Source organism: Thamnophis sirtalis, unplaced genomic scaffold (genome assembly GCF_051295495.1).
Source record: "Thamnophis sirtalis isolate CommonGarterSnake01/CBP01778 unplaced genomic scaffold, rThaSir2_p1.2 scaffold_1, whole genome shotgun sequence".
Taxonomy (NCBI): Eukaryota; Metazoa; Chordata; class Lepidosauria; order Squamata; family Natricidae; genus Thamnophis; species Thamnophis sirtalis.
The window spans coordinates 156,458,277-156,530,365 of record NW_028261381.1 but is presented as its reverse complement, the minus strand read 5'-3'; positions in this window follow the sequence as shown (position 1 = coordinate 156,530,365).

The window sequence follows — 72,089 nt, the reverse complement described above, 5'->3', positions numbered from 1 at the left end:
TGCTGCTGTAAACTTTTGAATTGGCAACCAACTCAAAGGTTCCTTGGTGGGCTCTCTGGTTGGTATCTTTGGATTGCATGGGTGACACTGTCAGGCTCACAGTGAATCTGTAACAGTGTGGTTGAAACTTTGCATGCAAAGCATATGCAAAAAAAGGCATGGGACTTTGAAAAGTCATGGCTGCCATCTTTATTTTTCTCACCTCCTATGGGCACCCCGGATCAGGCATTAGCATTTCTTAAGAATCAGCTTTCTCTAATTTTATTGATGGATGAAGTACATCGCCTTGTTTAATTTATTTACTACTATGTTTACTTCAATTAATGAAAGAAATAGAAAGCTTTGATAATATATTTCTTCTGTGGTTCTTGATTTTAGCAGCAATTTGAGCTTGGTTGGTCTTTTTACCAGAATAAACTGTAACTATAACTCAAAATGTTTGGATAATTCCCAAGTTAAATATAAGGCATGAACCACCAATCCAAATACATTGTCATAATAGCTATATTTTACTTGTCGGATCAGAGGCGATACAGCTTGGGATAACACAGCATCAGGTTCTCTGACAAGCTGGATGAAAAACAAAACCTCTTATTGCATCATTTGCTATTTAGCCCAATGTGAACAAGTGGACCTTGTTACTAAGTGGAACACATGCTAGGAACAATAACAACCACACTTGCTTGGAATAACAGCTATTGAGATGCAAAATGGAAAATGTTTTTCCTTTATACCCTATTTGTGGGTTTCCAAGAGGTAGACTCTACCTTTTATTTTTTTTAAAAATAAGATGTTTGACTAGATATAGCCTTCATTTGACATATAATTTATACTTCACTCATCCTGGTAAAGGCTTCTATTTCACCCTCTTTCTACTTTTTGCTTTGTATGATCATCTGCAACATGGATGAACAAACAATGGCTCTAAGGCCAGTTGTTCCCACTTCATCTTTTTATTATGGCTTGTAACACTCTCTGAACATAATTGCTGAGAATTGCAGGAGGAGGAGTGACAGAACCTGGGGGCGGAATTAAAAGAAGGATCAGCCTAGAATTTCGATATAGCTACAAGCAGCCATGTCCCAACCACCCTTGAATTCTATAGATCTTTTATCTAATTTTAACTGGGAGTTTAATTGGACCTTTGTGTTTGAATCTGATCTTTCACTCCTGACATGAGTTATGGTTTCCTGCAGAGGTGGTATTTTACCGGTTCGGACCGGTACTACCAAAACGGTAGTGGATATCGCAGGTGGCTCCACCCACTCACCATGGCTCTATGGCATCCCATTCAGGCTCTTTTCCCGCAAAAAACGCATGCACGGAAGGCTGTGCGCATGTGCAGAGGTGGCATGTCCACTCACATTTGCTAACTGGTAGGGAAGGTAAGTCAATACTACCACTGGTTTTCTGCCATTTTGAGGCAGTAAGAACCCACTTTGTTTATGAAAGTCATAAATAAAACCTAACACAACTTAATAAAGCAAAATACAGAAACCTCAGCTTTCTCATTTGCACCAGCATTTTATCTACTGTAGTCTTAAGATTCCTCCAGGGGTGGGTTCCTGCCGGTTTTAACCAGTTCAGTAGAAGAGGTTCGTCAAATCTACCGTACCGGTTAGAAGAGGTTCCACCGGTGGACCCGGAAGTAAGTTCCAGAATGCCTGCCCCGGCCCTGTCGCTCGCTCACCCCGCCCGTTCCGCGCAGCTTGCTCGCTCCCCCGCCCGTTCACACTAAACTAGCCCAGCCCATGGCTCACTGATTGGCTGGATCCAAAAGCTGCAGGTTAGCCTCCCGCCACCACCACCTACCCCCTTTTGGCCGCGGGCTGGCATATGCTAGCTTCCCACCGCTGCTGCATCCCTTTCGGCCATGTGGCGTATGCCAGCTCGCGGCTTTCACGAGGGAAGGCCTTCAGGCGAAAGCCATGGGCTAGCGTGCACTATGTGGCCAAAAGGGGGTGGACGGCAGCAGCGGGAGGCTAGTGTACGCCAGCCCGTGGCTTTCGCGAGAGCTGCAAGCTGGCATATGCCGCGTGGCCGAAAGGGAGTTTCCTGCTACTCCCCCCCAGTCCCCAGCTCACCCTTGTCCCTTGTCCCTTGTCCCTTCAATCCAGTTTACTTGCTGCCTCGTCGCCTGCCTGCTCCCTGCTGCATCCATCACATCGGAGAGCTGCTGATTCTGCCTGCTGGTAAGTGTCCCGGGTTTTTTTATGTTTTTAATGTTTTTTAAAGAATATTTTATTTATTGTGTATAGAATTTTTTTAAATCATTTTATTTAAAAATATTGAGTATAGAATTTTTTAAAATGGTGTATTTTAATTTATTGTTGATAGAATCTTTTTTTTAAATTGTCTTAGATTATTTTTAAAAAGTTTCTATCAACAAAAAATTAAAACAAACCATTTTAAAAAATTCTATACTCAATACTTTTAAATGTATTGTGTATAGAATTTTTTAATCATTTTATTTAAAAGTATTGAGTATAGAATTTTTAAAATGGTTAATTTTAATTTATTGTGTATAGAATACTTTTAACTGGTTTTATTTTAATTTATTATGTGTGGAATACTTTTAACTGATTTTATTTTAAATTATTGTGTATAGAATACTTTAAAATGGTTTTATTTTAAATTAGTGTATGTAGAATACTTTAAAATGGTTTTATTTTAAATTATTGTGTGTGAAATACTTTAAAATGATTTTATTTTAAATTATTATTGGTAGAATATTTTTTAAAATTGTCTTAGACTATTTTAAAAAATATTCTATCAACAATAAATTAAAATAAACCATTTAAAAATATTATATACTCAATAGTTTTAAATAAAATGATTTAAAAACACATTTAAATGTATTGTGGATAGAATATTTTTAAATGTTTTTAAGGCTTTTTTATTATTTATAGAATATCTTTTTTATAAATTATTTTAGGGATTTTTTATTTATTGTTTATAGAATATGTTTATTACAAGAAATGTCATTCCTTTTTGCAAATGTTTTATTTGTGATGCAATATGTTGCTTTTAAGTGTGCAGGTTGGTGCATGATTTATGTGTCTCAAAGTGCCTGCTTTTCTATGGGCAGGCCAGGTTGATGCAAGGCAGCTTTGCCAGATTTTATATGTTTCTGTGTGATACCTGGTTGTTTAGGTAATTGTGGTTCCTGGTTCTGTGAGCTTCCTGGCACTGTCCTTTATAATTTCCCACACTGCCACGATAGTTTTTATTCCAATGGCTTTGTCTTTCCTGTCCTTAGGGTTAGGGGAAAAAACTTGTTTCATCTGCAGTCTTTGGGGGGGAAATTGTTATGTTTTGGTGTTTTCCTGGTACTGTCATAGTTTGTTTGTGTGGGTGTGTGTGATGTCCTGCAATTATCTACACATTAATAATGATCAAGTACCAATAATATTTCCTTATACATTTTAGTGACCTTTCCTTACATAATTGGTGTTTTCTTTCATATTTTTAGATTTCTAATTTCTGTTTATTAGTTAGCAATTGATAAAACAAATCCCACTTGAAAAAGTATTCAAAGCCTTCTTGATTTTAATTGTCAATTTATTCATTCCTGCACGTTCTAATATTTATTCATTTTCATATCTTTGTTTTTCCACTGTTGTGCAAACACAATTCCAGCAGCTGTTAACATTTGAAAAATTAAATATGTATTATATTCCCTTTGAAATACACAACAAAATATTACTCGTTTTAAATCCATATCTTGCTTTACCATTGCTTCTAACCATGACACCACTAACTCTTGAATAGCTACGTGATCTGTCCTAAGTACTGAACCTAATTCATGTATTCCTGTTTTTTGAACTGAGGAATAAATTTCAGAAAAAGAAATCTGTATTGCTATGTGAATCTACCTATGACATTCATTCTTGATCTAACTTCTTAGATGAAAAACTATATATTTCCTGTTTGTTGGGGGACATCCTTCCTGAAAAGACTGTACATTGTTGGGTGAAAACAGAGAGTCCAATATTGTTTTATTTCTCCTGCAGTTAGTATTATTTAACAGGATGAAGAGGCAACAGAGTATGACTGCTAGGACAGTCGTCTTTCCTATGTAAGTAGCTGTTTTATTGCTTTGTGTGCTTGTTTCATCCTAATGCAGTGCATGCAATTGAAGAATTCATTTCTGTGTCTCTTCTTTGTGCAGGCCATTCATTAGAGTCAGTGATATTGAAGACTGGCAAGGACAGTCATCTTCCTTCTGTAAGTAGCTCTTTTATTGTTTTGTGTACTTATTTTAATCTTATTTAAGTAGTAAGTACACAAAATAATAATTTTCCTTTTTTATATCTTTTTCTAAATCATCCATTGGGGCAAAGAATTCAGTGACATTGTCTTGGACACTCCCACCTAGTCACATGACTGCCAAGCTACTCCCGCCCGGTCACATGGCCAGCAAGCCACTCCCACAAAGCAGGCCACACCTACAGAAGAGGTTCTTAAAAAGTTTGAAACCCACCATTGGATTTTTCCCATCATTTTATCTACTGTAGCCTTAAGATTCCTCCCAACTGTTAAATCATGATCCTCAAACAACAAAAGGTTAGCCACGGTGCGTTGTGTTATAAGGCTGGTCATACTGGACTTCATCACAAATATTTTCTTCTTTCAGGGTAATTGCATTGACATGTCTCCTTGTTTCTCACTCATCTTCCTGCTGGGTTCCCTCCAACTATCTTTTTGAACTGTATTATGGAGAACGCTTCAGTTTTGTCCCTTTCCATAATGTTGTGCTGGTATTGCCACCTTTGTTTCATTTCAGAGATCCAGTGTGGTATAATGATTAAGATACTTAATAGGAAGATCCAACTTCTGGTCTACCTTTGGCCACAGAATCTCCTTGAGTGGTTTTGGAGACATTCTCTGTCAACCTATCTCACAGGGTTTTGTTGTGATGGGGAAAAAATTAGGAGGAGGAGAAGGGAGCACAATAGTTTTAGGCTCCTATACAAAGGGTAGCATGTAAATTAACAATAATAATTTTGTGTCCTCCATCTTTGGAATCTTCCATGCTTGGTTCAAAGGTTGTTATTTAGAACTTTATTGGTTTCAGTTTCTTTTTTTAAAATCTATCTGCATGATGGGGGAATGCTTCAGTGGTGGGTTCTGGATCCCGTCGCAACCAGCACACTGCAACAGGGCCGGGTGCCCACCTTGGCCATGTGCGCTGTGCGCATATGCGCACCTACCACCCTGCGATGCTCCAGCTGCTCCGCGAAGGTCACGCAGGCGCTGTACACTGTGCGTATGTGCGCAAATTGCCAAGCTGGCTTAAAAGCAGGTAAGGAACTTGGGTGGGCAGGTGGGCCCACCAAAACACTGTTCCGGTGTGTCCATTCCTCCCAGCTGCTATCAGTACACCTATACCTGGGTGTACTGGCTGGAACTCACCACTGGTATGCTTTCACAGCCAGTCTGCAATCAATGCAACCTGTAGGAAATGCATTAAGAACGAGACGAAAAGACAGGATCTGACATCGCAACGACACAACGTGTGATCTCGGAGCTCCGAGATCGCAGTTGATACTTTTGGTTCTGGACAGTCCTTTTGTACCTAAACCATCCCGGAGAGACAGTGACAGGGAAGGGTACGTCTTGCTGATCTCAGGAACTTTGTGATGTCCCTGATTGATCCAAGAGAATCTCTTCTTGCCGGCAACAGAAGCGCAGCCAAAAGCTGCTGAAGTTGGGACAGCTCCGCAACAGGAGGAAAGCGAAAAGAGAAAGTGTGTCCATCTGGTGAGGAAATTTATTGTTATAAAAGAGACTACCCCCAAAAAATCAAAGCTAAATTAAACTTGCAAAGAAAAGAAAAATAAGCGGCGAAATTAAGATATATTGGACAGTGTGTTATCTTTTTTTTAATGGATGGAAGTTTTGCAAGTATTTCCTACTTTTTAAAGTGAAAGTATTGGTTTTTCTTCTATTTCTTTTTTTACCTATGGATTAAATCTTTTTCTTTATTTTTATAATATTGGTTTGGAGAGGGGTTTTCTCTTTATTTTGCTCCATTTAAGAATTTTGTTTCTTTTAAGCCTGGAATATAAAGAAGATATAAAAGGAATATAAAGAGGATAGTAACATCAGAGGGAAAAGAAGTTACACTGCCACTTGGAGATTGGCGGCTGAGTCTTGGAAATATTGCTTTCTCTTTTTTCTCTTTGATCATTTTGACTTTGCACTTCAAAGACTTCAGTTTGTTTACAGAAGAGATAAGGAGAAGAGCATGGGTTGTTTACATAGGTGCTCTTTGGATGCTTCTTTGGCAGCTGGAGTGAAGTGAAAACAAAATCTTATTTTGAAACTACATTGTTTACTAGTTGGAAGTATGGCACAACACCAAAAAGAAACCATAACATTACAACAGATTATGTTTGAAATTCATAAAACAACAGAGAGAATTGAGAAGAGATTGGAAAATATAGATTGTGATGCAGTAAAATTTGATGGAAAAATTGAAGATATCCAGCAAATGAAAAAAGTGGAGGTTAGATTCCTAAAAGCCCAAGGGAAAAATGAACACAGAGGCAAGATAATTGTGGATACTGACAGTGAGCTGAGTGTGGTTGGAGATGGAAAATTGGAACATGGAAAGGGAAGATAGATGGAAAGGAGCTCTACCCCAGATTTCAAGGTTTAGTGGAAGAAAAAAGAGAAGAATTGATGGATCCAAGGAAAGAAACTTTGACAAAAGCACTACTGATAACCAAAGATAAGCTGATTAAAGAAGTGGATGGAGGGTCTCGAGATTTTACAAGATATGGAAAAAGCAACAAGTTGCGAAGAGGGAGTCCACACAAATTTGATTCAGGAAATAACCAGAAGACTAATTCCACAAATGGCAAAAGACATAAGACTGCACTATTACTGGAAAGACACAGGTTGAGATATGAAAACTAATAACAAAATATTAGTCAAATTAAGTTAAAATTAGAGCATTATGTTAAAAATGAAGTGATAATGGATATTGTTTGATAAATAATTGATAATGGTAACAATGTACATATATGTATTTGTTTGATAAGAGGAAATTTGGTATAAATTCTAAATGGTGATCATGAAAGGAAGTTTAGAAACTCTGTTATGTATAAAAGCTTATAATATTTAAAAAAATAGTAAATCAAATTTAGTTAAACTAAGACCAAAAAATAAAAAATAAAAATGAAATGAGGACGGATGTTGTTAAATAAATGATTGATAATGACAATAATGTAATATTTGTATTGACATGATAAAAGGGAAATTGGATATAAATTGTAAACAGTGATTAAGAAAGGAGGTCTAGAAACTTTGTTATTAAACATTATTATTTTTTTACTTAGAAAGTGTCATAAAGATATAGTGTTGCTGGATGATATTGAGAATAGATAACGGAATGCCATCATGTGCTTTGACTTTAAATTTTGGAATATTTTATATAAAAGGGATGTAAAAGCAATCATAGTCATATGAAGATTGAGGTATGATGATAGTAATATGTTGTGGCCCAGCAGGAACCATTGGAGCTGCAAACAGACTCCGCCAGCGAGGGGCCTTATGAGTCGGCTCTGGAAGAGGTGGAGGACCCTGGACAGGGTTCTGACTCCGAGCAGGGTGCAGAGAGGCTGGTTGGCCACCAGGAGACACCTGACGCATGGAGCAGTGGTGAGAGCCGAAGGGAGTGTGCTCCTGACGTCATGCCTTGGAGTAGTGATGAGGAGACAAGGGAGGTGATCTTGGATGCCTGGCAACGCCGGGCAGATCGACGGAGAGAACAGCTACACAGTTACAAAAGGTAATTGCACCCAGGGGATTGTAATTAGGCTCCTCTCAAGATTGTATTTAAGGAGAGACTGGGAGGAGTCTGGTTTTGCAGGATTCAACTTCATTCGTAACGTTGGAGAAGCTGTTATCTGTCGAAGTCTGAGTTGCTGCCAAGGTTCTTATCTGTTTGTTGTGCTTGGCTTTCACCATGGTTTATATTTCCTGCTAATAAAGTGCTGTGAAATTCTAGTTAAACTTGTCTCGGCATTCATTACTGGACGGAGGGGGGTCAGAACAGTAATATATATAAATATATTTGATTTAAAATATATAACTTGATATAAATTGTAGGTGATGACTGTGGAAGGGATGCACGAAAGCTCTTTGAAACCAATTGACACACTCTTTATAATTTGTAATGGAAGATATTTTTGTGGTGTTTGTTGTGTTTTGTCTGTTTGTGTTTATTCAAAAATAAAAAAATATTAACAAAAAAGAATGAGACCATGCAAAATCTGGCTCCCTGGTATTAGTGTCTTGCAAAAATGGCTGCAAAAATCTATTTCTTGCTGTTCTGATTTGCTTGGGAGGCTTGATGCTGACATGTGATGTGAGACAGTCATTTTTAGCATTAAGATTACTGGGAATCAATGGCCCTGTCATCTGTCCCTGCCAAAAGGTTGAACAGAGCAGTCCGCCTGGTTGCTCTGGGAAATGGCAAAATGCCCTGTTAAATTGTTAACAAGCTGACAAGTCCATAGCAAGTTAATGCATCCCCTGGTTTAAGTGAAAATCCAGCCATCCTTTCAGACCTCCCTGAGTGAAAGAAGATACCTAACATAACAATGCCTGCCTGCCGGTAGCAAGCTGGGTATTTCAATAATTAGGGCCCAGGCTATTAATGACATTGACACAAGACTTTGCCTTGGCTTAGTCTCCCCATCCCACCACAAGATCTCGTTCCAAATGAGAAAAAGGTTTACAGCCTCACAGACATAACAGTGTCTATGATGGCTGCAGACAAATGCCTCAGGTTTTGCTTTCTGTTTTAAAAGCAATAAAAATGTAGCTGAACAGAGAAAAACCTAGATAATGACATTTTTCTCACACACGTTCATGTATGAAAGCCTCAACCTGTTGTGAAGAAATTCTGAGAGAACACTGCTCTGTGAATGAGACATTTCAGAGTAAAGGCAATCTACAAGAAATATATGAGTGATAATCTCGTAAGAAAGAATTTAACAATTAAAAAATAATCACAGGGCAGCTGCCGATGTCTGCTGCAGGATCCAGGATACAAATGTGCCTGCTTTGCAGAATTGCAGAGATTGGTTATATTCATTGCTCTGTGCAATCTGGAGCATCTTTTTGGAATCAAAGTAGTACATAGCCTTACTATCTATGGCATGCTTCTTCCTGGTGGTCGGTATGCTTCTTCCAGAATCACTGGCATTTTTTCTAAAACATTAGCTGCTAAGGAGCGAGAGTGGAACAGAGTTATTGTCTTCCCGTTAATTTTTGTGAACTTTATAAATGTATCACTTGGTCACTTGGTAATGAAAAATGTAGGATTAGATGGCCCTTTGGCCTCCTTCTACAAAATTGTTCCTTTGTGTTGCTGCAAACAGTCAGATAGAAGTGTTGTGGCCCACCAGCAGCCAGCAGAGCTGGCAGCAGATTCAGACAGTGAGGAGGTTGGCCAGAATCATGGACCAGTCCTGGAGTCTGGGGGCCAGAGCCTATGCCAGCTATCAGCTGCCTTCAGAGTCATACATCAGTGAGGCAGATGAACAGCTGGAGCCTGTTCCCAGTGTGCGCATGCACAGAGTTGCCAGACGAAAGGAACAGCTAAAGAACAAGGGTCGACTTGGGAGTAAGGCCAAAGGTGGATGATGAATGGCCCCTCCCAGATGAAATAAAAGAGGAGCTAAAGGAGAGTGGAGTTTGCAGGAGACAGTTAGTTCACTTAATTGGTTTGTGACTCTCCCAGACTCCTTGCCAAATTTTGCAGATCTCAGCCTGGCAGCTCTCCAAGCCTGATAAGGTCTGTGACTGTAATTCCTCCCTTGAAAGACTTTGCTGGATATGAATGAGCAGAATTCACAGTAAATTAATAAAAGGGGCTTTTGTCGGGACAAGGAGTTTGTTTCATGCTCTTGGGAAGCCTAGGTCAGAACAACAAGGGATGCACTTAGAATCAAAGGTTCTTCTGTTGGGCTAACATAGCACAACAAACCTTAGATTTAGATAATAAATGCAGCTCCTATATTCATATAGTATGCTGTACCTAAATAGATAAGCCACACAATATCTTAATGTGTAGGCATGTTAAGAAAATCTCCACCAAATGAATCAATTAGAAGCCACAGCCCACAGCATTGGCGTGCAGTTATACAGTCAAACAGTGACATAGGCATTGCCAGCTTAGCCAGGGAATATGCCATGCTCACCGCCAATGAACTGCAGATAGTCTCACAAAAATCATTTTTAAAAACCCTTCAGTCCTATTTTCAGCAGGTTTAATATATTGTATGAACAAACTGTGGAAATTTCCCAAAAAAAGAGAAGCTAAAGCCAATAAAGACATAAATCTCAGAAGGGAACTTAGCTAAGAATTTCAGAGAGCTGTTAGATGAGATATATAAGGTGGAAAAGAACATGAAAAAACAAGATGAGTCTTTCAAAAGCTATCTGAATTCAAAAGATGGCTCGAACCTCAAGTTGACATGCTAAAGGACTCCAATGAAAGAAAGTAACTGATTCAAAAGAGATAATAGAACAGAACAGAACAGAATAGAGCTGGAAGGGACCTTGGAGATCTTCTAGTCCAGCCCCCTGCTCAAGCAGGAGACCTTATACCATTTCAGACAAGTGGCAGTCCAGTCTCTTCTTTAAAACCTCCAATGACAAAGCATCCCTGATTTCTGAAGGCAAGCTGAAGGAAATCTAAACTATGTGATCACTAGGAGTTGAAAACAATACGATGGCACATAACTTATTTATATATAAGACTTCATATACATGCATTTATATTCATTTAAGTGATCAACTTACCACCTAGAGAGAGAGAGATAAAAAAGTGCCATTTTAAAAATTCAGATAATTGTCACTAGCTGCAACAGTTTTATTAAATGCTGTTGTTGTTTTTAAGGAAATCTCACCATATTGCCTCTTGCCTCTAAGAATAACTCATGGTTTTTCAAGCTTCCCTATAGAATCTGATACAGTAATGCTGTCAGTCTTCATTTAACATGAAATGTCAGCAAAAAGACACAATAAAAGCATTAATTTTCCATTATACTCTCAGCAACAAGTTAATCAAATTCCCTTTGTGACTGCAGAAAGGAGTTAGGGAAGACAATATAGTAAGAGGGTAGAAATACCTGCATTTTGGAAACTTAGTCCCCAGCCAGCAACTCCCCAATTACACAAGGACCATTTTTCTTTCCATGTTAGGAGCTTTTTCCAAATGGGCCAATTCTTATGTTTCTTCATTAAGGTGTCATATAAATCCTCCATGGTGCTCCTGACAGGTTAATGCCTCCTGGTTGATTAAATAAAAAGTAAATGCATTTATTTTTTTGTGTGTGTGATGGGTTTAGGATCAAAAGAGATCTGCAGAGATTTTGCGACTTCACCATTGGAAAACACTTCAGTAGCTAGGCAGGAAAGGGTCCATATATTTTGTTCATTTGGAGAGTTCCATTTACTTGCACCAAGGAGTTGCCAGGCTGCCTGAGAATTTTGGAAGGCACAGTCCGCTATAGCTATGAAGAACCAGATTGGAGAGACTAAGTTTGAAAAATGTAAGAAGATCTAGAGCCGATTTGGGGTTTTAAGAAACATGGTGCTATTTTTCCACCAAGAAAAGTAGATTTAAAAAACCACCTTTCAGCATCTTCAAAAAAAAATTAGCATTGTCTAGCCAATCAGCTTTTCTCCTACTTCTTAGTGCAGTGTTTATGTATTTACTTTAATGCCAGCTTCATATTTCATAAGCACTCCACCCAAAAATTGTATTTGTACACCATAATAAACTGGGCTCAGATAGCTTTGAATTTGGTGTTCAATTTGGGAATCCAGTCATAGTCTTACAACACTGTATGTACCAGACATCACATTTTCTGATAGTATGAGCTATTTTACCAAAACACAATGATTTTTTTTTATTAACCGGGGATTAGGGTTTGCATGAGCTCAACCAATTATTTTATTCTTCTCTTAAAATTTATCAGATACTTGAGAGCTGAGGATTGTGGCATAAGGAAACAACAGCCAATCGCCAGCCATCGACACACCAATCAACCAACAGGAAGGCATCACATAAGTACGATGCATAGAAAATAGCCCAAAGCACATATTCTGATAGAGAGTAGTTCCCTGAGGCTGCTCTGCATTAGATGCAGAGATGGAGCCAGGGTCGTATGACAGTTATCAGCTGCCTTTGGAGTCAGACATCAGTGAGGCAGACAAACAGCTGGAGCCTGTTCCCAGTGTGTGCATGCGCAGAGTCGACTTGGGAGTAAGGCCACAGGTAGACAGTGAAAGCCCCCTCCCATAGGGAATAAAAGAGGAGTGAAAGGGGAGGGGTGTTTGCAGGAGACAATTAGTTCACTCCTGCATTCTTGCCAAGTATTGAGGGATCTGAAAGATATTGACTTGGCCGCTCTCCAAGCCTGATCAAGGTCAGTAATTGTGAACTATCTTGAAAGACTGTGGGAGAGGAAAGACTTTGTTGGGAGGAATTCACTGTAAATTAAATTAAAGGGTTTTATCAGGAGGAGGACTCAGCTTTGTGCTCCTGGGGAATCTTAAGTCAGAACAAGTTGTTCCAAAAGGAGCTTTTATTGAAAGGTTTGTGATAACAAGAGATCTAGGCAAGAACTGAAGCTTCTCACTTAAAACCAGCTATTTAAAGCAATGCTAACCACACCCCTCCCACACTACATAGCAATAGCAATAGCAGTTAGACTTATATACCGCTTCATAGGGCTTTCAGCCCTCTCTAAGTGATTTACAGAGTCAGCATATTGCCCCCAACAATCTGGGTCCTCATTTTACCCACCTCGGAAGGATGGAAGGCTGAGTCAACCCTGAGCTGGTGAGATTTGAACAGCCGAACTGCAGAACTGCAGTCAGTTGAAGTAGCCTGCAGTGCTGCATTTAACCACTGCACCACCTCGGCTCTCTACATCACTGCAGAGGAACAGAAACAGAAACTTCATGTAGAGATTAGCACAGTAATGCAGGAAACAGAAACTTCATATATACATCACTCCATTCCTCTCCCCCCACCCCGCCCTTCCTCCCATCAAAATGCCAGCATCCCTGTAGAAATATCTGGGACCTGCCAGGTTCTTTCCATATTGCATCTAACACTGACCATATTAAATTTAAGTTCATGCAACATGCTAAACCATGGTTTGCTTAAGCAAGGTTTACTATATAAATTATATTTGTCTGCACTCAATGAAGATGCTAAACCATTCTGTGTTTATCACAGGGCATCAACAGAACTTTCCCCTGATATCATCCATATGAATCCTTGCTTGCTTCTCCATGCATTTCACCCTTCTCCCTTGCTGTATTTACAAATTGACAGCTACATCAATCAACTTGTAAGTGAGCCTCATTAGCGAAAAAGCAAAGCAAGCAAGAATTTCCCTCTGCAGAGATTTTTACTTAGGAAACCATCTCCAGCATCTAATCCACAGCTGCTCCAGTGGCTGTTTTCCTAACTAGAGCCTGGTTCACCTTCTAGTTGAAATGGATCCCATTGCGTGGCTAATTATAATGGAGATGGAAGCACGATTTTCCATAGGGCCAGACTGAATCTTAACACTCAATTTTTATTTTTATTTCCCCCCCTTGAAAAGTAGCATTTACTCTATTGCCAGGGTCTCTAACTTCAGGGGTGGGATTCTATCAGTTCAGATGAGTTCAGGTGAACCGGTAACTCCGAAATCAGCTGGGAGTGAACCGGTTCACCCTGAGGATCAAATAGGCCCACATGCCCGCCCACGTTATTTTCCTACCTTTATCTTCTCAGCTGATTCGTGGGGCAGAGCAGATTGTGACATGAATCAGCTGTGTTACTCCTCAGAAGAAACCAGGAAGTGAAGATTTCTTCAAACTGTGTACACACACGCAATTGTTCAGCCGGGAGGATCCCACCACTGTCTTACTTGGCATGATGCTTGAGATGACCTGCTTTAAGCAGACAAAATATAGTTCTATGAGCTACTGTAGCCAAGATTGCTTTAAAAGGTTCTGTATCACAGACTACTGCTGAGTAAATAGAGTGACTTCCCTCTTCAAGTTGGTGGGAAAAATAGTGGAATCAAGGATCCAAGAGGCAAATGTCCTTAGCACAGTAATAAATGTTCAGATTCTTTTTTGCATGGCTCAGCACAAAACAATCTCAAGAGAGAAAGAGAGGGGAAAATGCAGGTTTGGGAAGGAATGCTGAGCTTTGGATCATATTCACCACAGCATTCAGTTTTTTTGTAAACAGTTTATAAAAACAATGGGGGGGAGGGGGTGATAACAAAAACAACTGCTGAGTTGCCATTAAAGAAATAATTCAGAATCCCCCTCCCATCACTCTCCTCTCTAATTCGGAGAACATCTTTCTCCTCCAGTTTAGAGGAGCTTTGGAACAGACAAATCCAAGAATAAAGGTTGCCTCTGCATTCAAAGATCCCAAGTTCAACCTCTAGTGCAGTATTAGGGAAGTGGCAGCCTCTAGACCATCCACAGATATAGACCTGTTTTTTTGTAGCACTCACAGCTCTTGGGGATCTTAGCCCAAAACAAATCAGAAGCAAAAAAAAAAGTTTTAGGAAGCCTAACTCTATATTAAAAAGTGTTGATTAATTTGAAAAGGCAGCTTCTTGCAGACTGAACAATCCCAGCCCTCCTAAAATGGTTACCAATGTATTCCTATCCTTTCTGAGGAAGCTTTCAGATCCATCGCTGTCTCTCCTTCTGTCTTTCAAGGCTATCCTTCAAGGCCAACAGGGAGAGAGATCTGTGCTTCTTGGCTCCAGAGGCACATTTTACTCTGACATATCCAGTAAACGTGGTGCAGGGGTGGGTTTCAACTGGTTCGCGGCGGTCCCCGCGAACCGGTTGGTCGGCGAACCCGGAAGTAAGTAACTTCCGGGAATGGCGAAGGGCTCACCCGCCCGCATGCGTTCCTTACCCGGTTTTGACGAGTTCTCCGCTTCCACGCATGCGCAGGACACATACAGCGCCTGCGCGATCCTCCAGGAGCAGCTGGAGCATCGCACAGACGCTAGTACGCATGCGTGTGCTGCGCGCATGCACGAGGACGCCGCCGGCCCCGTTCCAACCGAACCGGTTGGAACGGGGCGAGAAACCCACCCCTGACGTGGTGGCTCAGTGGCTTGCAGTCTGCATTCTAACCACTGTGCCACCGTGGCTTAATAAAAAGACTGAAAATAAAATGGCCAATATTGTGTACAAGTCCCTGTCAGTGGACTTAGGCAGGACAAGTGAATCAAAGTATGAACAGCCTGGAGGAAGTGATCAGAGAGAACTTTTATTTCTCTTCCCCTTTCAAAACATTAGGATGAGTCATCACGCAATGAAGCTAATTGGAAGGAGATTGATAACAGAAAATGAAAGTCCATCTCCAGATAGCAATAGCACTTACAATTATACGCCGCTTTACATTACTTTACAGCCCTCTCTAAGCAGTTTACAGAGTCAGCTTATTGCCCCCAACAATCTGGGTCCTCATTTTACGCACCTTGGAAGGATGGAAGGCTGAGTCAACCTGGGATTTGAACTGCCAAATGGCAGGCAGCAGAAGTAGCCTGCAGTATAGCACTCTGCGCCACCAAAGCTCATAATGGATAACTTGTGGAATTGATTAACACAAGATCTAGTAATGGCCACTAACTTGGCTGTAAATTGTATAAATTAATGGAGGATTTCAATGAATATTACTGCATGTTATTAGTATTTAAGATCCAGTGTGCTCTGTGTGGAGAACTAGGCAGGCAGGAACTGAGGCGAGGCAGGTTGTGCAGTAAAACAACCTTTATTTCTAACCATTAACAATGCAAAGTGCAAGGCAACTCCCGAACAGGCAACAACATTTGCTCTTTATATAGGAGCTGTCAGATGGATTGACCAATAGGGAAGCTGCTTTCTCCCACTGGCTGGTTGCTCGCATCTCAGCCAATCAGGAGCAGTCGGCAGCCGGCAATGTCTTCAGGCGGCGGTGTAGCCCCAAGGACTTAACACAGAGTTGCGTTAAAATCAAGGGCAGCATATCTTCAAATATCAGCTTCTGAGAAACCATGGTGGAAGAGGGATAGGTCTCCATTTCTAGCTTGCACACATTCAAGAAACATCTGTGAGAATCAAAATGTTGGCTATTGCAGGCCTTAGACTGAATACATTTCACTTTTCTTCTGTTAAGTCCTGCATCTCTTTTCCCTTTTGCTCATCCCCCTGATGATTTACAGGAAATGGGAACAGTATTTTGCAGATGGAATATCTCCCTTTTCTGCAGTGCTTTGACATGCTTGGCAATTATTCATGAAGCCTCCTGGTTTGATTTGGATTGTCTTGTGGAGATCCTGCTCCTTCATCCTTTTCTGATAAATTAGGCCCAAAGGATCCTGCTGTAACGTAGCAGGCAGGTTTTGGATGAATCTGATGTATTGGTATACCAAATAATAGGCTAAATAAACCATACATTTCAGCCCTGAGTGCAATTTCTGGCAGCTGCAAGACCATAATAAGAATGTCATGAAAAATGAAAAGAATCCATTAGGACATTTTATTATATGTTAATGAATGACAGAATAACAAAATAATGGAGTTATAAGGGACCTTGCAGGTCTTCTAGTCCAAACACCCTGTGAAGCAAGAAACAATATACCAGGGGTGTCAAACTCGATTTCATTGAGGGCCGTGTCATGGTTTTGTTTGACCTTAGGGGGGGTGGGTCATGGCTTGGGTGGGTGTGGCCAACCTAACATCCCTCATTTCAGCATTTGTGGTGGCATGCGGTGCCTCTGCCAATGAAAATAGGTTCCCGAGCTTTGTTTTCAGCTGCGATGGCCTCCTGCAACCCTCTGCCAGGATGCCGTTGCAACTGAAAACGGAGCTTGAAAGCCCATTTTCATTGGCAGAGGCACCATCGGCCAGTCCTTCACTGTTTCCAGGGTGGCCCCATGGGCCAGATCTAAGAACCCCACAGGCCAGATCCAGCCCACAGGCCTTGAGTTTGACACTCCTGCACTATACCATTTCAGACAAAGAGACGAACTCTTTCTTCCACTTAAGCAGAAAAGCAGAATTGGCACTTCAGTGGGGGTTCGGCTGTAATTCTGCAGAAATATTTCAAACGTTCCCCCCCATTCTTCCTGTGCTTTCATGCAATGTCTGATGCCACTTTGTTGAACTACAGCTGCGGAAAATGAATTCAGCAGCTGTGCTTTCAGCTGAAGCCTTTCAACAAGCCTTTATTAGGCTGCATAGATGACCCCCCACACACACCCAGTTTCCTGTTTTTGAATGTCATTATAACTCCCATTATAACCTCAGCCAGAAAGAACACCTTAGATTTGAAAGTCTTGCCAGCAGCACCTTTTCTTCTGAAGATAATCATGTTTATATTGTCCAATCATGTTTATAGTCCAATACATACGGAAAGTATCAGATTGGATGAATTCTATTTCAATTTATTGTTGGAGGACCTGTAGCTTTCCATATGTGCCTGGCTTTCAGTATGACTTTCCTAGGAGGTGCTATAGTCATGGAGCTGACAGACAGACAGACAGACAGACAGACAGACAGACAGACAGACAGAAACAGCTCTAAAATGTCTTCCTAGTTTCTTCAAAACTATTATTCAGTCTTATATGATCGCTTGGAAATGTACTTTTGTCTTTAATCATGGATTTCATAGTCTTCCTTCTCTTGCTCAGTGGCTTCAAGGCAATCCCTTACATAACATGACAAGTAGAAATAACCCATCGAGATAAAAGGGTCATTCCCCAGAAATGATTTAGTCACATTGTACTTAGGAGTAAATTACTTACTTTTCCCTTTGATCTATGACTGACTATAATTCCTGTCATATAAGTTTCCTGACAGCGTTTGCAGTGATTTAAAGTAACTCAGATTCCAGAATTAGTAGTACTTTAAATATTGTCACTCCTGATTTCTTCCTTTGGGAGGAATAAGAACATTTCTTTGGGGTCATCTTTCAGGGGGAACGAACCTCTCACTCAAACCTACTATGAGTTCCTAATGGAAAAGCTCTGGATTAAAGAGCTATTCTACAATCACATGGATGAGATCATTTTTGGGCCTTCTGCATTGCACATTCTTGGGTTCGGCATCTACCAGTACCTCTCAAAAGAGACAAGCTTAATGTGTCCAAGTGGGTAGATTAATAGCAATAGTTAGACTTATATACCGCTTCATAGGGCTTTCAGCCCTCTCTAAGCGGTTTACAGAGTCAGCATATTGCCCCCAACAACAATCCGTGTCCTCATTTTACCCACCTCGGAAGGATGGAAGGCTGAGTCAACCTTGAGCCTGGTGGGATTTGAACAGCCGAACTGCTGAACTGCAGTCAGCTGAAGTAGCCTGCAGTGCTGCATTTAACCACTGTGTCACCTAGGCTCTTTATTAGTAAACTGTTCTGTCTCCGAGTTGGTTATTGACCCTTTGGGTAGCACCACTTAACTGCCCAGTTGATAGAAACTATAAAGTATACTGTATATCAGAATATCAGAAAAACCACAAGATTAAGTACATTAAGCTTCTTATAGCCTTAAGATATCTTTAGAGCAAAAATGGGGGGGGGGGAAATACACCAATGGAAATCACAATTTTGTAACTGAATTTTGGCAGTGTGGTCTTGTGAGCACCTTTGACAGTCGCAACAATGAAAGCTATGTGAATCCCACTGCCCTATAATATAAAATGGCATTGACTTGAAAAGTTGTCTCAGCTTGAAATCCCAAAAGGAAAATCTGAGAGAGTTTAATCTATTTTGCAGAGCCGTTAGGACGCTGATGTTCCAAGCTGGACTCCTTAGAACAAAACAGGAGAAGCAAATGGGGAAGTAACTTTAATCTGAAATCAAACACCAGTGATACCTGTTATCTGTTATGCCTTCTTTTTTAGCCATGCCAAAAAAGAACTGGGTGCTGAAACATGCAACATCTGATTGCATCACAGTGTTGGTTGACAATATAATTCCAATCAATGCTTTATGAGTTTTCTCAAGGATGCTTCCGGTTGGAATGGAATATACCGCTTACTAGGGAAATAATGCAAGGCAATTATCAAAATCATAAATGAAGTGCACAAGGCAATTAATACCATCCTTATCCTCATTATTGTCATTATCATCAAATTTGCCACTATGCGCATGCTTTGACTTCACTTACTTACTTTAGTTTATACTTTCTTTGGCCAAGTATGATTAAACCAAGGGTCAGCAACCTCCGGCTCTGGAGCTGCATGTGGCTCTTTCATCCCTCTGCTGCAGCTCCCTGTTGCTCAAAATATGTGTCACAAGTGCCAGTGTGCGACACCCGCCAGCACAAAATTTATTGAGCTTTTCCACCCCCAGTAGACCTATCATGGTTAAATCCAAGAAAAGAAAAGTTTCAGACGAAAACAGAACCTTTAATTACAAATACATATGCTAGTTTTGTGGGCACTCAGGGAATAGTCAGGCACGAGGAGGGTTTTGTGGCTCCCAGTGTTTTCATTTCTGTGAGAAATGGGTCCAAATGGCTCTTTGAGTATTTAAGGTTGCCAACCCCTGGATTAGACACATAAGGACGTATAAATGTTGGCATAAAATGGATGTTCTTTTTATTGAATCACTCCTTGTAAAATGGGATGCAATCAGTATTCCTCTTTAGAGTGAAAAGAAGGAAAGTCTCTTTGTGCATTCCTGTGCTAAAGTATTTAAACGGTGCACTCAGGCAATTCCAATTGTAGATTGAAAAAAAGTGGGAACTGCAGCCTGTGTCAAGTGATGCAAATCCAACATTCTTAGATAATCCCCTTCTCTCTCCATCACTTTTTTGGGCCCAATTTAGTCTAGAATATTTTTAGATGTTCACACTGTCTATTTTAATTGTGCAATTCAAGGAAACGGCATTCTTAAGGAAACCGAGGATCCAATTTGGCAGTGTGGAATTGAATGTACTGTGAGTTGCATGTGGGTCTCGAGAACCCCAATTGTAGCCCTCAGAGTACCCCAAAATTATGCTGCTGAAATGTTGTGATAATAAGGTAACTTTCATTATGGTCATGGGAGTTTTCTTGTATTTTGGGGGTGGGGTGGAGGAACAAACTCTGCCAGGAATTTTCTAACTTTTCTGCTGATAGCTTTCTCTCCAAAAGTTCAAGTAAGGCACAAGAGAATCTGTGATTTGATACCAATCTATATATTAAAAAGTGTGTGTGTGTGTGTGTGTGTGTGTGTGTGTGTGTGTGTGTGTGTGTTCCAGCACAACTCTGGAACACCTCAAGCAATTTCAATCAAACTTGGTACATAGATAACTTACTCTATGGAAAAAAATATTGTGGGGGTAAGACACCCCTAAAACCACTCAGTGTGTGTGTTCTGTTAAGATACAGCCTGTTGTGCCTTAAAATGGCTTCTACTGTACTGCCATAAAATGGCTTCTACTGTGCAGTGCAGAGGAGTTGCTATAATAATGGCTTCACAGTATTCCCTCACACGCCAGCATGTGTGGGACAGGGGATTGTGTGCGCATGCATGGGGGCAGGGACAGGGGTCAGTGCACCCCCCACACCCCATTTATGGTCCCAGGAGGCTTAAGTGAGGCCTGCTAGGCCAAAAATGGGGCACAGAGGGGTTGCACGTGGATGCGTGGGGATTGGGGGAGTGTAGGGAGTCACATGCACATGTGCAGGGGGGAGGGGAGCATGGGGATCACACATGCATGCATGGGGCAGGGAGAGCATGGGGGCAGGGGTGGTATCTCATGCACATTGCATTATGGGTGTGGGCATAGGCATGCATGCACTTTCAGCACATGACAACAAAAAAGTTAGCCATCACTGGTATAGAGTTTCCTGCCTGAGCAGGGGATTGGGTTAGAAGACTTCCAAGGTCCTTTCTAACTCTGCTATTCTAATTCTGCTTTGGATATACTCCACATCAAATGCTGTGTCCAGTTCTGGACAGAGTCATGTGTAGAATTGGAAGCTTTTTATCAAAATGATGAAAGCCGAATCACAATGGAAACACTGCCGTTTTTGTAGATGTGTGCAAAGTCACAATGCACTATAAAAAGGCTGGAGCAGATGTGCTTATATTGGCACAGTACGACATTGCTTTTGTTGGTTATTCCTCTTGACCTCTTTCCATTCCTGTGGACATCTCTGACTCTAGGCAGCAGCATTTAAGAAAGTTTCAGTTATATTGGAACAGTTCACAAAAGAGTAATGTGGATGAGCACAGAAAATAAGTCTCACGAAGACAGACTGAGCAAAGAAGACTTCAGGGGATAATACTCTTCCATCACCTGAAAGAAGACCACACCCATAAAAAAGGTTTTTTTATATCAGAAAATGTGCAGGACATAGGATATGGCTATAAGTTTCCAATCAACTTTAACTGAACATTACATACACATACACACACACAACCCCCCCCCCCCCTCACCACTTCCTAATATAATAATATTCTGCAGGACATAGGATATGGCTATAAGTTTCCAATTAACTTTATTTGAACATCTCACACACAGACACACACACTCCGCTCACCACTTCCTAATATAATAAGAACATTTTGTCAGAACTAGTTCCCTCAGAAGGGTGGTGGAAGTGGCAAATATGTGGATTACATTACTCTTTCTCAGCTGGGCTTGTATCTTTCTTTAAACTTGCCAGTGTATTCAAAGACTTTCAGAATGCACATTTTATTGTTTAGTACCGAAAAGACAAGTTCTCACATATCGGAGGAAATGGCCTCATATAGTGGTGGGTTTCCATTATATTTACTAACAATTCCCTTGTGTGCACGCGGCACTTTTGCAAATGAGCAGAAGTGTCCGGGTGGGTGGGTGGAGCCTCCCGCCGCCGCCATTACTAATTCGCCTGATCTGGACCGAAACGGGAGCAACCCACCCCTGGCCTTGTAGAAAAAGCAAGAAAACAGATTTTCATGAAGCTAAAAAAGAGGCCTAGCTTGCCATGTTAAAAGTGCTAATAATGGATCCTAAAATTCCAGGTTACCGGGTATATTCAGCCAGAGATTAGATAGCCTTTTGTATGGAATATTTTTATCTGGATTCTTGCCCTGAGCACAGATTTGATGTTATTAATCTAATAATTCTTTGATCTAAGATCTATGTCAACAGTGATTGACATAGATACAGAAACGCTATACGAAAGCAGGGAATTGGAATGCAAGATTTCTTCAATTTCCATTTGACTTCCCTACAAAAGACCCCAGAGTGGCCCAAGATTATGCTGCAGAAATTCAGTTTCTTGTTTGCATTCTTCCAATCATTAAATCTGGAGCTCTTTTGTATGGATATTTTTTAGCTGTAGAAAATGTAACCATCTATGCTTATGACCCTGTAGTGTATGGAGGCTTTGTAATACAATGAATTTTACATAAGTCTCCTAATTTACATAACTATTAATGCAAACTATTTGAGAATTTTTAAAATGCTAACAACCTTACTTTTGTACTCAATTATTTAAATTTCTCTCAATAAACTTTTTTTTAAAAAATGTTAATTAAAGTAACAGTGCCAGTGGAAAAAAACAAAAGAAAATTAAACCCAAAGGAGTAGACACAGGAGAACGGCCAAAATGAAAAGGGAAATAATATTTGTTATAACTCTGGTGAGACTGGACACTGTCCTGATGCTATTCCTCAAATGGTTCACACCCTTCACACCAATTGACTGGTTGAGACTATGGCTGGTAGCTAAAGATGTTGGATTAGATACTTCTAGTGACTGTTGAAGGTTAGCTGTCGATCTTTAAATTAGAATCTGAGTAACATTTATTGATAAAACTAAGCATAAGGAGTTTCCACTAATTAGAATTTAAAAGAAGCTGGATGAGATTTGAGGGCATGCCTTGAGAAAAAAGAATGCTGTCCAGATGTCCATAGGGTTGGCGTTGAAGATACAATAGATAGAAGAAAAGAAATCAAAGGTATCACTGTCAGAGAATTATTAGTCAATTTGATACCTGGCCGCTATTCAGTTTGAGATGAATAATGGATGGTAAAATGCCAATTTTGTAAGTCCTTTCCTTGAATTTAGAGTAATAAATACAACCGGAAGTTGCAATTATGGACCTAGAAATGATTTCACATACTTTAGGAATACATGGTCTCACCATTTGGGTTTAAGAGTTGACACCTTAGAATACTTTTGAAAACATTTGTAGAAGAAAGAAAATGATGAAGTGCCAATAGTTTTTCTGATTTTCTCTTTGCTGGAAGATGATTGGGAATACCCAGCTATATGAAGCAAAATATTTCCATCCCACCCTTAATTCCCTGTGAAGCATCCAAAAGCCAGCCGTAATCTTCAATCCCATCTCTGATGATAACACTGGGGAAAGAGGTTAGATGCAGCATTTATGCTGGGGGAAAAAATTGCCCACAGTGCAAATGAATGGAAATGTCATGCAGGAATTCATGGACTTCTGAGGATTTGACAGACATTGACCATGAGAAAGAAGAGATTTGGTGAAGATCTACGTGTGCACTGAAAGTCTCCTTTTTGATGAGTTTGCTGAAAGGTTATGGAAAAATTCACCAGAATTAGAAAAATCAGAAATGCAGTGTGATAAAGCAATGATTGTTGACCTGCTGTTTCTCACACTTCTCATTGATGGATGAAAGGAATGCGATGACTCGCTAGAATTCTCAGTAATGTCAATGCAATGAAATTTGATTTGTGCCCTGTGACAACAGAATATCATGGCAGTGACCCTACTGTATTTGTTTATCTCTTAGTCCCTTACATTTTCCATGGGTAAAGACAAATTTTCTAGTTGATATACCAGGCATCCAAGCAACATTTGGGCAACTGGTAGCTATATTCAAAACTCTGAGAAGATGTTGAGAAAGACTTTACAAGATGATTTATTTTACAATGGATGGTATGTGCCCATTCCAAAAATGGCTTTGGTGGAAAAAGAGCCAGATTTATCATATTGGTATCTTCTACTTCGTCCAGTCCCTCATCTGCTACAACTTCCTACTTATCTTGCAAGTTTGCCCTTTTCTTTGGTAGATGGGCAAGCTTCCAAATAAAGCTCTGTTATTTCTTTGGATCAGATTGGGATTCTATGGACTCATCAGGAATAAGGATGGTTTTGGAAGACATTTTGCTTTTAGGACTATTGTTGATATTTTAAAAATCATAGATTCATCTTCCTTTGTATCAACCTCTTCTGTCTACTGTCTGTTGTAATCAAAGGCAGGATAAACATGAATATGATTGGACCTACATCTGAAAACTCGATGTTAAACGAATCAAGCTTAAGTATGCAGAATTTGCCAAGGGCACCTCAGAAAAAAAAGCATTCAATGAAAAATATCCAGATTTGTAAAAAGAGCTTACATTGTAGGTATTTGTTTTTTGAAACCCTCTGAGAAATTTAAGTAGATATGGTCTTAGTAATCCTAGGTGTTCTGAGACCTGCAAAAATTAAGCTTGGCTGCATAAGGCTTAATTAGTAGGATAGATTCAAGGACGACCATATCCTGGCTTTAGATTTTGGACCCCTGAGGAATTAAACTTGCAGATTTCTGCATGCAAACTTTGTGCTTTGCCACGGAGCTACAGCTAGCCCCTGCTGATCCAGCATCTGCCTTCAGTGCATTCAGAAGAGAAAATGTGGTCACGGGACTGGAGCTGTGCACACCGTGGGGCAAAAAGCTCTTCCTTGAGTGTCTCATTTACTGAGAATATCTTATCAGGCAGTTGTTTTTTTCTCTCCTGTTGCATCTGCTTGCTCTATGATGGAAGCAAACAGGAAGTTTGGGCAACATGCCAAGACTTTTCCAAATAGCCAACCTATCTGCCCATATCTGCCAGAAGTGCACCCTGAATTCTCTACTACGGGGATCCCCAACCTTTTGGACCTCAGGGACCACTAAATTCATAATTTTAAATTCCCTGGACCAGTAATACGATCTACCTAATGACCGGCTGGGGGGGGGCATAACTCAGTGATCGTGGGACTGGGTGGGCGTGGCCAACTCAATGTCACTCATGTTGAGGGGTGCTTCTCCAGCCTCTACTCACCCCTCCTCTGCCTACCCAGGCTCCTTAGAGCCCCACCAGGAAGCAGTTGTTGGAGCTAAGCAGCCACCATGAGAAAGAGTTGGCAAAACAGCTCAGTTCAAATTGGATCTGACCAAGAAGGAGGCTCAGCAGAAGCACCTCACTGAGGACTACAAGCATAGGCTTTCCAAGCAGAGGGAAGACCTGTGGGAGTGCAAGACCAGGTACCAGCACCTGGAGGCTCAATGGGCTGAGATGGTCAGCCAGTTCCAGGCCATGATGCAGTCCCACTGGAACAAGGCCCTCTAGCTCTTTGCCACCAGCAGCACTTCCCTCCAGCCTTCGCCCAAAGACCCACACCAGGAGGCTGAAGCAGACCCCAAGTTGGAATTTCTGCCCTCCTCCAACCTACACAAAAAGACCCCAAAGGGAGACTCTCTACAGCAATACAAATGTCCATTGCATGTATCTGGCCCAGGGGCTGTAGTTTGAGGACCCCTCATTTAGTGTAATGTAAAAATGCAACTAATTTGTGTGCTGACCACCAAAGATTTCTCACACAGTGGTCCACGGACCACCAGTTGGTGACCGCTGCTCCAGTACACATCCTCTGTCAGAGTACATGTGTTGGTCCTGATGAAACAAGATGAAGCATCCACGAGAGAACATTTCAATACAATACAATGCATTTGCCATTGCCTGCTTCTTAGGGCTAATCGAGGGTGACTGGACCAAAGTCACCAAGCTGGCTTTGTGTCTAAGACAGGACTAAAATTCACACTCTCACAGTTTTTCACTACTATACCAATCTCATTACTCTGATAATTTTTTGAAGTTGAGAAGCAAAGAATCTGAAAAAGCCGCTTCTCTAATAAGTTTTTGTTTTTGTACTGCTCTGTTTTCTGTAGGTAAACACAATGTACTTTCATAGGCATTATATAACCGATGGACTTTTTTCATGTATTTAAGACTTTAACCCAAAGCTGCTTTTTCGAAAGGCAACTGGACCTTTCCTTGTTTTTTTCCTTGATGACATTTTGCTTCTCACCCAAAAAGCTTCTTCAGTTTTGACTGAATAGAGGCCATTGGAAGGATTTATATTCCTTGCTGTCATCTATAAATCCTTCCATTCTCCACCATTCAGTCAGAATGGAAGAAGCTTCTTAGAAGAGAAGTGAAACGTCTTCAAGGAAAAAGCGAAGGAACTCCAGTTGGATGGCTGGATGGCTGAGAATCTCCCTAGACATGTATATCTTTAACTTTTTCCAGACACCCGTGTTTATTGCCAAAACTGGAAGCAGTGGAAGGGAGGAGAGGTTTGGTTTTATTTTGGGTTTTTTTTTTACATCTGAGGAAAAACAGGATATGCTTACAGAAATTCAACAGCTAAGAGTATTATAAACTTTTAATTTCTCTTTGGTTCCCTATCTTCTTCATTCTGAAGGTTCCTTACACTGTACATCTCTGGCTGGTGACAGTCTTCAGTTAGATATCATTGTCTTCCTCAATACAATAGCAGAGTTGGAAGGGACCTTGGAGGTCTTCTAGTCCAACCCCCTGCCTAGGCAGGAAAACCTATACCATTTCAGACAAATGGCTATCCAGCATCTTCTTAAAGACTTCCAGTGTTGGGGCATTCACAACTTCTGGAGGCAAGTTGGGCCAGTGATTAATTGTTCTGTCAGGAAATTTCTTCTAAGTTGCTTCTCTCCTTGATTAGTTTCCACCCATTGCTTCTTGTTCTACCCTCAGGTCCTTGGAGAATAGTTTGACTCCCTCTTCTTTGTGGCAACCCTTCCTTCATCAATGCCTTTTATTAGCTACTTTTACAAGCTACTTTGAATATAGCATAGTATTACTTTTGTATACCTTAAAGTTAATTATCTCCTTTTAACTAGTCAAGAGCATTTTAGAACATTCACATCAGCTCAGCCAATGACAGAAAATAATGAATAAATTAGGATTATTTCCTTTTTAAAGTAGGATTTTACAAAAATCCACATATTTCTTCAAAAATAAGATGGAAAGAATTAGTGATTTTAAAAAAATAAAAAATGGAAAGTGAAATGAAGAGATTCTTGATTTGAGCAAAGGACTTTGAATGCTTAAAGTCTTGTATAATCGTGGGCATTTAATTGCATGCCTCCCCACTTCATTTCCTCCATTGTTTCATCTGTAAGAATGGCTATAGCTCCATCACTTGGAGCAGGCAGCTACAAGAATTAGCTTCCAAGAATAAATTGTGGTTTATCAGAAGGCAATTATGGATGACAACACTGCTTTTGTTTCTCTTGACGTTTTATGAGCTAAATTGCTCAACAGACGTGGGAGCAGAGAAAATAATTTCATTATATTATAGCAATTGTGAGAAACAATCCTTGCACTTCCCAGCAAAGCAGGAAAATATCTTCCTGGTGGTATAAAAACATAGAATTAAGGTTGCAGAAAGGGCCAACTTTCCATTGAGACATTTTAAAGCAAAGGCTGAACAATTAGTATCAAACTTTACATTCATGTCACTTACACCAGCCTCATCACAATTTCTTTGTCCTTATCCATACTTTCCCTGTTATCTTTTTTTTTTACAGAAACCTTGAGTTTTGTTTTTTTTAAGTTAACAGTAACTATTTACAATGTGGTCCTTAGGACTGTTTACCAAGTAAAGGAGGCTTATCTGAAAAGGGCTGCATCAAACATAGTTTATTAAAATATTTACATACCTGTTTCCCTCTTGCATGGTTCAAAGCAGCTTGTGTATTAAATAATTAAATGTAAAAGTTAAATAATTAAATATAAGCTTTTCAGTTTGATCCACAATGAAATGTGTTGTTGTAGCTTAAACTCTGTCCCTTGTGTACATGCATCACAATATTGCACAGGAGGAATGTTCCTCACATTTTAAGCTCGTGAAAGGTTGTAATATTGATGAAATCTTGCTTATTGTAGACAGCACCACACACACAGCTGCTGAAGCTTCAAATTGCCCTATTAAAATAGATTGCAAACTAAAGTGGAACCTGCTTCAGAGGTTTTGCTCATGGTTGTTCATTCCTTACTCACTTCCCAAATAAATTGTCATTGCCCCATCAGAACCTGGATCCGGAAGAGGAGCTGAAGCTGGGGATGACAGAAGGGGAGGGCAGAGTCCCTGCGGCTCATGAGGAATTACCTGGGGTTGAAGATGAGGCAGTCCCGGGCCCCACTGGCTTCGGAAGAGTAGGCGGGGAGAAAGAGAGGGTGCAGGCTGACCAAGGAAGTGGGGAGGAGATGGAAAGGGCAGGCAGCAGAGCAGAGGAGGGGAGGAACTCCAGAGAGGAACAAATTCTTCCCCCACCCCATTCCCGAGTGGGGAAAACGGAGACCAGGCAGAGTCACAGCAGGGCGAACCAACTACTTGGTCCAGAATGCAGTTGCACATGATATTTTGGGTCCATAAAGTTTGTCTGTGCTATATTATCATTGTCCAAGCAGCATTGGTTCCCGGAATGCTTGTGGATGTAATTCAAACTGTTGGTTAAAGTCTATCTTTAAAGACTTGTGTTGGGACAGGGACGGGTTACTTATGCAGATGATTCTCTCTGAGGGTTTCTGTGCATCCCACTAGATCTGCTGGAATGGATGTACTCCCAGACTCCTCTATGAAACAATGCCATCTGGTGAAACCTAGGGGAGATGGCTTCTTGTCATGATGACTTCCAGAAGTCCAGGAAAGCCAAGGTCCTCCTGGCTTTCTGGATGACTTTGAAGATCTGGCTCTTTCACCAGGTGCTACTGTATTATTTGTCTGCTACTGTATTATATGAGCTGAGGTGGTGCAGTGGTTAAATGCAACACTGCAGGCTACTTCAGCTGACTGCAGTTCTGCAGTTCGGCTGTTCAAATCTCACTGGCTCGGGGTTGACTCAGCCTTCCATCCTTCCAAGGTGGGTAAAATGAGGACCCGGATTGTTGTTGGGGGCAATATGCTGACTCTGTAAACCGCTTAGAGAGGGCTGAAAGCCCTATGAAGTGGTATATAAGTCTAACTGCTATTGCTATTGTCTGTCTATGTTTAGCTTTTAATATTTTTATAAGTAACTCAGGTGACAAACACACATAATATTTCTTCTACTTCCTCTTAGTTTTCTCCACAGCAATAACCTTGTGAATTGAGCTGGGAGAATGACTGGCCCACAGCCACACAACTGGCTTTCATGCCTAAGGTGGGACTAGAACTCACAGTCACCTGGCTTCTAGCCAGGTAACTATTAAACCACACTGGCTCTTAAAGGTAAAGGTTCCCCTTGCACATATGTGCTAGTCGTTCCTGACTCTAGGGGCGGTGCTCATCTCTATTTCAAAGCTGAAAAGCCAATGCTGTCCGAAGAAATCTCTGTGGTCATGTGGCCGGCATGACTAAATGCCAAAGGTGCACAGAAAGCTGTTACCTTCCCTCCAAAGGTGGTCCCTATTTTTCTACTTGCATTTTCACATGCTTTTGAACTGCTAGGTTGGCAGAAGCTGGGACAAGTAATGGGAGCTCACTCCATTATGCGGCGCTAGGGATTTGAACCACCGAACTGCTGACCTTTCTGGTCAACAACCTCAGTGTTTTAGCCACTGAGGCATCGCGTCCGTAGAAACTGGCTCTTACAGTTGTTTTAATTCTGTTTCTGTATTTTGTTAATAGTACTAATATTGTTAGGTTGTTTTTAGCTGGGCTAATGTGAGTAAGATAGGCAGCTGTATAAATTTCCTAAGTAAATATTAATCAAAGCAGGTTGATTTGAAATGCTTTGCAGCTTCTCAAGTTTCTTCACAGAGTCAATGGCTGTTTTCCTGCTTTTGGTAATGTTAAAAATAATAAGCTGCAACTTTATTTCCAGCTAAAAAGTTGCTAAGGTAGGTTCAACTTGTGTGATGGACTCTAATATGATAAAAACAGATGACTAATAACTTCTTATTGTATTCAACACTATGCTAATCAGAACTTTCCTGGAGTGGGAAGACCAATAGCAAGATAAAAGTGCTTTGGGCTCTATATGTTGCAATAAGCTTTACTTTGTTCTTTCTTGTGATAATCGAAGGTTACACTCCTGTGCTGTTCCAGCCAATAAACTTAACATGATAACAGAATAATAGAGTTGGAAGGGACCTTGGAGGCCTTCTAGTCCAACCCCCCTGTTCAAGCAGGTGCATTCTCTTCTTAAAAGCCTCCAGTGATGGCACTCTCACAACTTCTGCATTTATTTTTATCTTAGAATTCTGCTAATCTCCCAATACTCTGAGCATGGGTCATTCAAGGCTGAGAAGTCCAATATATGCTCTTAGCTAAAGCTTTACTTTGAAATTCTGTATTAACAAAGGTTTAACTTTTTTTTTGACAATTACTGACAATTAATAAGCCACAATTTACCAGACATGTGGATTATTTTTTCTGTCCCTGACTTTCCTTGTAACTTACACATGTCTGTCAGCTTGTTTCTTCTGCCTCTACTGGTTACAGAACTGTGTAGACTGCAGAGCCAATAGCCACGTCTTGAAAGTGACCCAGAGGTCCACAAAGGGAAGTAATTCATCCTCCTTCAGTATCAGGTCAAATCTAGCATCTCAGAAAACCAAATAGAGAAATATGCACTTTCTTTTGAAAGTTCTCGTTGTAGAATACTTGTTGTTTTGGCTCAGCATAATTAAGGCTCCTTCCTGGATAATCTGCTGTCCGTTCCTCCTCCTTGTAATCTCTGCTTTAAGAGAAGTACAGAGGAATATTTTAAAAAAATGTATTGTGGTATCCAGCTGATATTGGACAGTGTGTTTTAATGTTTTCCTAAGGTAGAGAGACAGAGACTTTTTCAAACTGATTTTGTATTTCTTAGCAGCTCAGCTTAACATATGAAGCTCAAATGTTCATTTTTCTAAATGTCATTTTTTAATTTTCAGTTTGAATCAAATCAGGGCTGATTTACAAAAGCCTATAATGAGAATGAGATTGGTGCATTGGTTAAGATAGCAGGGAGACCCCAAGTCTATCCTTGACTATGGAAATTCATTTTAGGCTGTTCACTCTTCCAATATATCTCACAGAATAGTTGTGCTGGGGAGACAACTTTTGAAGATGGGATCAAAAATTCACAACCACAATAGAAACCATGTCAGGAATGGTGTCTTCTTTTATGAATAGACTATATTCAAAAGATGTTTTTGAAGAAATCACAGATACATAACAAATTTTCTGAAATCTGACAAGATGGGGGTGGTATTGGAAATAGATGTATAACTGACTAGCCAATAACCTGGCGTTGCCCATACATTTATTTATAGGGGGGAGGGGAATGTCTGAACCAAACGTAATTTCTAATGTTGTATTTTCCCCCTTACCAGAGGAAGTCTCCTTGTGTAGTGCTATGAAGCTATTACCATGACAATTCCACTGTGCTGTACAGTAGAATCCATTTTAAGGCTTCCTTCAACAGGCTGTATCTTAACAGAACACACACACTGAGGGGTGAACACACACAGAGAGAGAGCCTATATGTGTGTGTGTGTGTGTGTGTGTGTGTGTGTGTGTGTGTGTGTGTGTGTGTACAGCACAGGTTCGATTCCCAGTAAGGGTATTGCTAGCTGATGAGAGCTAAATAGCTTGAAATAGATCTATACTAGTCTCCCTTTATTTATTTATCAGCACAAATACAACAAATGTAACAAAAAGGCAACAGTAAAAATATTGGGTTTCTGTCTGGATGGTCATTCATACACACACACACACACACACACACACACACATACATACAAACACACATACACACACGTACATACATACACACATATATACACACATACGCCAAGGAAATAGCCTAGGAAAGTATTTTTTAGATCACTTGATCTACAAAAGAAACTAGATGTTTTAAAATTCAAATTATAAACCAAAAGAGTGTTCTAGACTTCTTTTCCTATTGTATTTACAAAAGAGGCTTTTTGAAACCTTGAAGAACTCTTCATGATGGGACAAAGAAGAAATGGAGAGAAATCAAATTATATGACGATATTTGAATTAACTAAAGATTAAGACTGTTAGAAGTAAAAGGAAGGAAATTGCTTTATTTTATCACAGTTCAAACAAGATATGTTGTTACTTCTGGCAACTGTTCATGGAAGTTCTGCTGACACTAGAAAGATGATGTTTTATGTATTTGTTTATAGATAAGAGATGGGATATGGGATGAAGAGACAAATATTTTTAACCTTAGAAGGATTGAATAATCATTAAATTTATTTATAGTTGGTGTGATGAAAGTTGGAATTTGTTCTTTCTTTTCCACTCCTCTACTCTCCTCCTCTTTCCTCTTTCCCCTTCCCCTTTCCCCTGCTTTTCTCTTTAAATCTTTCTCTCCCTTCCCCAGTTATTTTTCTGCTTTCTGGACCTTTCCTTCTTCCCTCCAAGTGTAGATACTTAATATCAAAAATATCCAGACTCATCATGAGCATCTGACACTTGTTGTTCTGATGATAAAGTGATCATATATACGTAGTGAAATCACGATGCAAATCCCATCCTTTCTTGTATTTCAATGTTAGCTGAAAGTATAAAAATAATGGGTTTTGCATCACACTGATTTCCTCTTGTCTTATATGGACAACTGTGAAGCTTGCTTACTTTTCTTTGACTCACTTATTAGATTTCCATACCTTTCCACAAGTAGTAAATGTGGAAATTCAAATAAACTATATACCCATATTTTGCTATGCAACAAGACAGCATGCAGGAGTCACATGTAACCCATCAATATTTCTTTTGCAATCCTAGAATTTCCCTGAAATGTGAAAACAAACTTTGTGATTTATTTTGTAATTTCTAGAGTGTGGATTAAAGAGCAAAACTGATAATTTAAGTATTGGAGAATTAAGGCACTAATTTAACCTTTTAAAATATACAAAAAAAACCTCTTCCCCAAAACGTACTTAGCCCTTTTGGCTTCACTACTTTGCAAAGCCTGTTGCATCCTCAAGAGTACAAATGTTGTGTAAAGTAAAGGTAAAGGTTCCCCTCGTACATCTGTGTTAGTCATTTCTAACTCTAGGGGGCAGTTGTCATCTTCATTTCAAAGCCAAAGAGCCAGCGCTGTCTGAAAACGTCTCTATGGTCATGTGGCTGGCATGACAAAGCACCAAATGCGCACAGAATGCTGTTACCTTCCCACCAAAGGTGGTTCCTATTTTTTCTACTTGCATTTTTACATGCTTTCGAACTGCTAGGTTGGCAGAAGCTGGGACAATTAATGGGAGTTCACTCTATTATGCGGCGTTAGGAATTCGAACTGCTGAACTGCCAACCTGTCTGATCGACAAGCTCAGTGTCTTAGCCACTGAGCCACCGCATCTCTCAATGTTGTGTACCTTTGCTTTAAAGATCCAAAATGGCATGTTTAACTGAGATGATGACACAAAATGGCTATTAGAGTACCTGATGCACAGCACTGCAAACATTTATATGCCTATTTTTAGAACCTATTCTGTGGGAGTGGCTTGATGATCATGTGACCGGGTGGGTGTGGCTTGGCAATCATGTGACTGGGTAGGAGTGGCCAAGTCGATGTCACTGAATTCTTTGCCCCAAAGAATGACCTACAAAAAGAAGATATAAAAAAGACATTTATTATATTGTGCACTTACTACTTAAATAAGACTAAAATAAGTACACAAAACAATAAAACAGCTACTTACTGAGGAAATATGCCTGTCCTTGCCGGTCTTCAACATTACTGACCACCTTACACACACACTTCCAGCCCCTCTGCCTCTTCCTTCTTCCTGGATTCACTCAGACATTTTTAAAACCCACAGCACAACCTGTGCACAACACACACTCTTCCAGTCCCTCTGCCTCTTCCCTCTTCCTGGATTCACTCAGACATCTTTAAAACTCACAGCCTGTGCACATGCACGCACTTCCAGCCCATCTGCCTCTTCCCTCTTCCTGGATTCACTCAGATGTTTTTAAAAGAGTGGAAGGGTGTGTGCTGTGCATAGGCTGTGAATTTTTAAAATGTCTGAGTGAATCCAGGAAGAGGGAAGAGGTAGAGGGGCTGGAAGTGTGTGTGCTGTGCACAGGTTGTGCTGTGGGTTTTAAAAATGTCTTGTGTGTGCACAGGCTATGAGTTTTAAAGACCTCTGAGTGAATCCAGGAAGAGGGAAGAGGCAGAGGGGCTGGAAGAGTGTGTGCTGTGCACAGGCTGTGAATTTTAAAAATGCTAAATTTCACCATCCAGTACGGCCATACTGATCCATACCAGTTGAAACCCACCCCTGATGCCTATTGATGTTTCTTCTCAGTCTTCAGCCAATTCTTCCAGAAATCCTAACTAGTATTCTGTAAATAAGATTGCTATTATAATGTCCACATCACAGATGGTCACCTAAGGCTTTCCGAAGACCACTAATAATATAATATAGTGTAGCCTAGATAATGTTTACATTAGGACCTTAACTATCATGAAAGTTTGGGAAAGAGGTGGCCTTCAAATTTGCACCGAGAAAGAAATATCAGCTAATTAAACGTTGACATTTTTCTAGCTGCCTTGGATAGTTATGGCTATCCAGCATATCTAATAGGATGCTAGTTGCCATGGTGATTGTCCCCTGCATTAAAACCTTCTTTGCAAAGGTTCTTTGATAGAGATTTCACCCGTCATAATTTGAGGGTCTCAGTATGGTGCTTCTCTTTCTTTTACCTGGTTGCCTATTCTACACCTCACTAATCTCTGCAGGGAATCCTTTACTTTCAGAAAAAAACAGTTTCCTTGATGTCTTCAGAGGCAAATTGCTTCAGGTATCATGTTTTGAAAAAATCATATTATAGATTCATTTAATGCAATTTATGAATCTATTGCTTCAAATTAACTATGTATAAGAAGAAAAATTCTTTAAACTAAAATAATAATAATAATAACCTGTTGCCTGTAGAAGGAATGAAGGGCAGTATCCAAATATTTTGGATGGAATTATATTATATTATATTGACTTGATTTGCACTTTGAACAGCTACACGACATCTGATGGGTTGGGTAAAACACAAATTAGAGCACACTTGATAGCAGAATATATATTAAACTTTCCTTTAGGGATGGATGATTTTGTCAATTTAATATTTCCCAAGTTTCTTGTCTTACTGACTGTAATTATTCAAATTTGCCTTTCAATGTTAATATCTATACAATATAACTTAGCAACTGAAAAAGAAGCAGGGATGGGAAGGAAGGAAAGAAGGAAGGAAGGAAGGAAGGAAGGAAGGAAGGAAGGAAGGAAGGAAGGAAGGAAGGAAGGAAGGAAGGAAGGAAGGAAGGAAGGATCTAAATAAATTGGTCATAAGCCAATAGGTTGTTTTTAACTATGAAAAATCCATAGCAGGGATAACCATGGAGATTCTCAATCATTCCAATCTCGTCCCAAAGATGCTTTTTGTAAAAGGCAACTGGATTTTCTTGTCTTTTTTTTCTTTGAAAACATTTGCTTCTCATCCAAGAAGATAACTGAAGAAAAGTTCAGAACTGAAGAAGCTTCTTTGATGAGGACTGAAACATATTTAAATAAAACAAGTCCACCTTCTGTGAGATGGTCAGTGTGTCTTCAAGCTTTTAAGAAACTGATGGAATTGAGGGAACTTTCATTTCACATATTCTGTTGGCAATTTGCAAGTATAGCCTTGTGATATCAACTGGAAGCATTCTATGCCCCAAAAGAAATGATTTCATGCATGACAGTGCCAATTCAAACTTTTTGTTCAAATGGTCTGAAAGCTGGGAAAAACAAAACAAAACAAATATATTTTAAATATATCCCTAAAAGACATCCCCCCCCCCAAAAAAAACCCTCTTTACAGGCAGAATGATAATAAATACCATCCAGAATCATTGGGATCTGGGTGATATACAAATGTAAATACTAATAAATAATCCATAATCCAATAATCCATGAAGACCATTTCTATCCTTCAAATTAATGCGACAGGCATTCATAATTTGCAACCTATCAAGCCAATTGTTCCATAGACATTGAAGGCTATCTACTGTACCCAGGACGTGCAGTCAGGGGAGGCAGGGGAGGCAGAGTCTCACCACTGTCATCATGAAAAGAAAAAAAATGTAAAAGGAAAAAGGCTGAGCTAGTTGCTGCCAGAGTCACAGTGGATGACTCTGCTTAGTGCTTAACTGTTTAAAGAGCCTCTAAAAAAGTGCCCTCTACAGGAGGAGGTGGGAGAAGGACGTGCTTCATCTAGTCTGGTGTTTTATGATCACTCGAGCAGAGTTAAACAAGGGTTAAAAGCCGAAAAAGTCCTGATGAGGCACATCGTTCTCCCGCCTCCTCTTGTAGAGGGCACTTTTTTAGAGGCTTTTTTAAACAGTTAAGCACTAAGCAGAGTCATCTGGCAGCAACTAGCTCAGCCTGACCTCAGCTCTTGCCTTTTTCCTTTTACATTTCTTTTCTTTTCATGATGGCAGGCAAGAGCAGAGTTGAAATCCTTTCTGAAACAGCTGGAAAAGGTATGTGTGTGGGTCGGAGGGAGGAGGAGGAATTCAAACTTCATCCTCAAGTGTAGATCCCTCCCCAAGTGTAGTTTGATTGCATGCCTTTACGCACACACACACACATGCACACACACGCACACACACACACACACACACAGAACTGGATAAAAGTATATAAGCCCAGCTTCACTGATTACAAGTTTGAAAAGGCAACGTGGCTCCACCTGCAATCAAAGGCTCAGATCAGAAGGCAGCAGGGGAATGGGGGGGTATGGCAGAGGAGCTGCTTTCAAGCCATTGGAAAATATATCCAATCAAACTTCTGTGTTTGTGTTTATTTGAGAGTGAATGAGTGAGAGAGGGATCCAACTTCTCTGTGTGCATGTATCTGTTTGAGAGAGGGGGAGGGAGGGAGAGAGGGAAGAAGGAGGGAGAGGAAGAAGAAAAAGAATGAAGGAAAACTTTTTCGCAAAAGAGAAAAACAAATGCTGTCACTTTAAATCGGAACTGAGCATGCCTGGCTGTGGAATTCTGGGAGTTGAAGTCCACAAGTCTAAAAAAATTTAAAACCCCTGTGTCAGTGCCTCACGAGCCGTAAACCTCACTGCACGTCACTGACTGTTCCCTAGCCTCCAACCAGTGGCTTGGAGGATTTTTTTTTAATGTAGTATTTGATCATCTTTGGGTAGAACCTTTATGATACCTTCTTTTCATGTCTGAGAACGCATGAGAAACTTGTTGATCTAAAGTTTGATCTAATCAGTAACAGGACGGGAGACAAGAAGAAAACAGAGAAAGTTTATTCAGGGATCAGAGAAGGCTTTGCCTTTTGATCGCTACCCTACACTAGCAATTCTACAGATAAGAAAGAAATTGAAGCCTGAAGTTACTTGTAGCAGCTGAGATTGGACAACCTGAGGCAATGTTTTAGAAATCTGAACTATCTAATTAAAGAATGGTGTTCTTTCATATTGCATTCTAATATTCTAAATTGTTTTAATTTTTAATTGCTTAGATTTTTAATTAGCTTCCTTTGTTACCTGTTAAATAAATGCTAGATGGGGTTCCCCCCCCCCCCCAAGATTATTCACTTGATTGCCATTCCCTTAAATTCCCTTCAGGGAAATAGGAACCTGCTGAGCAACCAGCATTCACACCAGATGTCAGGCCTGCAGCCATATTCCTTTTGGATCTTTGGTCTGCCACACTTTCTGTTATTCTACTATGCCATTTCTATTGTGGGAAAATGAGAGGGGGGATCGTACAGAGTTAGATGATATGTACCATAACTAAATTCTTTCTAGAAAGCCAAGGTCATCCTTTGTCTCTGCATCTCTGCACCTGACTGGAACTGGATGGGTGGAAGCTGCCAGCATAGCAGTGGAAGATTGGATCATGTGATGGACTTGTGGGTGTGGGGGCAAGATCAAGAACTTTCAACTGGGTGGGGAAAACTGGGAAGCTTTCACATTTGGGTTTTCCCAGATGTGCCAACATGGCTCTCTTAATAAATTGGAACTTTGAGCAATTCTTTGCCTTGGACTCTGATTTACTTTTGGATGCTATTTGGAACCCTGACACCAGAGGTGGTATTCTACCAGTTTGGACCCATTTGCCCGAACTAGTAGCCTTGCCCACCTGCCCTGGCTCTATGGCATCCCATTTAGGCCCTTTTTTTCAGCCAAAAGCAGATGCACAGAAGGCTGAGTGCGTGTGCACACTCACATTTGCGAACCAATAGGGAAGGTAAGTAAATAACACCCCTGATTCACACATACTTTTGAATCCTTGATTTTCCCTGTTGTACCCATTCCAGTGTTGTGAGCATAAAGGACCGTCATAGAGAGAACAAAAACAAGAAGTACAGCAAATGAAGATCAGAATCATAAGACTTAAAATTGTAAGGAGTTGTGTAGTTTCTGTGATCAAATGCCTGCTCTGGAGAAGCATCAAAACTAGAACACCCATGACAGATAACTCTCATGCTTTTCCCTGAACATACTTGAGCAATTCCACTCCCAAGAGTCCAAAAATGTGCATGTCTCAGATGTGCTAGGATGGGACAGGTTGTTCACACCTATTTTCCTTTCTTTGTATACATGTTTGTACATTCAAACTATAGTATAGGCCAGCGATGGTGAATCTTTTTTGGCTCACGTACCAAAAGTGGGGGGAGAGCAGGGGGTCGTGGGCAGGCTTGCCACACCCATAATGTAATGTGCAATCCCCCAGTGCACATGTGTGCATGACAGGCATGGAAACCTGTCATTTTTTGCATGTTTTTTTGCCCTCCCCAGGCTCCAGAGGCTTTATAGGAGCCTGGGCAGGGCGAAAACAGCCTCCCCCACCACCCCCGGAGGCCCTCCAGAGGCTTCAGGAGCTTCCCTGAAATATCCAGAGTGTAAAACACCGGCCTTATGGGCAAACCAGAAGTTCGGGAACAGACTTCCGGTTTGCTCATAGGGCCAGTTTAAGCCCTCCGGAGCCTTCAGGGGCCTTCCAGAGGCTTCCCTGAAGGCTTTGGAGGAGGAACTTATGGTTTGCCCTTAAAGCTGGTTTTTTGCACTCCAGAGGCTTCAGGGAAGCTCCTGAAGCTTCCAGAGGAGCTCCAGGGGGGGTGGGGAGGCTTTTTTCGCCTTCCCCAGCTCCTATAAAGGCTCTGGAGCCTGGGGGGGCAAAAAATTGCCTCAAAAAAAGGCTAAAGTCAGCTGGCCAGTGCATGCATGCGTGCTGGCCAGCTGACAGGTTCACCATCCCGGGTATAGGCTGTGGAACTTTCAATAGCATGAAAGGGACTGAGAATTGTACCTGTTGGTAGGTCAGCATTTGAAAGGAGGGGAGTTTATTCCAGGAAAAAGTTGGATCTTATTGAGGAAAATTTTCTGTTCTCATGTCCACATCTCAATGCAGCATTTCTTCTCTTTTAATTAATTTGGAGAATAGTCTTTTCAAGAAGTGCATGCCCGCTTATTTGAAAAGAGAAAGATTCACAATCTTTATCAATCCTTTGTACAATCAATTTGATTTCTTTTCTTCAATGACTACAACATTCAAATAGAAAGAAAAATGGCCCTTATTATAATTCTGTCAGAAGACAACTTTCCGTGAAAATGATTTTGGTAACCATATAATTCTGACAGCTCTTTTAAGTAAGGAACATCAACCTGGAAAAAGATAATGTTGGTTGGCTTCAGAATGCTTACGGAAAATATTTCATAAGGTACATTTCTGCATATTTAACTAATTAAACTGTATTATTTGCTTATTCTGTTTTGGGCCATGGTAGGGGGCAGGGTTTTTCAAGCTAACAACAAACCGAATCCCCTAAAGCTGATAGAATTTGATGTAGGGAATTTGGGCTTCTATTCACTCTAGATCAGGAGTGTCCAACTTTGTCAACTTCAAAACCAGTTGAACTCTACAAGTCTGGCTGAGGAATTCTGGGAGTTGAATTCCACAAGTCTTAAAGTTGCCAAGACATGAAGTAGGGCTGAAACTTTAGCAAGCTTTTAGATATGTTCTTGCACCTAGCAACATGGTGAGTATTCAAGTATTTGATTTAAACTGTCTTGTATCTACCTTCAATCAGTCTTATAGGATGTCATCAAGTCCTAGGTTTTTGGAAGAGAAGCATTTTCCTTTTTTTAGTGAGGTAGAACAGTGTTTTTCAACCACTGTGCCGCAGCACACTAGTGTGCCGTGACATAGTGTAAGGTGTGCAGTGGGAAAATTGCTTTATATATAGTCAATATAGGCACAGAGTTAAAATTTTTTTATCATTTTCTAATGGTGGTGTGCCTCGTGATTTTTTTCATGAAAAAAGTGTGCCTTTGCACAAAAAGGTTGAAAAACACTGAGGTAGAATATAACAGAATAACAAAAAAAGAGCCGAGGTGGCGCAGTGGTTAGGGTGCAGTACTGCAGCTGTACTTCAGCTGACTGTTATCTGCAGTTCAGTGGTTCTAATCTCACCGGCTCAAGGTTGACTCAGCCTTCCATCCTTCCGAGGTGGGTGAAATGAGGACCCAGACTGTGGGGGCGATATGCTGACTCTGTAAACCGCTTAGAGAGGGCTGAAAGCCCTATGAAGCGGTATATAAGTCTAACTGCTATTGCTATTGCTATTGCTAATAACAGAGTTGGAAGGGACCTTGGAGATCTTCTAGTCCAATCCTCTGCTCGAGCAGGAGACCCTATATCCATTTCAGACTTCAGACTTTTCTTGAAAGCTTCCAGTGTTGGAGCACTCAAATTATTAGGTAATTATATAGACTGTAATCTATAAGTTTGTAACAAGGCTGATGTGATGTACAAGACTCATACAGGGCATCACTTCAGAGCTGAGGTAGTACAGTAGTGCAGTACTGCAGGCTAATTCAGCTGACTGTTAGCTGCAGTTCATCCTTCCAAGGTGGGTAAAATGAGGACCCAGATTGTTGGGGCCAATATGCTGACTCTGTAAACCACTTAGAGAGGGCTGTAAAAGCACTATTAAGCAGTATATAAGTAAGTGCTATTGCTATTGTTTCATTTCTTCAGCAACTTGTCTATAGGCTGCCAAGGATGACTAACTCCTATGACATTCTTATTCCCTATTGGCTGGTTGTGTACACTAAATATGCCATTCACTGGTTGTTCTGGGTTCTCCATGCATATTTATTAAAAAATTAAATCTTGAATTCCATTGCATTAATGAAAGCATAGGTTTAAAAAGCATAAAAAGCCATGTTAACAATTGCTGCATGGGTTATGATTTTTATAATCTACTTCCTTCAAGGAAGAATGAGTCTGCTTTCTTCATGAAGGAGGAGCTCGATACAAATTGAAGGAAAAAGAGAGTCTTAAGGTGGGAGGGCATTTTAAATTAATTTAGAAGTACCTTTTTAAAATGTACATTTAAAAAAAACATTATCCCAATAAAAGAAGAAGCAGAGAGGAAAAAGATGTGGTGGAAAAAGTCAAGTGGGGAGGGGGATGACTTGTAAAGGTTTCATAATAATAAACTTCCAAGATATGACTCACTGCACAGCCCCATAAAAGCTGGAGATGGCAAATATTGTTTGTAACTAGATCCGTTCAGTTGAGTAACTACTATTAGGCTTTAATGAGCAGCAAATGTGTGTTCTATGAGTGACATACTTCACATTTTGATTTCTTTGTTACAAATGGCTCTCACAAATCCTTCGAGAGAGATGAAAAAATATGTCACAATGTGAATTTCCTAAAATGGGAGTTATGTATATACGTGTAGATGACTTCTAATCTCAACATGATTGCCAAAAAATTGGAATGTATAATGGGCTAAATTGAAATGCATCTGTCAATTTTATAGGTTTGCATTAGAAAATCAGGGAATCATAAAAACAGTGAACTAAATGTATTACTGGCAACAATTGTGATCTAAAATGTGCTGGAAGTTGATGGTAGGGATACTCGATGTTGGTGTATTACAGGGTATTACTTCTCAAGCATTTTCTCTATTTTGTTTTAGCTGGATAAAAAACCCATTAAGAAGGAAAAGATGGAATAATGCCACTTGATTGTTAGGCCTACTATCTCTCTATCTGAAAGCACACCCAATCTGAATCTACCATGTTTCCCCAAAAATAAGACAAGGTCTTGTATTAATTTTTGCTCCAAAAGACACAGGGTTTATTTTCTGAACCCCTGACACAGGGTTTAGGTCTTATTCTGGGAAAATGTGTTACTAAATGTGTTTGCCTGGCTGACGTTCTTAACTGGGGCTTATTTTGGGGTAGGACTTATATTATGAGCATCCTGGGAAAGTTGATTAGTGAGATGTGCAGAATTTAAAAGCCAAGAAAAAAAATCATAATCAAATAGATAAAGGTTTCCCTTTCTTTTTATCAAGTTCCAGCTTCCAACTAATTACTTGTTCATGTCTTCCATCTGTTTACTCAGCCTTCTGATCAGACTTAAAACTGGAGAGAAGTCCAAGAATACTGTAGTGTTATGAACGCCAGAGTTCATCAACACATATAATGGCATAAATGAGGAAACGGCTCCAACCTTCTGCACTGAGCAGGTATCCAAGTGAACGTATGGCCAACAGATGGATGTCTCCCGTAGCTTGGACAATCAATGAAGAGGGATAGGCTATCATTTTTTATAAATAGTTCCCATTTATAAAAGTTCCCATTGCTCTTATTGGTAGCAATGTTTTAAGTATTCAAGTGGAATCTGCCTTTTTGAAACCTAACTCTTGAACTCTGTGATGGTAGCAAACATATCTTGGTTTTCTTATGCCTTGTGTTATTTGGAATACTTGTCAAGTGTTATTACATTCCCTTCTATCTTTTTTCAAGGAGCAGCATATCTAAGTCCCACAAATTCTTCTCATAGGACTTAGTTTACAGTATCTTTTATTCTCCTCCTTGCCTTTCCCTGAATCCATTCTAATATGTCTGAATTAGTGCCAGGCCAGAGGAAAAAAATATTGATATCAACTAAATTTAGATGTATATAAATATTTATAATGTATTTATGTAAGTATTTAATGTACTTAATTCTATCAACTTGTGCTGTTAGATTGGTTCCACAATGTCATCTTACATAGTGGTTTAACTTCTTGACAGTGTGGGAAATGAGTTGGGGATGAAGTTCCCCATAACAAAAGGAACCGTGACTAGAAGTATACAGTATCTTGCTCATACTGGAATCCATAGTGACTGGAGATTAACAATTAGTAAAAGACCTCTTCCCTAATCCAGCACTGCAGATTAAGCCTTGGCAAACTGGACAAAGAATTAGAGCTCTGTTAAATTGTTGATGAGAGCCAATTTAGTGCAGTGGTTAAGGCCTCAGGCTAAAAACTAGGATACCATGAGTTCCAGTCATGCCTTAGGCACAAAGCCAACTGGACGTCCTTGGGCCAGTCACTTTCTCTTAGTCCTAGGAAGGAGGCAATGACAAACCACTTCAGGAAAACCTTGCCAAGAAAATTACAGGGATTTGTTCAGTCTCTGAGATTTGAACACAATTGAACAGAAGAATAAAAAAAATTGCTAACAGCTTTTGTTATGATAGTGGTTTAATATTTCAAAAGCTGTTAGCAATTTAACAGTGTCTTTTAACATTGGTCTATGTGAGGTAAATAGGAATGCAAATACAACACAAATGCAACATCTTTAGCAGATTTTTAGCAGTAAATATGCAAAACTGGGGTAGGGGGGTTGACAGAGGGGAAGAATGTTTATGCAATTAGTTCAAAAATTCTTGTCATGCTATCTTCATGTATTTTCACCTATTTTCTTACTTTTTATTTTTATTTTAAAAGACCTATGATCAATTGCACTGGAAGTTATTACCCCTTTAATTTAAGACATTTGATATCAGTTCAATGTGCTGATCTTTACTGAATGTTTCATTCATAAAGCAAATTATTATTTCTGTTGTACAATAATGTGACTTTTAAGAAACGGAAGTTATCATTTTCCTTCCCCTTTTTGTCATCCAGGTTTTGACAGATTTGCAACCTGTAACATTACATGTTGTTGAGTGCAATGGGCACAACCTACCGGTATCGTTCAACGTTTTCATTAGTTCTGGTAGATTAGACTGTATTAATTAACTCAAATTAAGCATTCTTTTAAACTGCCATAAACTGCCATCTCGACATGGCAGCCTATTAAGGAACATTTTCTGGTTGTTTGTTAAACTAGACTAAAGTGACAATGTAATTATAATTGTTTCATCAAACAGAAAGGTCATCTGACAAGGCTGATGTGGCCAAATTAATTACAAGTGGGTGATATAATATATGACATAAAGCTAAGAAAGAGATAGAGAGAATACTTTTGTAATTCTCCAGGGGGTTCACAGCAATTATCTCCTCTCACAAAAACCTGATAAGATGGTCATTAATAGTGCCATTTTTCTGGGAAACTGAGGCAGAAGATAATGACTTGCTAAGGATCAAAGCTAAATGCTTAGGATTGAGATGCAACGAAATTGAGTGCTTATGACTGAGGTAAGATTGAAGCCCACCTTTTCCTACACCAGCTTTTACCAAATTATCAACATTATAAAAACTTTACACTCAGAATTAAGTGTGCAAATTGTACAATTTATACAGAAGCGTGGCTGATGTCCAGCAAAAGTCAGTAAATGTGTTGCCTGAGCTTAGTTGCCACTTCCTACTTGTTTGGTCTATAGCAGTTAATAAGAACAATGACGAATAAATTATTTTTAAATGGTGATGATAATGCCAGAAGTCAGAGTAGACTAAAGAAGGAAATCCAAGATAGGTTTATTTTGTCCAGCATTCTGAATGCAAGAGCCTACCAAATGTTTTAAATAAGTCACTCAGAGGCACTTGAAGCTTGGGATGGGAGGTAAATAAATTTGATAAATAAATAAGAAAGGGTATCTAATTTTCTAGTTATTATTAAAAGTGAACTACAAGTGAATATAGAGACTTCTTTCTCTTTTATGACTAATTGGTCTTCAATGATGTTTTCTTCCAGGAATTTATCTAATGACCTTCTAAACCCACCATAACTCTTTGTGGTACCAAATTACAAAATTTAATTTTGCCAAGCATGAAAAAGACCACTTTTGCTTTCCTTGATATCTTAGCCATCTGATGAATCTCACAGTTTACTGCCTCCCTTCTAAGTTGTGATATGTGTTAACTTTATATTCAAGCAGGAGACAAAGACATGTCCAAATCTTCCTGTATTTTCACATAGATCTGGAACAGTATGGGGAAGTCAAATAACTGTATGGGGTTAAAAAAAAACAGTTAAAAGATTCAAAATGCCTGCAGTGTGCAATTGTACTTTCAAATGGCAAAAGAATCACTCTTTAAAAATGAAATTTCAGCATTCAAGAAACTCTAGCACAAACAAATAAATAAATCGGACACATGTAGGATGGACCCCATGTGTCAGGGATGTGTGTGTGTGTGTGTGTGTGTGTGTGTGTGTGTGTGTTGGTAGCCATTGAGAGGGAACTTTCTTCCTTCTACTCCCATGCCCATCATCCCTGCCCTCTCCGCTCCCCCTCCCATGTGCTCCTCTTTCCTGCCTGTCTACCATCCTGGCACTTTGCCCCAAAGCATTTGTCTGAAAGGGAGCCATTGAGAGGGCCTTTCTTCCCACTATTCCCATGTCCATCATCACTGCCCTCTCCTTTCCCCCTCTTTATCACAGTCCTCTTTCCCACCCTGTCTACAATCCTGACACTTTGCCCCAAATCCATCAGGCACTTCTCCATTGGTCCACTGGAGGGCAAATGTCATGGCTGGCTTTCCAGAGGAAGCTGTGAAGGAACTGACATCATAAACAATTGCCACTCTAGGCTGCCGCACTCGCTCTTCTTAATGGCCCAGGGTCTTCCTTCTCCCTCCCATGACATCACAAACAATTTCTGCTCTAGGACGCCGTGCTCACTCTCCTTGACAGGCCAGGCATTCCAGAGTTATGCTGGAACACACTGTCACAGATACACACACAGACCAGGGGTTTCTTTCCAGAGAGTAAATCATCTGTGTACCAAACATAATAGGTAGCAAGATAAAAGCTCAAGATATTATCCTTGGGTTTCTTCTAGCTAACAATTATGCCACCTAGAATGTGCTGTAATATGCAGCTTCTCTCTTATCAATATACTGGGCATTATTAATTTAGGCGCTACCACTGAGAAGTATAAACCATCTGTTCTGCCTCCAAGTTTAATGCCTCTCAAATCAGTCTGATGCTTTTCACCAACTCATCAAATCATCATAAATTCAATGCTCTGCATCTACTATCTTAGCCGTGAATTGTTCCCTAATTGAGTGCATTAGTACAAGACTAAACTTTGACTATGTTTGCTTTAAAACCTCAGCGGAGTTCTGTGAACGACAAACATATGCATTTTCAGCTGCTCTGTTTTGGCAGCTTCTCCTCCTTTGACTGCAATGTCAGCATAGCAGAACAAAGTGATGGAGTCAGATGACTCTTATTTGTGAAGAAGCACTCAAATGGTAGGGTGGGCATGAAATTATTGCTCAGCAGTTCAGGATAGCAGGAAATACAAGATGAGATTGACTGCCTGTGAAATATGTATGGCGTAAAAATAGAAGACCCGTTTTAAGCAGAGAGATGTCAATCACTGAATGTCTGCTGTTGCTCAGATATTTATCCATTGTCATATTTCTTCCAACTAGGGTGGTTCTGATGGGATTTGTAAAGTGTTTGAGGCTTATTTGAGGCTTATTCTTTTGGACTGCCCATAATTTCCATGGTGGGTTTCCCTTTCTTTCCATTGTGTATCTTTGTTTTAGTTTTTAAGGACCCATTGTGGAATATTGTCAGCCACTTGAGGCAATGATGATCTTTTGAGAAACTGTGTTAAAATAAGCTACTTAAGTAAAGGAATGAACAAACAAGGAAAAAGTAGTTTGTGAAATACACTGATGCCTGTAGGAGAAGAGCTGGAGGGCAGAGTTATGTGTGCCATTAGTTTAGAGTTGTGTTACCACAAGTTCTCCAGCTCCAACTTCTCCTGAATTCCATTCACTCTTATCTGGCACCAATTTAATCTTGAACTTTAATTTACCAGATTCTCTGTAGGCTTGAGGAAACCTGCCAGGAATATATAACTTTGACAATTTTTTCAAATGCAGTAATGGAATAAGGGATAAGTGATCCATAAGATTTTTGTAATGATTAAACATTTTAACTCCTAAAACCCATCCATATGTTTTAAATAGGTCTTTGCATAGGTTTTTAATTTAACTGTGAATCAGATAATTATGGCTAAGGATGTAAGAACATAATGAGGTTCTTGGGTCCTTTCTAAGACCATAATACTTTCACAGCTAAATGGACTGGTTTCACCTAGAGTAAGCAAGATATGAACAACAAATTTATAACAATATCTTGGAATGATTATTCCAATAATTTTTCCCCTTCTTTGTAGATGTAAATTAATCAAATTATCTCAAGAGAATATTGATATGATGTTCATCCATTGTTTTCTAAGGGGATCTTGACATCTAATGAGTTGAGGGCTGCCCACCGTGTGTCCGCAGATGGCTGGTAACACTTTTATGGGCACGGAATGTTCTGCCACATGTTGGGGAGGCATGTGTGGGCACCACTATTGCAGTGTTTGCAGCTCTGGCTTTGTGAAGTGCTCACTTCTCTTGTGCTATGGTTGCCCTTCTGTCTTCAAATGTCTGGCAGCCTTGGTGGATCAGCATGCACCATGTCGATCGATCTTGTGCCAGGGTTTCCCCTATGCGATCGCTTTCCTTGAGACAGCTCACCATAGAGGAGCTCTTTGGAGATGCGATGGTCTGGCATCCTTGCAACATTGCCTGCCCAGCATGTCTGGGCTTTCATCAGCAGGGTGTGAACTGATGGCAGGCCTGCTCTGGAGAGGATTTCTGTGTCTGGCACCTTGTCCTGCCACCGGATCCTCAGAAGTCTGTGGAGGCAGGTCATATGGAAGTGGTTCAATTGCCTAGCGTGCCTGTTATATACAGTCCAAGTCCTACTGGCATACATCAGGATACTGTATTTTTCAGAGTATAAGATGCACTGTTTACCCCCCAAAAAGAGGGTAAAAACATGGGTGCAATTTATACACTGAATGCAGCATTTTTGGTCTACCAAAACCATGTCCCCTTTGCAAAAATGGACATGCAGAGGGTTTGGGAGGCTTGCAAAGTGCTTCTGGGGGCTGGGGAGGGCAAAAGCGAGTTTTAAAAAGGCCATTTTTGCTCGTTTTTGCCCCCACAGCCCCCAGGAGCACTCTATAAACCTCCCAAAGCTCTGCGTGCCCTTTTTTTAAAGGCCTGTTTTTGGAAAAGCTCTTGCATGCTCTTTTTTTTGCAAAAAAAACCCATTTTTGTGTCCCCCCTCCCCAAACTCCCAGGAGCACTCTACAAGCCTCCCAAAGTTCTACATGCCCTTTTTTTGCAAAAATGGCCCATTTTTGCTCATTCTTGCCCCCCCCCCTTCAGCCCCCAGGAGCACTCTATAAACCTTCCAAAGCTCTGCATGCCCTTTTTTTAAAGGCCTGTTTTTTGGGGGGGAAAAAAACAGATCGTTTTTTGCTTGTTTTTGTGTTCCCCCCCCCCAGCCCCTAGGAGCACTCTATAAGCATCCCAAAGCTCTACATGCCCCCTTTTTTTGCAAAAAAAACCAAGGCTTGCAGAGGGTTTGGGAAGCCTGAAGAGTGCAAAACCTTTTAAAAAATTTACCTCTTCAAAATCATGCTGCGTCTTATTCTCTGGTGCGTCTTGTAGTCTGAAAAATACCATAGTTAGCACTACTGCTCAGTAGACTTTGAGCTTTGTAGCAAGGCTTATTCCACGGTGGTCCTACACATTGGTCAGTAGTCTGCCAATTGCAAGCTTGCCTTGGCGATTCTGCAGTTGACTTCAATGGCATTTGTCACTGCACGGGAGAAGGTGCTGCCAATTTCCCCCTTTCTTTGTAGATATAAATTCATCGAATGATCTCAGTTGAATATTCATATAAATAGAAGATTAAAGGGGCAATGGAGAACTGGAGGCAGGGATTGGGGGAGTTGTGTAGAGCCAAGGTGGCGCAGTGGTTAAATGCAGCACTGCAGGCTACTGCTAGATCAGCAGTTCAGCGGTTCAAATCTCACCGGCTCAGGGTTGACTCAGCCTTCCATCCTTCCGAGGTGGGTAAAATGAGGACCCAGATTGTTGGGGGCAATATGCTGACTCTCTGTAAACCGCTTAGAGAGGGCTGAAAGGCCTATGAAGCGGTATATAAGTCTACTGCTATTGCTATATTGTGTGACCCTTCTGGGTGGTAAAGTTCTTTGGGATGTGTGGTGGTAGAAACTGAGAAGAAGGGAAGAGAGAGTGATTGGCATATTTCTCTTCTTCTGCTCATGGCATTGTTGACCAGAATCTCTCTTGCCTACACGATGAAATGATTTTGGAAACGATTGCTTGCTTTTGTTTGCTTTGTGTTCTTCCATTTTCATTTCCATTCTCCATTTAGTTACAGTTGCTTGTTTACCCATATTTCTATTCTTTCCCTTTCCCATTTCTTTGCTTCCTCTCACAATTTATTCTAATCTTTTCTTTTCTTTAAAGGCACTACTTTTCAATAGCACAAGCATCCTGCTTTCATTTATCTCTGTTGCAAAAAAAAATTCATTAAACATTATTAAATCCTATTCTTTTATCTGTATAAATAATTGTAAATAGCATTTGATTGAATGAGTTTCTCTTCTTTCTGTGTGGTTTTTTTTTGTAAACAATAGTCTTTCTTTCTAGTCCCATTTTGGCTTGACTGACGATCTCTCTCTCTCTCTCTCTCTCCCTCTCTCTCTCTCTCTCTCTCTCTCTCTCTCTCTCCCTCCCTCCCTTCCTCCCTCCCTCCCTCCCTCCCTCTCTCTCTCTCTGTGAGAGAGAGAGAAAACCAAAAATTCTAAAAACATAAGTCATTTATCAGTTTTATTTAAGTAATGTATTATTAAACCTTTCTATCTACCATATTACAATGCCTTAAAAAGCGTTTTGAATCATACTGGATTTTGCTCTCATTAAAAAAAGGGAGGCAAAGCTGCACAGAAAAAATAATCTGTCACGATCCCTGACAAAGACCTCTGATTGAAACATCCTGTTCAAGAGAATACTTTAAATGGAGTTACAAAAATTTGTACCATTTTTAGAATAAAATTATTTTTGTTGAGGCTGTTTAGGATTAAGAAGCTATGCAGTAATTTGGTCATTATTCATTCATTTCTCTGTTTGCCCTCCTAGAGTGCATTCAGCAACTGATGGCACTTTTTCATCCTTTTTTTTTTTACATCCTGTGATGTGGACTGTACAGTATTAACTGTGACAGGCTTAAATTCATCCAGTGAACTTCTGGGGCTGAGAGGGGACTTGACCCTTGGATTCCCTGGTGCCCATCCAATGCTTTGACTAGACAAATTTTCACATCAGGAGGCACATTTAAGACTTAATTCTCCTTGGTGCCAATCCTGTTCTTTGACCACTGGATCATACAGGTTCTAACATCAGGAGACATATTTAATCTATTGTCCGTCTCGTTTCCTACTGATCACCATGCAACTTTGATGGACCTCTCTCAATAATGTAAAGCTTGGAGAATTTGAAAGAGGGAATCTAGATTATCAAACAGCCCCATTTCTGTGTGTTTATGTATGTTTGTGTGTGCGTGCATGGGCATGTGTGTTTGTGCATGCACATGATTGCAATCATAATCTTTTCTGTCCTTGCCTACGTTTCACAAAAAATGTATCATTAACACAAACTTCTGGGCTAATTGCGAAAACATACAAGATTGATATAGAAACGAGTACATGGGCAGATCACAACCCAATAATAATGACGTGGAAAAGTCAGAGAATGAGAATGATATGGACATTAAATCAAAATTTACTAAATGGAAAGGAATTCCAGAAATATATGGAAAAAGAACTAAATTTCTTCGTCAAAGAAAACAGGAAGGAGGATACATCACTGCAGAATGTTTGGGATACTAGCAAAGCATACATTAGAGCAGTGTTTCTCAACCTTGGCAACTTGAAGATGTCCGGACTTCAACTCCCAGAATCCCCCAGCCAGCGAATGCTGGCTGGGGAATTCTGGGAGTTGAAGTCCGGACATCTTCAAGTTGCCAAGGTTGAGAAACACTGCATTAGAGGACTGGTAATGACATATTCAGGAAAAAGGAACAAACAGAATAGACAAACACGAAAGAAGATAGAGGAAGATTATAGGAGATTGGAGATAGAATTACAGAAAAACCCACAAAACCCAAAAACTAACACAAACTGCTGGGCTTAATGTTGCTATTTAGTTTATTTTTACCACTTCAACAACAAAACAGATTTCTTTAGGAATCTGTAAAATGCAGCTTCCTGGCAATGTGCAATCACAGAGTACTTGGCACAAAATACATACTTATATTAACAGATGTTAGCAAACAGTAATGTTTGGCACTTTAATAATGAAACCTCAGCCATTACTGACTAACAAGATCCAGAGGAATTTTCTATTGTGATAGAAATCCACGATGGTGCCTATATCTTGGTGTTTCCTCACCTATGAACAAGACTGAATCAAGAATAACCCTCCTTGACACTGTCAAAGGATCCCATTTCCAAATGGGACATTTCCTTCTATTGTTAGCAAAACACCTGATTCAACAAATCAAAACATTCTTCACAGCTATGGTTTGTGGTATAATGGGTCATTTCCCCCCCTGAAAGTAACAATGAAAAGACCATATTTACCTGAGAGGAAAGCGACCTGTTATTTAAAATGGTTTTCTCCTTTAGGAAAATTGTAAAGAAAATAAAACACTCCTCATCTGCCTACACTATTATCAGGGAATCAGACAACTTTTAAAACATGATGGCACAGGACCTGGTTATTTGAGGGACCAGTTGTCCTCAATAGTTTCTGCCTGCCCAATAAGATCAGAAAGAATGATATCCTCCATTTAAACAATGTCATTGAGTGGAGCTAGTAAGGGCACCTTCTCCATCATAATCTTTTATCCCTGGAACAAAATCCCCCAGGAAAATGCATATGATTCTCACACTCTAGTTGTTCGAGAAGCCTTTGAAAATGTGGTTTTGTTTCCATGCCTAGGGTTACAGTGGTTGCTGAGGCCCTGACAGCTTTTTTCTTGTGTCTTTGTGTGTTTTTGTGGGTATTGTGTTCTTTTAACACATGGTTCTTTATTATTTCTTGTTTTTGAGATGTAAGCTGCCAAAAAAAAATGTATGGGAATTAGATGACCTCCAAAAGCAAATGAATGAATGAATAAATAATTTGTGGGGAAAAGACTTTTTCGATGCATGTAATTGCTTTTTAAAAAGAATTGTTAGGTAAATAAAATACATCAGTGACTATATCATAAAACACCAGAAGCTTTCAAGAAGAGACTGGATTGGTAACTGTCAAAAATGGTGTAGTGGATGCTTGGGTGGGGGTTGGACTAGATCAGTGGTGGGTTCCTACCACTTTGGACCAGTTTGGCCGAACTGGCTGTGGTTTGGCAGCCTGGGTTGCTGGAACTGGCAGCGACCTAGGCCTGCCACACCCCCGAACTGACTCTCCAGGTGGCGCCATAGGTGCTGCCATCTTGGTTTTTGCTTCTGCACATCCGCAGAGCAATTTTAATTGCACTGTGCCTGCATGTGCATGCATGCACAGTGAACATCAAGCATGCACACGCACAGCGCACCCTCAAGTGTACCAGCAGTAGCAACTGCCCATGAACTAAATGACCAACAAGGTACTTTCCAACTTTGTTAATCTGCATCTGACAAAATCTCTTCAGAGTTTGAATTCTTTAGAATCTTTTCCCAAGAAATGGTTGATCAGAGTACAATTGCTTGAGGCAGAGTACATGTTGGATTAGAATTCCTCTCCTGCACAAGCTTCTAAAGGGTTCATACTGGCTTTTCAGAAGGCTGTCCTTTTATTACTCACCATTTGCAATAGGAAGCCTTGCAACACCTTCAGCATATATGTTCTCAATTAATTCAATCTATACTCCCTTTGGTCACAACCACAGAAATCTTTCCCTGAGCTAAAAATTAATTGGACATGGGGATTCATTGAAACTTTTTTCCATGCTCTTAGCATCCTGGTGGAACTTCAGAGACAGTAACTCTCCATTGGATTATTTTTAAGATGGATAATCATCATCTGGTTGCTTTAGCAGGAGTTTAGTGATCAAACACTAGACAAGTCAAAGAAGGCTTCATCTTGCTCATTATTTTACCTGCCAACAGGTAATTGTAGTCTCTCAGGAAATTGCCTTGTAAGTATTCTCAAAAAGTAAAGTTCCTGGTAAGCACAGGTAAGATAAAGGTAAATATTCCCCCACATGTGCATGCTAGTTGTTCCCGACTCTAGGGGTGGTGCTCATCTCCATTTCAAAGCAGAAGAGCCAGCACTGTCCAATGATGTCTCTGTGGTCATGTGGCCAACATGACTAAATGCCAAAGGCGCATGGAACGCTGTTACTTTCCCACCAAAGTTGGTTCCTATTTTTCTACTTGCATTTTTATGTGCTTTCAAACTGCTAGTTTGGCAGAAGCTGGGACAAGTAATGGGAGCTCACTCCACTTTGCGGCGCTATGGATTCGAACCGTCAAACTGCTGATCTTTCTGATTGAAAAGCTCAAGCACAGGTAGATAAGCTTTCTAATTTTAGTAGTAAAACCTCTACAGTTTGTTTTATTCTTTTTCAAGCATTTCTTATTAAAAATTTCCAACTAGCACAAACTAATAAAGCATAAAACAGTCAACAAAAATGAAGAAAGAAAAATGCAGAAAGAAAGAATAAAAAGAAATAGAAATTTCTAATTTTATTTTAGCCAATATAAAGTAAATACACTTGCAAAATTATATTACTCTGCTATTACAAAAAAAGTTCACTCTTTTCTATTATCCGGTTTTTTCCTAAACATCAAACCCACAAGTCATAAGTGCATTTTTTTCAATCTTATGCAAAAAGTCTATAAGGGGTTTCCAGTCAGTCATAAATGTATATATTATTTTTTTCTCTAATCAAAAAAATGGTAGTTACCTCCATAGGATGCATCATTTTCATTAACCATTCTTCCATTATGGGTAGTGCCACACCTTTCCACTTTTGAGCATAAAATAGTCTCACTGTAGTTATCCTATATAAAAAAGCGTTCCATTAGTTTTTTCTGGTTCCTTGTCCATTAGTCCAAAAGAAAAGTCACGGCTTGTTTGATTTTTTTACTGCAATTGACCATTTTGAACTCTTTTCTGCCACAAATATTCTGAACTGTGAATTGGAGTTGATACAATCTTTTTGTCAGTTATGATTTTAACCATACATCACCTGCTTTGTATGCACAAATTTCCTGGATCTTAAGTACAGAAAAATGAAGTTCTGATGAAGAGTCAATCCTTCTCCAGAGTATAGAGCATAGGCATTGAGTTTCAAAGGTTCAGATGGAAGTTTAAGTAATGGTTGTAGATCATGAGAAGGAAATTCCCTTGGAAATGTCTAACAAGGGGACTGATGGTTGACACCAGTGCCTTAAAAGGAAAGTCCAGGGCTTAAAACAAGGATGCAAGCAGAGTTCGAGGGCAATAATCCTTCCCTGCTTTGGGCAGATAGTGGAAAAGAGAGAAATAATTCTAAACCAGGCAGATATAAGAGACCCTGACTACTGGAAGCTGATTGCAATGGTGACTCAACCTTCTTAATCCTGAAAGAGTTAAGCTGAGGCAGGAGCTCAGCAGTAGGAACATGGCAAAACTCTCCCAGTAGAAATAAGCCATCCGTGAGCTGCAGATGCCCAACTGTGGCCTTTTTGATGCTAATAGCTGTACCAGTAACAATAGATTTTAAAGGGAAAGGTGGTTTCTCTTCATTAGAGAAGAACAATGGGAAGGGGAGGCAATATACAACATGCTTCTACAACATGAAAATCGACCAGTCGACTCTTGGTGTATTAGGTTAAAAGATTCATTTGGGAAGCTGGAATAGAAAGTAACTGGAAGAGCTCTTATAAAGTCTGTGTTGCTAAAGGACAGTCCCCAAGGTCATAAGGCTGGACAAGCTAATAAGGGACAGGAACAAGAAGTTCCCAGGTCCTTTGCCTGCAATCTCGTGTAATTGTTTCATCAATGTTTCACCACTATACCTGGCAACTGGGAAGTGATGCTCTTCAAGACATCTCCTAGACTAGTAATACAAAACGAAATGGCATTACTCTGAAGCAAATTCTGTCGGAGGGTGGGAATGATAGATATGTGGCATTCTATCACAGTGTACTTATAACAATCCATATTTGGTGCATTCTGGATCATTTGTAGCTTCCAAATGGTCTGCAAGGGCAACTCTAAGTAAAGTGCATTGTAGTAGTCCAAACAGAAGACAGCCAAAGCATGGGTCTCCTTAACCAGGAATGAGTGAAATTGGTGCCTAAGGAGAGAGGAAAAAGTCCATGGAATTAGGTATGTAACAAGGTTGAGTCAGCCTTCCATCCTTCTGAGGTGGGTAAAATGAGGACCCAGATTGTTGGGGGCAATATGCTGACTCTGTAAACCACTTAGAGCAGTGGCCCCCAACCTTTTGGGCACCAGGCAGGGTGGGATCCTACCAGTTTAACAACTGGTTCGCTGAGGGCATGCTGAGCATGCACTGAGCCTGCGCGTGCAGTTTAGAGAATACTTGCCTTCTGGATTGCTTCTTGGGAAGGAAAACAGCTGAGGTGTGGCAATCTATTCTGCCACATGACTCAGCTGAGAAGATAAAGGTAAGTAAAGCACAGGCACAGGGAGATGGACCCACTTTCTCGTGGGAACAAACCAATCTTTGGAGCTACATGTCTGCCTGAACTGGTCCCAACTGGTAGAATCCCACCTCTGGCACCAGGGACCGGTTCTGTGGAGAGAGGATTTTCTACGGACCAGAGGGGGTGTGGTTTCACATGCTCCTGCATCCCACGGATGGGATTTTGTTTGTTAGCACGGCCCAGTTTCTCACACGCCATGGATCAGTGCTGGTCCACAGGCACGGGGGTTGGGGACCTCTGACTTAGAGAGGGCTGTAAAAGCACTGTAAAGTAGTATATAAGTCTAAGTGATATTGCTATGTATAAAATGGTAAGAATAAACAGTGGGTGTTTTTATTCCTTTTAAAAATTTCTACCCCAGTAAATCCATCACTAAATTATGCCAGGGGTGTGGTGAAAGTTCTGTTGCCATTCTCTAACTTCTTTGGGTTCTAATTCTTGATGGAGTGGAAGATTTAGAAGCTTGCCATGGGCATGTCGGAGGTAAAAAAAAATTACAATATTATAAGAATTAATATAATCATCAGCTCTTCTCAGAATGTATAAACCAGCTCTAAGAAAGCTCAAAACTGTTGGAGAAAGATATCATTGTGCTGCTGTTGAGGCAGCCAATGAAGCTGACAACCCTGAAGGCGATTGTGTGGACACATCAAAATGACAGATTAAGGGTGTCAACTGACAATGTGAAACTGACAAGTTTTGGTAGAAGTGAAGACAAGCTGGAGGGTGTCTGACTGGAGGACAGCTAATTTGAATCCTGCTTTCCGCTTGATTAACAGTTTAGTTGGATGCAATGATAGACAGATAGGCATGCTTCTGCATGGACACATACACACATGCACAAACACATGCAAACTAGCCTTCAAATTTTGTCAGCCTCTCAGTTCCTCACCTGAGTCAAAAGTCTGGGAGTTTAGGAAATCTTGGCTTTGTATGTGTGTGAATAAGCAGGGTCTGCATCAGGGGTGTCAAACTCAATTTCATTGAGGGCCACATCAGGGTTGTGTTCCACCTCAGTGGACCAGGTGGGCATGGCCAGCTTGACGTCACTCATGTCAGGGGCGTCTGTGGTGGCCCGAGTGCTCTGCCAGTGAAACTGGGCTCCCAAGCTCCGTTTTCTGCTGCCATGGCTTCCTGCAACCCTCTGCCAGTAAAAACAGAGCTTGGGAAGGCTGTGTCTTCATGATGCTGTCTTCATCTGATCCCTAGGTGATATTTGAGACAACCTTATGTCATTCTTTTGCAGTTCCACTATTTAAGAAACATTCCCCCTGTATCCAGACACAAATTTTGCTTTGAATATGATATAACATATTCCACTGGTCATTCTATCAGTGGTGCAGCCAATGGTTTTAAATCAGCTTAGTATCTAGAGCAACTTTTGGCTAATGCAGGCACATCACCTTCTGTTTTGTCCCTGGGCACTGACTTTGGTAACATTCTGCTTCGGAAGTAGGAAAGCCTGCTTCCTTCAAACTGCCTCTCTGCCTTTGCCTGCAAGATTTTTGATCTGATTCCAATTTGGTTAAGCTGAACAATAACCAATGATGGCAGGAAGAGTGGCTTAAGGTTGGGGAAGAAAATTGTATGCTTAAGTATATCTATCCTTTCTGTTTCACTGCTTCCTCCTACATCATGGTGAAATTGTTCCTACAGAATTTGAGAGAGACCGCCTCCTGCCAATTACCTCCTTGCGACCAATTAGATCGCATAGATTAGGCCTCCTCCGAGTTCCATCTACCAGTCAGTGTCGACTGGCAACCACACGGAGGAGAGCCTTTTCAGTAGTAGCTCCGACCCTTTGGAACGATCTCCCCGTGGAGATTCGTACCCTCACCACCGTCCAGACCTTCCGCACAGCCCTTAAGACCTGGCTAGCCCGTCAGGCCTGGGGATAAAGATTATAATCTGTCCCCACCCGAATGATGAATGAATGTTGTGTACTATTTTACTCTTATGTATTGTTTTGCGTTTATTTTCTTGTACCCTCCCTTCCCTATTTTATGTAAGCCGCCCTGAGTCCCCTCAGGGAAAAGGGCGGCCTATAAATATTAATAAAATCATAAATCATAAATCATAAGTATTGCTTGGGCTGCTTTTGAGCATGAATTTAATTTTTCTGGAATAATGCTTTTGAACACACCTCAAAAAGGCTTGATAATTAGCAGACTCTCTTAGTACACAATTGAGGAACAAATGCATGGTGCAAAAACATCAAGTTTTGTGAGATGGCTAAGCATCACCAATCAGCCGTCACTCTCCTTCATATGGGATGTGCATGCTAGCCATTCATCAACATTTGGCTTCACACTAATCCCCATCCCATATGAAGGAGAGTGACTGCTGACTGGTGAGGTTTAGTTGAAGGGGGGAGAGAAATCTGGGAGAAAGTCATTAATCTCTGCCGCTAATGTGCCCTGTAAACTGAAAATAATGACGGCACATTTGCTACCATTATCCCTGTGGCAGGAAACAGATTGCCAGTGGGGGCAGCAAATGAGGTGTGAGTAACACTTTAACCTGGCCATCAAGAAGAGCTCCCTTTTTTTTAGAGTTTCGTAGACTCGTCATGAGAAAAAATGAATACAACTGACTGAATAATGTGGGAAAATAAGTCAGTTGATTAGGGCTGAGTCTCTTCTATGATTGCTGACAAAGAATAACAGAATGTGTTAGTTTCAAAGCGACCTTATAGTTTACTTGTTTTATTGGTTTAAAACAGCCTAGTCCACAAGGTGATATTTCCCAATTGAGAGCTAGCAACATTGTCCAGTCCAACTGCCTTGGGATCTCCCCTCCACAGAAAACCACAGTCTAAGGCAGGGTTGTCCAAACTTGGGAACTTTAAGACTTGTGGACTTCAACTTCCAGAATTCCCCAGCCAGCCGGCTGGGGAATTCTGGGAGTTGAAGTCCACAAATCTTAAAAGTTCCCAAGTTTGGACATCCCTGGTCTAAGGTCTCAAAAGGCTCGAAGATGGCCACTTTTAGCCACAACAGTCTGATACTCCAGCTCCCTCTGCTGCTAATTCCTTAGTTAATAAGGGTCTCCTCTCTTCCGGCCAAGGTGCCATTCCTGTCCAATAAACTTCTGTCTGTTCCTCTCCCAGATAGTTCCAGTAGAGAGGCCCCCAGATTAAAAAGTGTGAGCATCAAATCTTGCCTGCTTTTCTCCCTTATCCTTTGTTTTTCCTGTTCGTAATTTTAGTGTTCTTCTTATATATTCTAAAAAGATGCATGCATTTGTAAGATGGTGTCCAGTTCCTGCCCATCATAACAAGAAATGAATCCTGTGAAGCTATTGTTGTATCTCTGTGATCCCAGCCAATCTATTTGGTTGAAGGAGGCGTGCGTGTGTGTGTGTGTGTGTGTGTGTGTGTGTGTGTGTGATTACATTTTTATTTTAAGATATTAAATCACATACAATAGACAGTTTCACAAGCATAACAACAGAGTAATCTCCCTTTCTAAATAGCAAGGTGTTCTTTTCTTCTTAAAAGAACAGAGATGAGGGAAAATGTTTTATTGACTGTGTTGAAAGAACACTTGTCTCAGTGGGAACTGATTTGTAAGGAGGAGTGAGAACATCATCAACCTTGTCCCTAAGTAATGGGGAAATAACTCTGCAGCAATGCACCGAAGCATGTGAGGGGGAGGGGAATTGTTCTTCACACTGGATGGAACAAAGTGGTGACTGGATACATACCATAGTTGGCTTGGGTTTAGAACGAATCTCTAAAGCAAACCTTTCTCATCAAGCTGAACCACGGGTAGCTCTGCAAACATTTGACAAGGCATTTTGTTTCAACAAGTCACCAAAGAAGTCATTCTTGAAGCTGCTTCACGAAGTAGTGAGTCATCTCACCTTTTGGCTTCATTTGCTTCTCTTATAGTGCAACCTCTGAAGTCCTAGTCATCCAAAGAGGCTTCTGCAGGTGGTTCAGGCAATTGCAAATGATGTGAAGCCCTTCAATGAGACAAACTGCATTACATCTTCACTTTAATGAGAAGAGAGGTGAAGAGGTGAAGGTTGACCTCACCCCATTCCTAAGAGGCCTGTAAGAGGCATGCATAAGTGCACTACCAAGTAAGTAAGTAAGTAAGTAAGTAAGTAAGTAAGTAAGTAAGTAAGTAAGTAAGTATGTTGCAGAGATCTACTGAATCAGAACAACTAGGGAAAAATGCATGTATTTGGGATATTTCTTTATCATTACTTGTTAAATTAATGAGGGTACAGAAAGCATCTAGGACAGAGTGTGTCTAGGCATGTGTGTCTGAACACATGCTCTGAACAAATTTGTGGCTGGAGCCACTGCTCAAAGTGGGTAGCTTTGGACATCCTGGCCATGATTCATCTTTGTTTTCTGATACACTTTTTTATCTTTTTCTGAGTTGCAGAAGAGCTCATATGAAAGGTTTGAGCTGCCGAGAAGCTTTATGTTCTCTCTCTCTCTCTCTCTTCTGCGATTTATATGCCTCTCTGTTCCAAAAAAGGCTCTAAGAGGCTTACAGTAATACAAAAGTAAATAGAAAAGCTGAAAAAAGACACAACAAATAATGAAATCCCCAAACCCAATGACAATCGACTTTCTAATCATTGACGCAATGAGGAAAACAATCCTAACAGAGCAATAACTTCCTGCAATAATGGGACCTGCCATACCATTGGTCCCAAAAGGCTTGTAAGAACAGCCAGATCTTGGCAGCTTCCATGAATGCCAACAAGATTGGTAGTGACCTGCCTTCATAAGAGCAGCAACTACAAGAAAGGATGGGATTTGAAGGGTACCTTCCCCACCAGCTGTTATTTGGCAGACAGAACAACTGGAGGAAGATGTCCCAGGAATATCCAGGTCCTATAGGAATCAGCACATTGAATTACACTCAGAAAGCAACTGTCAACAAGTGAGCTGCATGAAATTAGTATAGTTATATAAGGCAAGTCGTCCCAACCCAAGTTGTTGGACAGAATAATAGGAAAAAGCTACATCTTTTCTTTCTGAATAGTGTCATGACAGCAACGTTAGGCTTCCTGGGTCACACAGGAAAATCACACTGTTTAATAGATGGGACCTAAATAATTTTCAGACTTTTAGAGTTTCGAACTGGACAACCCTGTAGCACTCATAAGCATTTTCATTAATTACTTGGATGACAATGTGATTGGAAGATGAGGTTATTTCTTTACATTTTTTTTACATTAGTATTTACAGCATTAAATAAATACTGCCCAGTCTGGTCATGATCCAAAATTGGATTGCATTGTGAATGATCTAGAACCATTATGGTGCACGTGCGCCATCGCCAGCTGCTCTTCTGGTTTCCAGCACACATGTCAGCTGATCTTCACAGTGCTAGAAAATGGCCTGAAAAACAGCCAAAAAACAGTTTTCCAGGCTGTTTTTAGGCCGTTTCTGGCCTGGAAAATGGCCTGAAAACAGATACGCCTATACTAACCAGCTGGTCTTCCGGATTCTGGCGCTCCAGCAATTGCACATGCACTTGCATGCACATGTGTTCTGGTTCTCCATCACTGATCTAGAAGACTGAAACCAAATTCAGAATGATCTTGATAAGTTAAAGAGGTGAGCCAAAAATAACAGGATTATGAATTTGTGCAGAAACCAGATACACAGGTACTTGGGGGATAAAGAGGGAGATCTGGTCCGGTAATATTATATGTACAAAGGATCTTGGAAATATGGTTGATCATAAGCTAAATAGAAATCAAAACATGACCAGCTTGGCTGCCAAACAATTTTCATCTGGATGGATAGAAATATAATATTTAAATTGGAAGAATAGTTCTGCTCTATTCTACATAATCCAATTCTGAATTTCACACTTTAGCAGAAGAGTTCACATATATAGTGGAATAGAAAAAGCAGCAAGGATGTTCAAATGATACAAATCTATGAGTCGAAATCAAAGCAAGGGATATGTTTAAATTGAAGACAAGTTGAATGTGGGATTCTATTTAATATCATCCCCAATTGCAAGTCATGGAATTGGTGTCTTAATTTTTAGGAAGGCAGATTACATTTGAATGTTAAGAAAAATGTCTTGATGGTTAGAATACTTTGTCTTGGAAAATAATTACTCAAAGTGGTGGTAGTTTTCTGTTCCTGGATATATTCAAACTGAGGCTAAACTGACACCTACAACAGGTTCTTTAATAATAATAATAATACAGTTAGACTTATATACCACTTCATAGGGCTTTCAGCCCTCTCTAAGCGGTTTACAGAGTCAGCATATTGCCCCCAACAACAATCCGGGTCCTCATTTTACCCACCTCGGAAGGATGGAAGGCTGAGTCAACCCTGAGCTGGTGAGATTTGAACAGCCGAACTGCAGAACTGCCGTCAGCTGAAGTAGCCTGCAGTGCTGCATTTAACCACTGCGCCACCTTGGCTCCTTGGATTTAATTGGATTCTTGCATTGAACAGGCAGTTGGATTTGATGGTCTATAGTAAATGGCCTTCTATAATTCTATGATTCAATTATTCTAAGCCACACGGTCATCTGTGTTGGCCTCACTAAAACAGAATGGGCTGAGGATCAAACCTAATGAGAATCTGTAGTATATTGAATCAACCAACAGGAAAGTCACTTAGTGACTTTGTGACTTGCTAACTTCTAATTCTGTGCAATTATAAAACTTTTCCAAGGGTTATATAGTCAAACATGACCCAACAGGAAATATCGAATGTACCCATGTTATGTAAACTTCCAGTTTAGGAAAAACCATGAAAGACCATTATTCACAACATCACACAGCTAAATTTGAACTCTACCTTAATAGTTCTGGAGTTGAAAGTCTGGGGAGAAGATTCAAGGTGCAAGTGCTTGGTTCCTTTCTGACTTATCTAAGCAGAACTTTCTTAATGATGGCATAATTTATCTCATTTACTTCTGCTCCTGAACTATATGACTGTAGGCTCTCAAGCATTAAGTTGGAAGTTAATGTTCATTAAACCTGTGAAGTGCTAGTGCCACTTTATGTCTTTTGATGAATAAAAGTCAGAATTGATGATGCCGAAATGGAAATATTAGCATCACTGCCATTGCCATAAATGACTGCTCAGCATATGGAGCCCCAAATATTTGTGGTTTAATATGGTAGTATCAAGATGATACTGTAGGTCAAAGAGAATTGAAAAAGAACCTCCCCAGCAATTTATTTAAAACACAGGTGTCAAACTTGCCACGTCATGTTGCACACCTGAAAGATTAGCAAAAATGTTTAAGGATAAATCAGCTAAATGTTGGAAATGTCACCAATTGCCAGGAACATATTATCATATGTGGTGGATGTGGAGGGACGCAAAAAGCTATTGGGTTAAAATACAAACATGGTTAGAGAAAATGATACAGCAACCTGTAGAGTTTAAGTCAGAGGTATTTTATTGGGTATTCTACCAGAGAAATATAGTAAAGAAGATTCATCACAAATTATAAGAGCAGCTAGAATTGTATTTGCACAAAACTGGAAAGCAGACAAAATCCCATCAGAAGGGAGGTAATAAAGAAGATATTAGACTGTGCAGAAATGAATAGGTTGACATTGAGAATAAAGGACAAAGAGGAAACAGTGTACTACAGGGCATGGGGGCGATTTTATGAGTGGCTTGAAAAAAGATATAAATAGAAAGAAAAAGGAACAAAACATGAAATAAATATCTCAGATTTGCTAATCATGCCTACTATTCTTCCTGTCTCTCTGAAATCAGGAGATTTCTGAGAGACAGGAAATCAGGAAATCAGTCTGATATTTGATATTTTCATGGCCAGAAGGCAACATTTGCTTTATCTGAAATGACTTTGCTCAATAGTAGGTTTATATAGAGCCGTGATGGTGAACATATGACATATGTGCCACAGGTGGCATGCAGAGCCATATCTGCTGACATGCAAGCTTTCAGCTCCAGTGCGCATGTGTGTGCCAGCCAGCTGTTTTTCGGCCTTCCAGAGAGCCAGGGGAGGCTGTTCCCCCCCCCCAGGCTTCAGCAAAGTGTCTGGAGGCTCCCTGGAAGCTGGAAATGGATCATTTTGAACTTCCAGTTGTCTTTTTGGGCCCGTTTTTTGGCCACCCCAGATTCCGAAGGCTTTCCTGGAGCCTAGGAAAGGAGAAAATGGACTTCCCTGCCCCCCCCAACCCGGAGGAAATACCAAGCTCAAATTGGAGGTGAATAGAGCGGCACATATGGGGGGGTGTAGGGGGGTTGTGCGTGCATGCGCATGTGGAGGCATGCTTTGCATTATGGATGCCAGTATATACATGCACTATTGCGCATGGGCCCTCACATTTTTGGCATCCAACAACAAAAAGATTAGCCATCACTGATACAGAGTATAGTACAGAATGTAGTATTATCTTTCTCCTTCTTTCTGATTGACTACAGTTCTGTGCATGTCTGGAAGGGCTGTTATTGAGAGTATACAGTATGCCATTTATTTGCTTTTTCGGGATTTCAGACAACTGTGATGATTGGCAGCTGTTCGATTAGGGGTCATGTTTTCTCAGGAGCAGTTCCATGCTGGGCATAAAGTTACACAAGGTCAAGAATGAGCTTCTGGATGAGATGTGAATTTGGAATTTTTTTTGAGGGTGGGGGGGAAGGTAACAATTTTGTTTCCTGTTATGTATTCAAAATGAAAATATGTGCATTTCTTCGTAAGATAACACATTTTATTATGATTCAACCATGTCCCTTTCTAGTTAATGTTCAGTTCCTGCAGAAATGAAAATGGCTGATTGCAGCCTAAGTTGCATTTGGTCTGAGTAGATTGGCAGCCCAGTAAATGGCCATGTTTCTTTTTTTCTTTTTTAATGCTGCTGGTGTCTTTTTAATCTGCATAAATTCCATCACTTGCTCCCCATGGCTAAATCATCAGCTCAGATGAAGCTCCTTTTGTTTGGATGGATATATTCATCATTCATATAAGTGTTGAAGTGGAATGAGGCCAGCCTGCTTTTCTGTGCTAAGTCATTCCACTAAACTTCCACTCACAACATTTATTCCAAGCTCAATGTAGAAGTAGTGATTTTTCAACAAAGGTAAGGATCATTTGTATTAATTCGAAATCCTGTGCCATAGCAGCATGCAAAAAGCAGACTAAAAAAATACTGACATTTTTTGAACATGTAGTAGAATATAGATACAATCAAGCCAAAGTTCTCCTTTGAGATACAAACAATCAAGCTTATATCATCATATTTTGGACAAAGAGATGGCTCTATCAAGTCTTTAATGCTGGGAAAAGTGCAAGGAAAGAGGATAATCACGCCTTTGGCAAGATGGGTTGCTGTATAAATCTGTTTAATAAATGAAAACAAATAAATAATCTGCAAGAGGAATGGATTCAAGTACAGTGGATATGGATGCATCAGCCTGTCTACAAATCTCTTTTATGATTTGGCATCTCTCAAGGGGAGAAAAGCTGAGAGCCCAGGTTGGAGATCTGAGCATCACATGACGGGTTGAGCTCTGTCCTCATCCCAGTTCCTGTCCTCCTAACAATTCAAAAGCATGTGAATAGGTACCACTTCCGTGGGAAGGTAACAGTCCTCTGTGATGTCACGCTGGCCACATGGCCACTGAAATGCCTTCAGACAGCACTGGCTCAATGACCTTGAAATGGAGATGAGACTCACCACCTAGAGTTAGCAACAACTAGCGGAGTAAAATCCAAGTGACTCCCAAGGGGGAGGAAGGGTGATGACAAGGAAATATATTCAGTAAGGAAGTTGAATCATGGTAACTGGACTTCTTCACTGCTTCTAGAAGATATTTGGATAAACAGCAAAACATTCTGAACCAACAAGAAAAGAGCCATGGTGGTGCAGTGGTTAGAATGCAGTATTGCAGGCTAACTCTGCTCACATTGCCAGGAGTTTGATTCCTTCGATCGGGACCGGCTCAAGGTTGACTCAGCCTTCCATCCTTCCAAAGTCAGTAAAATGAGGACCCAGATTGTTGGAGGTGATATGTTGACTCTCTAAACCACTTAGAGAGGGCTGTAAAGCACCAAGAAGTGGTATATACATCTAAGTGCTATTGCTAAAAGAAGTCAAGTGCCAGACTCAACTTCCAGATGCCTGAAAATCTTCATTGACCTCCATAAACAGCTCTGCCAAGGAGGCTATTTCTATTGCCCTTTATCCTCTTTACCTTATTTTATATTATATTTTATGCCATTCTATTTTATCTTACTGTTTTTCCAGGCGCCTATGTACATTTTTTTTAAAAAAAATCTATTTTTTTAAAACTCCCCACCATCTGTCTTGACCTTTTGATGCATGGAGATCAATCAGATTGATCAGAGGAATGCTGTCATCATGGGAAGGAGAAAGAAAAGGCATTGCTCACATTTGGCAGCACAGGCGTCATTCAAACTCCTGAAAGAGCTGAAACAAGGTGATGAATACTGTATATTCCAACCAAACAAGTTTGCTCTACAGCAGGAGTCTCAACCTCAAGGCCCAGGGGCCAGATAAAGCCCATGGGGTACATAGATCTGGCCCATGGAGCCACCCTAAAAACAATGGAGAACCGGCCCGTGGTGCTTCTGCCAGTGAAAATGGGCCCCAGAGCTCCGTTTTCAACTCCCACAGCCTCCTGCAACCCTCTGCTAGTGAAAACAGAGCTTACACGCGACCCTCCCGAGCTCCATTTTCACTGACAGTGGATTGCAGAGGCCATGGCAGCCAAAAATGGAGCTCAGGAGCCCGTTTTCTCTGGCAGAATGCTCAAGCACCCACAGGCGCCTCCAAAACGAGTGACTTCAAGCTGGCCATGCCCACCCTAGCCCCCGAGGTGAACCACAACCCTGATGCAGCCCTCAATGAAATAGAGTTCGACACCCCTGCTCCACAGGTAATGCAACTCCTCTTCTTGATGCTTCAGAATAGAATCTCCAGTGAGAGATTGAAAACCAACAACCTCTAGATCTGTCTTCATTTTTACAAGAGGACATCCCTTCCAGACCAACTGTAGCCACCTGCTCAGCAGCAGTATGATTCATTTCAAGTGAGCCTGAGAATCTAGATTTAAAATATTTAACACGTGGAAATGTAGCTGATGTCATCGGCACACCTAGTCTGTTGATATTAACTTCAAATATTCTCTCCTATTACTACTACAGTTATGTTGGGAAACATTCCGGGTTGAAAGGATTGAATTGTGGCATCACTGTTGCCTGGGGGATGCCCAGTTGGGGCTCCTTTCATATCCCCATTAAGTTGCCCACCCAAGTAGTACCCATCTATCTACTCTCAGTCGCCCATTTTCAAACTGTTGGGTTGGCATGAGCTGGAGCATGCAATGGGAGCTCACCTTATTCACAGGGCAGCAACCAGGTCTCAAATTGTTTGTTGATTGTTAACCCAGCATCCTAACCTTGTGAACCATCCTGCTCTTCTCTTGACTATGAAAAGAGTTCTCTCAATTTGCAATCCTGCTGATCACCAGTCAAAAATAGAAAAATAGTCAGAAAATTTATCAAAGAAGACCCTGGAGATTCTCAATGCTCAAGCTCCCTGCATTCATAGCAGGCTATGGGAAAGGTGGGATAATATGCATTTTTAACCATAACTAGGAAAGAGAGATAATGAACAAAACAAAAGTGAAAAACTGAAAGCCTATACACCGTGCTGGGAAGGGTATTCATCTAGTAACAAAAAATGATGCAGTTAAGGACAAGAGGCAAACAAATCGTAAACTGTTTACAGGCAAATCAGATTGATTACCTTACAAATTTTAATCACAGAGCAAAAAAAGGATGGTGGGAATCTAGGAAAATGGTTATTTTGTCCTTGAGTTAACTGCTATGTCGACTGGCGACTACACGGAGGAGAGCCTTTTCTGTTGCAGCTCCGACCCTGTGGAACGATCTCCCCGTTGAGATTCGTACCCTCACCACTATCCAGACCTTCTGCACAGCCCTCAAGACCTGGCTCTCCCAGCAGGCCTGGGGATAGGTTTCCAATTTACCCGCCCGAGTGTTGATTGTTGAATGCATGTTGTGGTTTATCATTTTATTTTTGGTCACTTATTGTTTGTCTCTTGTTACTGCACACCCTTCCCTTTGTGATTGTAAGCTGCCCTGAGTCCCCTCAGGGAGAAGGGCGGCCTATAAGTCTTAATAAAATGTCTCATAAAAAAAATGCTATGTTGTGAAGGCCAATTGACAGACTTTGAGAATGTAGAACGCTTCCTTCCCAGGGTGGTTTTCATCATATACTATTGACTTTTGAGTGGCCCACAATCTCCTTCATGCTGTTCAGAATGAAGCCTTTCCTGAGTACTCCTTCAACCTTTTCACTCTGTCTTCTACAGCTAACTCACTTTTGAATACAAAGCAATCTGGACAAGGCAGTGTTGACAATTTTAACACACACTTGCAATAGCTCTCTTCCAGACAAGCAGAAGGACATCTTTCCAAAGTCCTTGAGGGGGGGGGACCCAATAAACAAACTCTAGTACTTGTCATTTGACACCCTACACTGATTGCTTGGAAGAATCCTTGAGTAACTTCTTCAGGACTCTGCCAGACTAGAAACCGGCTGCCATTATTAAGAAATTGGAAGATCTGAAAGAAATCTTAGTGCGATCACATCAAACAGACAAACCATTGATCTAGAAATCTATTATACAAGAAAGACATTATGGGCATAAATGTGCTTGATTCAATGACATCCCATTGTAACAAATGAACTATGGTATGATATTAAAGCTGATATGTAACTACAAGAGGCCCATTTATGGTCTCTATGTGGTCAGATTAGAAGTTTCAGCCATTCAATTCAATCATATTTGGCAACATTGTATATGACAGTGATGGCTAACCTTTTTGGTGCCGAGTGCCAAAAGTGCATATATGTGTGCGCACACCCATAATGCAATGTATGCATGCCCTCTCGTGTATGTGTGTGTGACCCTCAAGTGTGCCCCACCCTGCTCATGTGTGCGTCCCCTGCGTGCCCTAGTACATGCATGCATGATCCTGTGCCTGTGTGCCCCCATGCATGCACCGCACCTCCCATGCATGCACATATGTCTCCCGCATGCACCATGCCCACCATATGTGCAGCAGAGACCTGAAAACCAGCTGGCTGGTGGGAAGCACATGTTCATGTGTGGTGGAGCTGAGCTGGGGCGAAGGCTCGCATGCCCACAGAGAGTGTTTGTGGCACGCATGCCCTAGGTTCGCCATCATGGGTATATGACATCCTGAAAGAACAAAAATTCTTCTTTGACGTTCCCATCCCAGCCTCAACATGGGAGGAATACTATAGTTATTTATTTGACAGCTCTAACAATGTTCCTTCTTCAATTCAGAAACTTGAGTTTCTCCCTCTAAACAAGCTACTTTCTTGATCACTAGTTTCAGCAGCAGAAACTAAATATATCATACTCTTTACAAAATCTAACAAGGCACCAGGTGAGGAGTTTCTGCTTGTGGAGCTTTTTTTGTCATAATATGTATTTGTGGTGTAACACAAATAAATGACATCACTCATATCTTCTTTGACTGCCAACTGTATGCTTCACTCACGCTGATGGGTGCTTCACCTTAACTGTTACAATGTAATAAGGGTTAACTGGAGAGGCAGTTTCTGTAAGCAGGGCAATAAAGATGAGGCTAGAAACAACACCAGAATGTTTCCTTTCTGCCTTCCTTACAGGATTATCCCTGTAAAGTGGGAAAAAACAAAATGAGATTTCTTCCAACAACCGATTCTCCAAACTGCTTAGAAAGTTAACAACTGGTTCTCCTGAATAGGTGCGAACTGGCTGAATCCCATCACTGCCAAAGAACATCTTTTAAAGTTGCTAGATGGTAGGATAGCCCATTGGGACTGCATCCATCTTATTTCCTTCATGATACAAACACGAGGACAGTAAGAAGCTTGCCAAGTTTATAACTAAAGCCATTTGACTGAGAGTTATCTATCTATATCAGATTCAAGTCAACCGCCAAGAGGATGATCTTATATTTCATTGAACATTTTTATATACCGTTGTATCATTTTATTGTTTTATTTTATATGGTTATGAGACTAATCAATAGACAATAAATTGAAACTGTCACCTTTCAAAATCAACTTCAAGGTAAAGTTTGGCATTCAGCCAACTCAGGAATTTCCTATCAAAATCCATGTTGTTTCAGTATGAGTTATTTAATCTACTCTAGCTGAAAGTTGGTTTGGAATTATCCATTCTTATTCCAATAGAAAAGAATATATGTAGCTCAGGGTTGAAGTGCTCTTGAGGCACTGATATAATTTAGTTCAGCAATGAAATTATCTGTTAAGCAAACAACCCAGCTTAGAAAACATCAAGGATTCACTACAAATCCATATAGCTGTATGGGAGGTATGAATGAAAATGGAATCTAATATATTAACATAAAGAATAGGATAGGATAATTTTATTATAATATAATATCTATTTTTATACATTGAACAATTCCAGAAACCATTTTGGGGGATTTAATCTGAATATATTTATTCATCGTTTTTTACTTTAATAAGTTTACTATTGCAAAGGAGAATACTCATTCTTTTGATGTTCCTATACATACATACATACATACATACGTACGTACGTACGTACGTACATACATACATACATACATACATCTAAAGGTTCCCCTTGCACATATATGTTATCGTTCCTGACTTTAGAGCGTAGTGCTTATCTCTGTTTCAAAGCCGAAGAGCCAGCGCTGTCCAAAGACATCTCTGTGGTCATGTGGCTGGCATGACTAAACGCTGAAGGCTCACAGAATGCTGTTATGTCTTCCCATCAAAGATGGCTCCTATTTTTCTACTGGCATTTTTATATGCTTTCGAACTGCTAGGTTGGCAGAAGCTGGGACAAGTAACGGGAGCTCACTTTGTTACATGACACTAAGGATTCGAACCGCCAAACTGCCAACTTTTCTGATCAACAAGCTCAGCATCTTAGCCACTGAGCTGCCACCTCCCATACATACATACATACATACATACATACATACATACATACATACATACATACATACCAGTGGTGGGATACGATCGGTACAGCCCGGTACAGGCATACCGGTGCCTGCTGGAAGCACCAGGTACCATTCTGGTACAGTGCTCAAGAGGGCTCGCCCTCCCGCCCACGCTCCTTACCTGTATTTGAGCTGTTCAGGGCTTCCGCGCATGTGCACGGAGCGTACGGCGCCTGCACGACGCTCCACCGAGCAGCTGGAGCATTGCGGAGGCACCGCAGAGGCGTCATGGAGCGTTGCTGGCAGTAAGTATGCATGTGGGCGCTGCGCGCATTTGTGTGGTGGATGCCTGGACTCGTTGCACCATATCAGTTGCAACAGGATCCAGAAGCCACCACTGATACATACATATATACATACATACATACATACATACATACATACATACATACATACATACATACATATCATCATAATGGCAACACTAAAAGCATTAATATATTATATAGACTGTATATATGATAAAGTATAACAACATTATACATTTTGCTACCTCCAGCAATAACATCAGCTCGAAACTCTACGATGAATTTTTTTTAAATAAATTCTCAGCCATCTTGGAATAAAGCAGAGAAGAGGAGACATTCTTTGCCAGGAAAGAACATTTTTGAGAAATTTCAAGCTCCATTTCAGCAGAGCATCCATTTTAATCCAAAACTTGTGGAGGTCAGCAGCTTGTCTTCCTAGTTCATACTGACTGACAGCATGGGCTTTCCCATTTTTCCAATTCTTTTTGGAGCTGACAAGAATTGAAAGTGGAACCGGTGCTTATAAACATGCAAGCTTCCAATAAGATCTTCTCAGCATTAATGATTGAACCTGAACCACCATTTTCAAAAGAATGTGTAGCAGAGCTGTTATCTAAATTAGAGAATAATGGGCTCTGGCTATAATTACTCAATCTGTTTCCATTTTGCCCTGAGTACAAAAGACTGAATATAACGCATATTCCTTTTTCCCTATCGTACACTTACTTACTAAGGGGACTTAAAGCTCTTTACCAGCCTTAAAAAAAGTGCTTATACAATTATGAGGCCATATACTCCTGCAAGAAGTGGAAGAAATAATGTGTTCTTCCTGTCCCAAATGTGTGGGACAGCATCTTAGGGCTAGCATCTAGCATGATGTCCCTCAGGAAGAAGCCCAAG